General features: G+C 38.2%; 2 protein-coding genes across 3 annotated transcripts in view; both read left to right on the top strand.

Annotated features, from left to right (window-relative positions):
• LOC149844292 (vesicle-associated membrane protein 724-like) overlaps positions 1-9,576 on the top strand; it is a 19,571-nt gene extending 9,995 nt beyond the window's left edge. Inside the window, exons 2-5 of the mRNA XM_090000484.1 lie at positions 849-990; positions 1,086-1,206; positions 8,918-8,980; positions 9,079-9,576. Of these exons, the coding sequence (XP_089856610.1) occupies positions 849-990; positions 1,086-1,206; positions 8,918-8,980; positions 9,079-9,228 (476 nt within the window). The 3' untranslated portion in view covers positions 9,229-9,576. The remainder of the gene's footprint in view (positions 1-848; positions 991-1,085; positions 1,207-8,917; positions 8,981-9,078) is intronic.
• Positions 9,577-19,963: 10,387 nt separating this feature from the next.
• LOC149844293 (uncharacterized) lies at positions 19,964-46,023 on the top strand. Of its 2 annotated transcripts, none has more exons than XM_090002125.1 (7): positions 19,964-20,026; positions 20,169-20,207; positions 20,281-20,334; positions 20,472-20,525; positions 44,418-44,471; positions 44,556-44,627; positions 45,743-46,023. In XM_090002125.1, exons 1-7 carry the CDS (start codon positions 19,973-19,975, stop codon positions 45,791-45,793), a joined length of 378 nt encoding a protein of 125 aa, XP_089858251.1. In that variant the 5' UTR covers positions 19,964-19,972; the 3' UTR covers positions 45,794-46,023. The 2 variants fall into 2 exon arrangements, with proteins under 2 accessions (XP_089858251.1, XP_089858252.1); XM_090002126.1 differs by having other exon boundaries at positions 20,290-20,334.
• Positions 46,024-60,064: the final 14,041 nt, after the last annotated feature.

Here is a 60,064-nt window from a genome sequence, read left to right on the forward strand (position 1 = left end):
AAAGAAATGAATTTCCTTTTGGGTCTTGATGGGTAGACCCAATATAAAGGGGAGGAGTCTTAGTCCCTCAAGGCTGTCTAATTTTTCTTGAAGAGACCCATCATCGTAAAAAATAATAAGGAGAAAAGACAACGTAGAGAAGGCTTTGTACTCACACGATCTATCATGGATTGTGATTTTTCTACTGTGTGAATCTTGATCGTATGAACTGGATTATCGTCTGTCGCATACAAGGCAGCATATCGTGATCATCGACATGGATTCAGGTACGCTTCCGCTGCCCGAAATCTAACAGAGACTACAAGGCCCATTTTGTAAGATGGAATTGGATTACTAAGTAAATTTATTTCCTCTCTTTTTTGTGGATTCAAGGAGTTCCCTTTTCTTGTGGTCTCAATGAATGCCTTTCTCACCTTCCCTTGTGGACTCATGGACCCTGAGCAATTGCATTAATTGGGTTCATTGATATTCCTGGTATACTAGATTGATTGTTGAATAGTTTTTTTTTCCTCTTTTCTCTATAATTCGAGTAGTCCTTTTCTCTTGTGGACTCATGGATGTTCCTGTAGGAAGAGAGTATTCTTCTTCTTTCTTGTCAGATACTTCCATCTACACCAAGGAGGATAGGTAACCTATAAAGGAAAGAATGCTTTCCCATATCCATAGTGGGAACTTTGTCAAACTCACTACAGAAATGACGACTATTATGGACATGCTACAGTTACAAATTTGTTTGTTGGAATTAGTTAGAATCAAGTGCAATTCACAGAATTAAAGAGAAAAAAGAAAAGGATTATTGGATTATTTTACTTTCTGCCGTAACTTGATACATTCTTGATTTCTGGCAGCATTTTGTGTTGTTGCAAAAGAGTCTGTTGGGAAACAATTGTCAATAGCTTTTTTGGAGCGCATAAATGCAGAGTTTAAGAAGAGATATGGAGGTGGGAAAGCTGATACTGCCCTCGCAAAAAGTCTCAATAAAGAATTCGGGTATGTCCGTTCATGAACAAGTTCAGGTTCCTGTCTGAGATTTTTCTTGATTCAGGTTGTCCAATACTCGCTTAGATATTGCATCATATTGGCAGCCCAATAATGAAAGAGAACATGCAGTATATAATTGATCATGCCGAGGAGATTGGGAAGCTCTTCAAAGTTAAGGGTCAAGTGTCTGAAGTTAAAAGCATTATGATGGAAAACGTAGACAAGGTATTCTGTTTGATGTTTTCAGCGATTAACATATTATTTTGACCATGCAGATTACATGCACAATTCTGAAAAGCACACTGATGAAATGTCACAGTGTGCCTCTTTATGATAGTTAATTTTTTTTCTGCATTTTCCCCTTAATTTTCATTTTAAGAGATAATTATTCCTGGTTGATTTCCTGTACCATATAGTGCTTTGGAAGCCAGCATTTTTTTTTATGAGATAATAAAATGATTTTCAGTAAGCACCACTATTATTTTTCTTTTTGTATGTACAGCGTGCGTGCTTTGTGGAAAGTCACCGGGAACTGAACAGTTCATGTGCTTGGGATATCTTCTTCATGTTAATTTGATATCACATATTCAGAAGCAGTAGTAGTTACTGGAAATGGGGCATAATTAGTGCAAAAAAAATACTAGGTTACTCTTGGCTGATGATGATTTGCCAGTTGTAACTTCAATTTTATGCATGCCACCTTTCACACAGCTATGCATTTTTGTTACAATATAACAAGCTTATGATAATAACAGTTCATTAAGCATAGTGCATTGAAAATTTGTAGCATAAAAATAATGCTGCAGCTTCTTCTCTGATTACATTAGATAACTTGTATGCATTTTTGCCTCAGTTACATGTATTTTCATATGCACTAACCTCCTATTGAATCTGCAGCATGAAATGTTTGCTCAAAGATTGGCATTATCCTTTCTAGACCTGATTATTAACTTTAAAATATCGCAAATTGATCAGTATGATTGCCAAGCTGTATGTATTTCTACTCACAAATTGCATTAGCCATCAATATGTACCATGTCACCCAGCTGCATATGCGTTGTTCTTGAACCATACAATTTATTTTTTCCAGCTACAGTGGAAAGATTGACAGGTTATAAAAGATTTCACATAGTTGAGTCTATTTTTATTTCTCTTCTTTGGAGTCTTTTTAGCACTCTGGCATCCTTACCTTTCATGAACATGATGTTAGTGTTAGAATACAGCATTGCATATGCGTATGGATCTGGATCCAGATCCATACACATATTATATGTACACATGTTAAATAGGATTTCATTAATGGCATTATTGTAATATGTATATGTTTTTAATTTATAATGCTTAGGGTTTTGGAGGTCGAGCATTGCAGTGCCGCCCCAGCCTTTTGTGAATTGCTCTCTCTCTCTCTCTCTCTCTCTCTCTCTCTCTCTCTCTCTCTCTCTCTCTTATCTCCTGTGAACAAATCTGATATGGTATCAGAGCTCAGGTTAATCCTGTGCGTGAAGAAGTTCTGACAGATCGTGGTGAAGGTTCTTCATCGTGAACAGCAACGACAGCGTGAACAGCAAACCCCAGCGTGATCATCTTCAGATCGTGGTGAAGGTTCTTAATCGTGAACAACAAGCCCAGCGTGAACAGTTCCAGCGTGAGAAGCGTGAACAACAACCCAGCGTAACACCCTCGTGAACAGCAAACCCCAGCGTGACATCTTCTCTTTTCTTCTGAATCTAAAAATTTCATCTTCTGAAAGTTGGTACCTTTTTCCTTTTTCCCTTTTCCCTTTTCCTTTCAGCGTGCTCATCATTGGTATTTGTTTACCTTCTTCTTCATTCCATTTTTTTTTCTTTCTCAACATCAACGACTGTTTTTCAGACATGTGTTTGCAATTTTTTTTTAACACCAACGACTGGTTTTCAGACCTGTGTTGGTTCCATCTTTTCCTAAACACCAACGACTGTTTTATTGTTGTTTTAGTGTTCTTTGTGCAACACTTTTGGTAGTACAAGTATATGCCTTATTCAAGGTTTACTGATTGATTAAGTGTTCTCAAAATCTGTTTTATTTCTTCCCATTCATCTTGTTTGCTTATTCATCGTTTCACTGCTATGGACTTCTCTTCGTCATCCGGTCCCTCTGTCAATTTCTTGAGTCAGCTCGTTACTGAAAAACTTACTCATTCTAATTTTTTGACCTGGAAGAGGCAAATCCTTCCTTTTATACGAAGTCAGGATCTCGATGAACATTTGGGTGGTTTAGTTCCTATACCACCACGGCTAATTTTGCAGGAAACCAAAGATGAGAAGGGTGACACAATTACCATTTCTATTAAGAATCCAGAGTATACAGCTTGGAGGAAGCGGGATCAGTCTTTGGTTGCTTATATTACGTCAACACTCTCTCAAGAAGTGCTGGTTACTCTTTCAGATGATTGCACTGCGGCAGATCTGTGGAGTAAGCTGTCTCAGACATACTCTCAGATATCAGAAGCTCGACTTATGTACTTAAAACATGAATTTCAAAGTTTGAAGAAAGGCTCCATGACAGTCATGGAATACATAGGCCGCTTGAAGAGTATTACTGATCAATTGGCTGTTGTTGGAAGTGCTATTGCAGATAAAGATAAAGTTCAACAACTTCTCAATGGATTGGGTCCTGATTTTGAATGTTTACCACAACTTTATCCTGCCTTCCTCACTTGCCCACTTTTGACGACCTCCAAGCGAAGCTTCTCCAGCATGAGATGATTATGAAGCAAAGGGCAGAAGGAAATGAATCAGCTCGTCCTCATTCAGTTTTGGCCATGGACACTTCTGTAGGTTTTGGACGAGGGAATGGAGGGCATCAAGGAGGCAGAGGCCGCGGACGTTTCGGGCAGGGAGGACGTGGTATTTTGCCTACACCTAATATTTTAGGGGCTTTTAATACAGGGAATCAGAGGAGAGTGCCCACTTGTTTCTTATGTAACAAAAGAGGACATGTGAAAGCTGATTGTTGGTTCAATCTACAGAATAGAGGAAAAATAAACAAAATTGAGAATAAATCAACTACTGTTGTGGATACAAAAGTGCCATTCACAGATGTGCAACAACTTTTGTTATCAGCATTGTCTCAGATGTCGATCAAGCAAAATGAACAAGGCGAATGGTATGTTGATTCAGGTGCCGCCACACATGTTACGGGTAATGCAGGTAAGTTATCTCACTTATTGCCTTATTTTAAAAAAGGTAGTATAGTTACGGGAGATGGAACTTATCACTCCATTAGTCATACTGGAAATGCACATATCCCTATGTCAAAGTCCTCACTTCACTTGTCCAATGTCTTTCTTGCTCCTAATATTAAAAAGAACATTGTTTCTGTAGCTAAACTTGTTGACGATATGAATTCTTCCGTCGAATTTACTCCCTCTTCTGTTTATGTTAAGGATCTACGAACGAAGGAGACGTTCGCTAAGGGGGAGCGACAAGGAAACATGTACGTCTTCAAGGAGATTCCTTCAGTGCCTTCACCCTCAGTACCAGTCCTCTAGTTGAAGTCGTCCAAGCGTTCTTCAGTGTCTTCGCCTTCAGAGTCTTTGTTTTTTCCTTCATTGGAAGTTTTTAATTCATCTCATTGTAATAAGCCAGATATTTGGCATAGTCGTTTGGGACATTATAGTCGAGGTTTCGTTGAAAATCTTGTATCTGATGGTCTCATTCCAGAATCTAGTTTATGTTCATTTTCTGATAATAATAATAAATGTTCTTCATGCGAACTCTGCAAAAGCCATGTCCTTCCTTTTCATATTATAAATAAAAGAGCTTCAAAGCCATTTGAGATTATTTGTTCCGATGTTTGGGGACCTGCACCTATTCCTTCTCTTTCTGGTAGTCGCTACTATGTTGTCTTTATTGATTCATATTCCCGTTATACTTGGATATATTTCTTAAAACACAAGTATGAAGTTTTTCAAATATTTCGGGAGTTCCATTCGATGGTCAAAACAAAGTTTGCTTGTGATATTGTGCATTTACAATGTGATGGTGGAGGAGAGTATTCATCGAACGAGTTTATTGCCTTTCTTCGGGATAAAGGAATAAGTCGACAGGTTTCTTGCCCTCATACTCCTCAACAAAATGGGGTTGCGGAGAGGAAACACAGGCATATTGTCGAGAGCGCGATGAGCATGTTACATGATGGCAATGTGCTCGTTAGTCTCTGGACAAAAGTTTTTCACACATCTGTTCATATCATAAATCGTCTTCCTATGACACTTTTGGATCGGAAATCTCCCTATTATACTTTATTTGGGCAACATCCCTCTTACGATGAGCTGCGTGTTTTTGGTTGTGTATGTTATGTACATATTGATTCATCTCTGCGAAATAAGTTTCAGGATAAGGCTGTCAAGTGCAGATTTGTTGGGTATGCAGATGAATACAAAGGTTATCGATGCTATGACCCTACTACAAAACGCATTAGGACCTCCAGAAATATTGTTTTTGACAAACAAAATTTTCAGGTCAATGACCCTGCAGTGTTGCCACCTCGAGAATTAGAAGTATATGATCCATGGATGAGCGCAAACCTCTTTGCTAATACAGGAGAAACATGTCAAACAAATTGCTCTCCCTTTGGCTTGAGTAGGGAATTGAATGACTCACAAATGCATGTTGAATTATCTCCTGTTAAGCCACCCCCAGTAGAACATTTCTCTGGACAGATATACACTAGACGGAGCAAAAATACAGAGCCGAGGAATGTGGAGGAAAGCATCGCCAATGATTCGGCTTAAAGGTCGTCACGCATTAAGCATCCTATTCAACGATGGGTGAGTTATGAGACCTTCTCCCTTGATTTCCAGTTGTTTATGTCTCAGCTCACAAAACAGAATGAACCCACTTGTTTTAATCAAGCTCTTCAATCTCGTCATTGGACTGAAGCTATGAATGAAGAAATGGAAGCTCTTCATGAATGCCAGACTTGGGAAATAGTCCCTCGGCCAGAAGGAAAGAATGTAGTTGGCTCAAAATGAGTTTATAAAATAAAATATAAGCCTGAAGGAAGTATTGACAGATATAAGGCGCGACTTGTTGCTCGAGGATTCACACAACAATATGGTGAAGACTACGACGAAACTTTTAGTCCCGTAGTCAAAATGGGTACTATTCATATTATCATATCCCTAGCAGTCGATCAAGGTTGGAGCCTTAGCCAGATGGATGTTAAAAATGCATTTTTGCATGGAACTTTAAAGGAAGATGTATATATGGAGCAACCACCTGGTTATGCCGAGAAGGATCCTATTGCCTGGGTGTGCAAACTAAGGAAATCTCTGTATGGGTTGAAACAGGCGTCCCGTTCCTGGTTTGAAAGTTTCTCTATGCAGATTCAGAGTTATGGTTTTAGAAGATGCTCTTTGGATCACTCTCTCTTTATTTACCAAAAGGCGGACATTGTTATACTTCTTATATATGTTGATGACATTGTGATCACTGGGAGCTCAGATAGTCATGTGCAAGACGTGAAACAGTTTTTAATGAAAACTTTTAAGATGAAAGATTTAGGGGAGTTGCGGTACTTTCTTGGTGTAGAAGTTGACAGACAACAAGATACATTGACACTCATGCAACAAAAATACACTCTTGATCTTCTGGAAAGAGCTGGGATGACGAATTGCAAACCAGTCAGCACTCCTAGTGTATTACATCAAAGGCTGAGCTCTGAAGATGGTCATCTTTGTGTCAACCCTACAACGTATAGAAGTCTCGTGGGGATGTTACAGTACTTGACCTTTACCAGACCTGATATAGTTTATGCTGTCAATCAGGTATCCCAGTTTATGCATGCTCCAACGGAGGGTCATATGGAAGCTCTGAAGCGCATTCTACGCTATTTAAAAGGAATTGTAGGAGACTGACTTGTTTATCGCAAGAACGATAATCTGCATAGAGGACATGCACTCATCACTTATACAGACGCAGATTGGGCAGGGGATCCAGATGAGAGACGATTTGTCTCTGGATACTGTGTTTATATTGGGCATAATTTAGTGTCCTGGAGCAGCAGAAAACAAAAGGCAGTGGCACGATCGAGTACAGAGGCTGAATACAGATCGATGGCTGCAGGCACGGCAGAGGTCACATGGATTAGACACTTATTGAGTGATCTTGGGGAGACAATTATTCGATCATTTCTTTTTTGTGACAATCAAAGCGCAATAAACATTGCATGTAATCCTATCCAGTATAGCAGAACGAAGCACATTGAGATTGATCAACATTTCATACGGCAGAAAGTCGAGATGAAGGAGATAGAACTACGTCATGTTCGAACAGAAGATCAAGTGGCAGACCTATTTACCAAGGGATTAACAGGACGTCAATTTTGGCTATTGAAGAGCAAGTTGTACATGCTCCAAAATCACGTACAACTTGAGGGAGGGTGTTAGAATACAGCATTGCATATGCGTATGGATCTGGATCCAGATCCATACACATATTATATGTACACATATTATATGTACACATGTTAAATATGATTTCATTAATGGCATTATTGTAATATGTATATGTTTTTAATTTATAATGCTTAGGGTTTTGGAGGTCGAGCATTGCAGTGCCGCCCCAGCCTTTTGTGAATTGCTCTCTCTCTCTCTCTCTCTCTCTCTCTTATCTCCTGTGAACAAATCTGATAGTTAGGGCATAAGAGTTGTCAATTTTAATCCATAGAATTTTAAAAACTTTAAATGTTCCAAAACTTCTAAAGAATTTTGTTTTTTTTTCCTCATTCTGAAATCATAGACCTTAACTTTATTTCTTCTTTCTGGTTGTTTTTGGTGTCACATAATCAATTCTAACTTAATTTCTTTGACCACTTGTGGCCTTTATCCAGATCATTGGTCTAAATCAGGTTCTCCAATAACATTGCCTTTTGTTTATCCTGTGTGCTGTTGTTCTTTTAGTGTTAAAACTAGACCTATTTTGATGTTTTTTTGTTTGTTAGAATACCTAATCAACCACTGATAAATTTGTGGAAATCATAATGTGCCAATAGATAATGAAGAGTGTATGCTAATATGTTAGATATGGAACCAAGATCAACAATAATGTACTAATGCATAAGGAGTGGCAGTAATGTGTTAATTATGTTAACCTATAATAGCAGTAGGATGTGGAACGTGACGTGTTTCTTCACATATATTCTATGGTACAGGGAGAATGATTTTCCCTCTCTTAGGAAATCTAAAATTTAAACAATATGTTTATAACTGATATCATACTGACCTCCTCCCCCTCCACACACATGCACATATATATACGGATGGATGTGCACATATTATCATGTTATCCCAACTACATGGGATTGGCTTTACAAGTCCTGTTCTCTCTCTCTCTCTCATTTGTAAGTGATACGCTATTGTTTTTTGGGAACATCTGGCAGCAGATTTCATGGAAACTAATAGGGTGGCATCAACCAATCCGATGCTAGAATGCTGTTGGCCAAGGCAACATTTTGTTGGTCAAATTGGATCTAAAATTGACCCAATTGTTCATATCAATGGTACCTATGCAAAATCCTACGACTGTTTCGAAGCCACAAGAAAGCTAGATATTTGTAGAGCACATTGCCCTTGTAGATGGAACCACCTCACCAGTTTCCAGTGCCATCATCACTAGAAAATGTAAGTGTATAATCATTCATATACACTCGTATACACACACAAACACATGAATAGGGAGTAAGCTTCTACAGCATCTCATAGATGTTAACAAGATTGCCAAAAATCTCAAGTTGGCCCGGTGCTTGGGGCTTTAATTGTCACCACCATGAGCATGATATTTTTTTCAAGATACATTGTGATTTCCAGGAAAGCCTTTTATTTTTAATGCTTCCAAGAAATTACCTCGAGTCAAATATGTTCAACAACAGTAACTGTCTATAAAAATGCTTTCAGGTTCTAGACAGACGGGAGAGGCTTGATGTGCTATCTGAGAAGACAGAAAATCTACGTTCACAGGTGCTTCTTTTCACACTTCTGTCTGGATGAATCATATTTGGCTGTATTGATACTGTCATTTTCTCACCGCTGGCTGCTTTCGCTCACAAATATTTCAGGCCCAGCAATTTCAGAAACAAGGGGTGCACATACGACGGAAAATGTGGTTTGAGAACATGAAAATAAAGCTCGTCATCTTATGCATCCTTTTGCTTCTAGTACTCATAGTATGGGTTTCTGTGTGTCAAGGTTTCAAGTGCACCAATTAGGCTCTCTTCTGAGGCGAGGATTCTACAAAATCAGATTCTTATTCCGATGCTTCAACAGAGATGATGATGGCATTCTACCGCAGTCTGGGAAGTTCTTGGGTTTATTAAATGAAAGCTTTGGAATATATTGGGTTATATGTTCCTTTTGATAAGTATAGTAGTATCTACTTTGTCAAATTAACTGTAGTTACAAAGTTGGCAAGGAGATAGATTTCAAGTTAGATGCCGGTGATTGCACGTAGCTGGTCCACATTTTGTTACGTATGTTCTATTATACAAAAGGAAAGAAAAACAGATGGCTTTCAAGGGTTTTTAACTGTCTTCCAATTGTTGGGTTCTTCTTTCAAATGGACAAAATCGCTATTGAGGGCTTTTTTCCTTGCATGAATGCAGTGGGATTTGTGTGTGTGTGTGTGAGAGAGAGAGAGAGAGTGTGAGATGCTTGCAAGTGTGGTCTGAAAATGTAGATTATATTAATAAGCAATAAGTTAATAGTTTTATCAGATTTTCATTGCTTTTTGCGGGTAAAATATAAGACAGGCCTATGACATTTGTGGGACCTGTCAAGGTAATCTTGATAATTTTACTTGTAGAAGAGGCCAATAACGCCATACTTTTCGGTTAGGCCAAGGGAAAGGCCCCAATCACTGGTCAGGTCTCCGGTTGGTAAAACCCTTGAGGTCCTCGCAACCGGCAAGCTTGCGGCAAGGGACCCCATGGGTTGTAAACCATGGCCGTCGACAAACCACGTGTTTTATATAAGGCTTTAGTGTTTCACCACATAGCTTGAAACATCCTCATAGCCCTGGATTCTGACTGCAACTTAAGAAACCTCAGGTCAAGATACAAAAACCATTCAAGAGACAACTTGTCAGTGGTATTTCATGTTCAAAGTTCAGGTGTTCTCTTTTCACATCCTTAGATGGGCATGAGGGTGTCCAGTTGAGATCAAAGGAGCGGCTAAGTGCCATCGCTACGTGACACTAGCCAATCACATGACAGCATGGTATGAGGCCCACAGCAACAGAATGCAGGCCCCACATGAAATGGGGTCATGTGATGGGCTGTGTCAAATAGCCATGGCACTTTGCCGCTCTCTGGATCTCCTCTCTAAGGGTGTCTTGGACAAATAGAGTTTTCATCTCAAGAGTTTTACTTTTTCTTTTTTAAATTTTGGTCTTGATACAAGGTGCTCAGGACACCCACTGCTGCAGGGGGAGGGGTGGAACACCATGGGACACCTAAAAGGTATTTCGCTGGACATGCGGGACACCTAAAAGGTATCTTGCTGGACACATGGGATATTATCCCACACTTACGTCCGATGTTTGCATTGGACGTGTGGGGGTACACTGCTGCCACATTAGGCAACCTCTAGGATTTTACCAATTGAAGGCCTGCCAATTGCTGTTCGTGATTTGGTGAGAGGAAGGTGAAGGGCCCTGAGACTAGAAAACCAAAAAGGAGAACTCCATCTTTTGCATCTTTCGCCCTTTTTTTTTTTTTGAATGGCAAGCTGGGGTTAGGGGGACCCCTACCACAACAACAGCTGCCCCATGTGGCAGAGGGATTCGATCCTGGGCCTTCAGCTTGACACAGGACCCTGCTTAGGTCAGTTGTATGCCAAACCAGGCATGAAATGTGGATGAGCTGTGGGCCTTAGCATGGTAATGTAGTCTAGGGCCTCTAGTATACATGCACAAAATTGAACGGATGGATTGCCTTTTGCTTGACAATGATACAAATCCCATCCAGATTTTCTTGGCATCGTAAAAATCTCATGACAAATTGAAAAATGTTTTCTAAATATATTGTGAAAATATTGGAATACTTATATTTATTACAAAATATTGAATAACTTGTAAAATTTTAAGCCATTCCTCATCCTTGACACGAACTAACCTGACCACTGAACCTTTCCAGATCAAGATTGACTAAACATGATTTCACAACGACCGTTTGAATGCAACTATTTATCCAGCAAAAGTTTGATGAGTTGGAAATTGATTGCACTGAAAAGCATAGTTTGTCCAATCTTCTTCTGGATGATCAAGTATGTTCCAAACGGACTACTCTTTTGTTGCCCACGACGCGCATTTCCGCTGCGCGTGAGTCAAGCATTTTTTCGGGGTATCTGCAGGCTTGGGCCTGCTGGTGATTTTTGCGCTAACAGTCGACTGCGACTGTGGGGGCGACGTAAGTCGCAGGTGGACGGCGACAGTCACCGTGAGGTGACTGTTTTCTGGCAGTCTGTCACCGTGAGGCGACTGCTACAGATTGAACTGTCACCATGGGGCAACAGTGTTTCCCGGCAGCCCGTCTACATTGGTCGCCAGTAGATGGCGACTCTGGCCGTGAGGCGACTGTTATTCTCGACAGACTGTCGCCGTGGGGCGACAGCGTTTCCCGACATCACATCCACAAAAAAAACAGTCGACTTAAGGGTTTTACCTGCGCCGTTGGGCTTCAGGGTGGTCGACAAGCACCAGGGTCGCCGGGGGGAGAGGGTGTTTCTCCGGATTGCCGGCGACATGCGGCAACCAGGGTTGAAAACCCTCATTTTTCAACCCCTGTTATTTTTTTCTTCAGCCGTCTGGCTGGGGTTTCGGACGGTGACCTTCGCCGGGGAGGTGAGAGAGTCATTGATCACCGGCGGTCTTGCCGGCGCCGTTGGCTGCTTTGTTGTATTGCCGATTCACTGGCGGCATCGCCATTTCACCGAGCGCAGTCACCGTATTCTAAGAGGAGGGCAACTCTAAACGGGTCATCCCAGTTTTGCCGATCGTCCCTGATCTGGCCAACCATCCGGTTGCCATCGTTTGGGTGCCCATCGTTGGCGGCTTTGCTGGCGCCGCTGGGGTGTTTTACATCGTCGGGGGCATTAGGGCTCCTCTGAGCACCGACTGTCGTCGCCGGATGGACCGATGTCATTGGTGTGTATCACCGGAAAGAGATACTGTCGTCAGAGTTTTAGAGGGGGATGCGAGGTCGCCATCGTCGACGGACAACCGGCCGGAGCACCGGTGCCTGCATCAGCACGTCGTCGTGGGGCGACGTGCACCTCCTTCAAGTGACGTGGGTCACTACTTACGGGATCGTGGGCATTCGGTTTCTAAGAAACTGAATGCGACATTTTAGATTCTGGGTAGCCCGGGTCGGACTGGGTATTCCAACCCGGTGGCGGACCTGATCCGACCCATTTTGGGTGGATCGGGTCTGCCTGCCCTTGGACCGGGTCTACTGATTTGTTACAAGATCGGACCCAGACCCATATAGCATCCAGGTATGGGTCTGATCTGGTGGACCCAGACCTATTTAATTATGGGTTTGGGTCAAGATCCAGACCCATCAAGTATTTGAGTCTGGGTTCAATCCAGACGACCCGAATCCAGTTTGGATCGGGTCTGACTCGGGTCCAGCTCAGATCGGGTCTGACCCAGGTTTCTATTTAGACCAGATCCTATTTGGACTGGGTTATGATCCAGACCCATCAGGTATTCGGGTCTAGATCTAATCCGAACGACTATGATCTAGTTTTTGGATCGGGTCAGACCTAGATCCTGATTGGATCAGGTCAGACCCAAATCGTATTTTGATCCGTAACAGGGTTTAGATACTGTTTACACTTGAACCGGATCAAGGACCGATACAGCCCTTTCTGGGACCGGTTCAGAGCCATTTTTGGTCTGTTCCTTTCAGTTTTTTCACCGGTTTCGAGATATAGAGACCATGTTTTCATGAATCTATGAAAATACAAAGATTTTCTCATTTGGTTATAGGGTTGTATGAGCTTTTGTTCATATTATGCATTGGTTCATCAGGTTCAGAACTGGTTCAGAGCCTTAGAAGACCGGTTCAAAGCCTTAGATGACCGGTTCGAGGTGTTTTCAGACTGGTTCCAACTTGAAGATCCTGGATTTTACTCATATCAGCTTGCTTTTGCTATTTTTTATGTTTTATAAGTGTTCATTATTAAGAAAGCATAACTTATGTATATTAATTTATGTGTTTTATGTTGGTTAAGTTATGCATGATGTTTTAACCATGAATTATTACTAAATTTATGACATTTTATCATCAAAATTAGTTTATGCATGTAAGTTAAAGCATGAGCATGTATTTTAATAATATGAAGTATATTTTGTCATGGATATAGATGCATTAAAATGTGTGCATGGGCATGCTTTCTAATACGAATATATTTTTGGTAAAAGATCTTGATTGACTGATTCATGCAATCACCAAAGTAATCTAAGTTATGTTGATTGAGGATTCTTTGGACCGTATTAAGATTCGTTATTATGATTGTGTGTGAATTTATGAAACATCGATTCTACCTAAAGGTAGGTTATTGTGTTCCAAATTCACACAGAGTGTAATAGTAGATGTGTATTCCAGCCCATGAAGCATGTTTGTACCCAAAGGTACAATGTTGAATTGCCTCTGGTTACATGATCTGTAGTTTCACTAACTGAAGTCAACTCCTTGAGAATTGAAGAGAAATAGCAACTATGAGTATTGTTATTTTCACCAAAGTGAAACGATAATGACTCAACTATGCTTATCTCAAAAAATGTGAAAATAAAGAGTCTCACTTTTACCTTTTCATCACGAGTCTCATATGAGCAATAATAATAATGTTTTTCTATTTTTTTATTCTTTGTTGTATCAGGTTCTTTCCTTATCGACGGTTCTAGTAATATCCTCATTTTAGACAAATCAATTTTTTTTTATTGAAAAAAAATTGTATTATTCACTTTGAGTTATATGGATCTAGATCTGACCCTAAGAATTGACGAACCTCTCATTTTTACAAAGCAGAGTATAGTCGATCTGAAGGCTACTTCTGAGAAGTGAGAGCACTCGAACAGACTTAGCCTGTTGCTTTTGCAATATCGAGTGGTTAAGAATATTCGAGGGGTCATTACTCACTGCAGGACAGTGAAGGAATTTTTGAGAGCCATTAATGCTCAATTTGTCGCTTCTAATAAGGCATGGACCAATACGCTCATGTTCAAATTAGTGTCTATAAAATATAGTTGCGACAATCACATCCGACAACACATTTTGAAAATGAGGAATATTATGACTCAATTGAATGACATGAAGTTCGCCATCTCTGACTCCTTCTTGGTCCATCTGATCATAACATCGTTATCTACTGAGTTTGGACCCTTCAAAGTCTTCTACAATACACATAATGATGAGTGGTCTTTTTATGACCTATTGGCCAAGTGTGTTGAAGAAGAGAAGAGATTGAAGAGTGAAAGGGTGCCAAGTGCACATATGACCTCTCATAAAAAATAAACAAAAGTCATAGTTAAAGAAAAGCTCCTTCAAAAGGAAGAATAAAAAGAAAGTATCTAGGAAGAGTTTCAACTCTCATGCGAAAGCCAAATCCCAGTCAGGAGGCTTTTCTATGGAGTGTTTCTTCTGCAAGAAGAAGGGGCATAAGAAGGTGGACTGTTTGAAGTATAGGAAGTGGCTCAAAAATAAAGGTAATGAGTCATTTGTTTCTCATGAGTGCAATTTAATTAATGTTTCATTGCATAGTTGGTGGATTGATTCTGGTGCCACGATACACATTGCCAACTCTTTGCAGACATTTCAAAACAAGAGGGAACCAACAAAGCATGAAAGAAGCATATTCTCAAGAAATATTATGTGTTTGTATGTCAAGAACGTTGGGACTTGCAAAATTGTGTGGGAATTGAGATTCATATTGGACTTGGTCGATACATTCTATATTTCATCTTATAGTTGGAACATGATTTCAATTTCAAAACTTGATAAATTTGGCTTTATATTTAAATTTGAAAATTCTAAGCTTATTATTATGAAAAATTCAATGAATATAGATTCTACATATATGTGTGATGGTTTGTATCGATTAAGAACCAAATTTCAAATTCGGAAATTTCACTCTATTGAGAACACAATGATTGACAATAAATGTGACCTAAAGGATGATCAATTCTATTTGCTTTGGCATCGAAGGTTAGGACATATCTCGAAAGAGGGAGTCCAAAGACTTGTGAAAGAAAGAATTCTTGGATCTCTTGATTTCATAAATATAGAGTCATGTGTTGACTGCATAAAGGATAAGTAGTTTAACACGTATAAGAAAGATGTTAAACACAACAATAGAAAGTTGAAGATAGTTCATACGAATGTTTGTGGCCCTTTTTCACTGTGTTATACATGTAAAAAATATTTTGTCACCTTTATAGACGATTACTCACGGTATATGTATCTCTACTTATTATTTGAAAAATCAGAAGTCTTTCAAGTTTTTAAGGACTTCAAGAAATAAGTAGAGAAACAAACCAGTGAAGTTATTAAGGTTGTTAGGTTTGATAGAGGTGGCAAATATTTTGGTCGTTTTACTTAGATGAAATAAAAGGAAAGGCCATTAGCGCGGTTTCTTAAAGAGGAAGGTATTGTACCTTAGTATACCATTCTTGATAGTGCTTATCATAATGGTGTAGCTTAAAGAAGAAACTGTACGCTTAAAGAAATGGTTCGAGCGATGTTGAATCACTCAAATCTTCCCTTGACCTTGTGGGGTGAAGCTCTTAGGACATCAATGCATATTTTGAATAAGGTTCCTACGAAGGTTGTTCAAAGAACTTCTTACAAGTTATTGATAGGTAGAAAACCTTATTTGACATATATGCGCATATGGGGATGTCCGACAAAAGCTAAATTGTATAACCCACACATTAAAGCTTTTGATCTGAGGACGACTAGTAGATTTTTTATTGGTTATCGAGAAAGGTCAAAGGGCTTTAGGTTTTATTGTCCATCTAATACACCATAGATAGTGGAAACAGATAAAGCGAGATTTTTGGAAAGTGATTATGTTGGGATAAATGTGTCTCAAAATATTAATTTTGAGGAAATGCAGGATTCAGCTTTCATACCTGCTAAGGATAAAGACCTGATTTTTCCTATCATTGTCTCTTTGGATAATGTAAGAGAAAGTTTGGTCAATGAACATCAATCTCAAATAGATTTGGTTGTTGATGAGGATATACAACAACAACAACATAATACAAAGGCTCATTTTGAACCACGTGTAGCACCTGTATGAGGTCCACGAGAATCAGAAAATCTGCTATTCATCCAAACTATGTGGTATATTTGCAAAAGTCTAATGATTTCATAAACATTGAAAGTGAAAGATCAACACATTGGATCAATGCCATGAAAAAAAAGCTTGACTCTATTGCAAAGAACCAATTATGAAATCTTGTACCTCAACCTGATGGAGTCAGACTTGTTGGTTGTAAATGGGTCTATAAGAGTAAAATAGATTCTAAAGGTCATGTGGAGAGGTACAAGGTTAGGCTTATTGCAAAAGGTTTCACATAGATATAGGGCATTGATTACAATGAGACATTTTCTCCTGTTTTAACTAAAGAATCGTTGAGAATAATTATGTCATTTGTAGCTCATTTTGATTTAGAGCTACATCAGATGGATGTGAAAATTGTCCTCTTAAATGGTGATCTGGAAAAGGAGGTATACATACAACAACCTCCTGGTTTCAGTATAGATGACTTGAATAATTTAGTTTGCAAATTAAAGAAGTCAATTTATGGACTTAAATAGGCCTCCCACCAGTAGTATAAAAAGTTCAATCAGGTAATTATGAACTTTGATTTCACTGAAAACATTAATGATCAGTGCATTTACATAAAGACTAGTGGGAGTAAGTTTATAATTCTAGTTTTATATGTTGACGATATTTTTTTTGTAATTAATGATTTGAGTCTATTACATGAAACAAAAGATTTTCTTTCTTCTCATTTTGATATGAAGGACATGGGTGAGGCCACATATGTCCTTGAAATCAAGATCCGTCGTAACAGAACTAAGGGTGTCCTTGGTCTCTCTCATAAATCCTATATCCTTAAGGTTCTCCTAGTTCGGCACCCATAGTGAAAGGAGATAAATTGAGCCTAAAGGACAGTCCTTAGGATGATATTGTGAAGGCTCAGATGACAATTGTCTTATATGCTTCGGTAGTTGAAAGTTTACAGTACGTGCATACCTGCACTCGACTTGATATAACATTTATTGTGGGAATGCTTGGTAGATATCAGTCAAATCCAGACATTGCGCACTGGAAGGTAGCGAAGAAGGTCATGCACTATTTAAAAAGAAAGAAAGACTATATGTTGACCTACAAGAAAGCTAACCACCTAGAGGTCATTGGATACTCTGATGCGAACTTAAGAGAGTGTATTAACAGTAGAAAATTCACTACTGGATACATTTTCCTACTAGTGGGTGGTGTTGTCTCATGAAGAAGTGAAAAACAGTCTATCACTATTGCTCATACCATGGAGGCATAATTTATTGCTCCATACGAGACTTCATCACAGGCCATTTGGATAAGAAACTTCATTATAGGTCTTGGTATTATAGAATCTATTGAGAGACTACTAAAGATCTTTTGTGATAATGAAGCAGACAAAATACTTTGTTGTTAAAGAAATGGCTGAGAATCATCTAGTATGTATTGATACAATTGGGACAAAGAAAATGAGTGCAGATCCTCTTACTAAAGGGCTATCACTGAGATTGTATTCCCAACATGTAAAGGGGATGGGTCTTTTTTTTTATTACTTCTGATGTATGACAATACATTATGTGATCACATTTGTGTATATGAATGTGATTCTCTATAACTTTGTATATTGTTGATTTTGTATAAAGGATCTCTCATATGGGTTAGAGAGAATAACAAAATAATAATATTTAAAAAACCAATAAAATAGTTAAGAGACCAAACATATTCATAAAGGTAATTTCAACATGCTAAAGCACTGAAGGTGAATTATAGTATAGTACATGAAAATATGACATTTCATAAAGGAGTATTTATCTCTATGACTCATATGATTCACTTTTGTGATAAAGGGTAGCATATAAACCCACATGAAGAATTAAATCAAGATAACAGTATAAACCTCAATTTAATGCACTTTTGATGTCAATGGGTCAAGTGTGAGAATGTTGGACATAACGGATCTGGGTCTAACCCATTAGGTAACCCAATTTGACATCATTAGTAACCTTCTTAGTGGGCCACATAATGAGAAGTTAGTGGGTGGGAGTTACGTAAATGTGGAGAGACCACATTCACGTAACTGCCTCTTTCCCCTATTATATGAAGGGGTAGGCTGCCATGAAAATGACGAGAGATTCATAACTATTAACCTACTCAAATTCCACATAAGCTTTATGTGGTATAGGGTCTTGCTCATTGTCGACCTAAGGCATGGGCTCATCGTGAGCATCGATTGACTGAGGAGAACACGCCAAGCATCCGCACTCGCACACCATGGCGTCTTCAAGTATGTTTTATGTGTATGATTGTGCAGATACACCAACACAAGTATGTTCCAAACAGACTACTCTTTTGTTGCTTTTAACTATGCAATTTCTAACTGGTAAAATATCGGATAACTAGCCTACCCCTGTTTGTTGGAACTAGGGATGATAGTGGATCAAGGCATGGGCGGGGGACAAGGTCTCCATCCTCGACCTGTCTCAAAATCCTACCCTCCATCTCGCCTTCATTCCTGCACAAGTTTTGATTTTAACCTCCATCCCCGCCTCCATCCCAGTTTCATGTCCTTCATCCCTAGTTCAAATTGGGTGAGGCGGGGTGGGGCGCAGTTTCTCCTCAGTCCCTTGCCATCTCTAAAGAAGGATCGGGGATGGGGCAGGGCGGGGATCGAGGATGGGGATGGGGTGGGGTGGGGGAAAGAGTAAGTTCATCCCCGTCTCCATCCCTGCACAGGTTTTGATTTTAACTTTCATCCCTGTTTCATCTCCTCTATCCCCGGACCAAACAGGGTGAGGAGGGGCGGGGCCCATTTCCCCACTTCACTGCCATCCTTAGTTGGAACTCAGAGGAGAAAGTAGTTTTGACCAAATCTAATCCTGCAAATATGTTTAGGGTGAATAAAATAGTAGGAATGAACTCTTGAATCCTATTTGTTGGACGTAAAAGTACAATTTTTTTAAGGTTAAAAATCACTACATTATAGACCATTGATTTTTTGACTTCTGGAAGATCTGACATGCACATTGGAAAAACAGGATCCAAGACCCGGCTTTTATTTCCCACTAACCTAACAAAGGGATCTGTTTATAGTATTTATACTTTATATTGGACTCCGATTAGTGGAGCTAATCGAGACCCGGACCAAGAATCCCACATGATGAGCACTTGTCACCAGTAGTATGTATCACAACAAAATGAAGGTGGGAAGCAGGAACGCCTTCATGATGAGCATCCACGTATGAGGCTTTGGATGCCGTTCGTCTTGAGATGAACGGTTCCCAGGATATCCTAACCTGATCCGCTCTCATGATCATGTGATCCGGGCCGTTGGATCGCGATTTACCCGGTCCCGCTCACATTTGAACTGCGTGCCCCCCGCAGGCTGTTGACGTGGGGTTCATCTGAAGTATTTTTTTAAAACCGATGGACGGATGCAAAAGCGAGGCCGGATCAGGTGAAATCTCCCAAGTGCATTGTGGCGCCGCACCTGATCACCCTCCATCTCCTGTGGGGTTCCACATCTACTTAGTACAACAACAAATGGACGGTGATCGAGTGCAGCGGCACATTGCACTTGTGCAGTGTGATTGCACCTGATCCCCATTTTGCATAAATAGGCTCTGTTCCGAACTAGTTTGCTTAGTCCTGTTCACTCTCTCAACAATGGCGGACTCAGATGCTGCTACGCCATCCACTGCTGCACTCCCTCTTTCTTCGGTACTACCCTCTCTCTCTCTCTGAAACCCTATTTTTTTTTATAAGTTGAAATCTTTATCTGGATTTGGTTTCCTTGCGTTTTTCGCTTCGTAATTTTTCCTCTGGTGCTCATTTCCCTGTTCCCATGATCCCCATTTTGCAGAAGAAAGAGAATCTGGCTCCTCTTAGCTCCAGGATAGCGGTATGCCTAAAAAATCTAGTATTTCCCCCCCCAAAAATCGGATTTTCTTTATTTATTTGTTTGTTTGACGAAGGAGCTGAAGGAGTCTAAGGTGGAGTTGTTGAGCCGGATTCAAGGTTTGAAAAGGGTAATTTTTTTCTTTTTTGGCGCAGTCTTTCCTCGGAAGTTGTCGAGGTTGTCTTGCTCTAGGGTTTCGATTTCTTCTCTTCCTCCTAAATTCTGAAGAAATGGTTTTAGTTAGGCTTCTCTTGTGTTTGAGTGCAGGATTTGCAAGATTGGAGACTGAAGCTCGACACCCAAGTTAAGACCTACCGGGAGGCAAGTTTTTATGTTTTGCTGTCGATTTGCACCTGGATTTTAAATGATAAAACATGTTGGTGGAATGGAAACGAAAAGAATATGGTGATTTTGCTCTTAGTTTTAACTTCAACTAATGAGGTTGTTATAGGTTTTGTGTGGGTTCTTGTGGAGAAAGTTGCACGCGGGGAGCATTTTCACACAAATGGATAGATGGCTCGTTTTATCTTATTGTATCTTATTGACCCAATAAGTGATAATGAAATTAAGATCACATTGATGAAACTGGTAGTGGTACAAATTTAAGGTGTGTGATCCTTGTTCATAAAAATTTCTTATGAAAAGATGTGTACTGTGTATATCAGAAAGGTGTCCAGTCAACGTATCACCACTCTATGTACTGTCTTTTAGGGTAGTAAGCTATTTTCTGTCTCATCTATCATAAAACGTAATATTTGATCGTGTGGTTTCTTCTACTAGATAGATGGCTACTTAGTGCTAATCCTTTTTTATGGCAACCATTGAAGAATCATCCAAAAAGGGTGAGTAAGCACATAAGGAAGGAAGAGACCTTAAGAATACTATCAACCAATTAAAAATTCTTTAAGACATCCTTAACTCATACTTTCGACATCTTCTCCCAGCATGTTTTCTTGGATACTTGATTATGGTGTCTCTTTCCATGTGACTCCTCTATAATCTCTCTTATCCGAATGGGCTAAACCCTTTTATAGTTCACATGTTTTTATCGCCGATGGAACTAATTTGGAAATCAAAAGCATTGGAATGTTTAAAAATATTTCAAAAGATTTTCAAGTTCTCAAAGTTAGAGTTGTTCCAAAACTCAATTTAAACTTATTTCGATATCTCAAATTTCAGACTGTGGGTATGAGGTTTCTTTATCATCTAAAAAGTGTTGAGTGCTGGATCGCCAATCAGAGAGTCTGATTGGGGAAGGACATAGGAGTGAAGATCTCTACTACATGGATTTCTTTATATCCTCAAAGAACCATTTTGTAATTTTGTTAAGGAAAAAATATTGATTTATGACACAAGATTATGCCATCCAAATGTATCTAAGTTGTATATGTGAGTTTTCTTGAAAAAGAAAATGGATTTAATATGGATAAGCTTAAGGATGATCTCGAGTATTCTTTTTTATTTGATTTGTTACCTAAGAAAGATAGTTCTAATGATGAATTAGAAAATGGGCGTGATGGAATCATACATATTGATGATTCTAGTGACTCCTTTAATGGAGATGTAACGAATCATGAGATTAAAACTTATCTAGAAGAATTGGTGAAGAATCATAGCTTTTTACAAACCAAATTAACCAATCATATGAAAAATCTAGTGTTAGAAAATCCAATAAGACCTCTAGAGGACCCGATAGGTTTGTGTCTTATGAGTCCTTTTCACCTAAGTATAGAACATGTTTCATGTTCATTCATGCTTTGTATGGACCTTCAACCTACAAGGATGCTAAAGATTTTCTAGAATGGGTCTATGTCATACGAACACTCTATTTTGCACTCTGTACCAGTGTCGACACTTGGACACACCATTTTACCCTCCGCACATACAAGTTTTTATTCAATTTGTAATTTATAATTATATTTTCAGTTTAGAACTTTATATTTTCAGTCTATATTATATATTTTAGATATAGCATATATGTATATATATTATATTTAGTTTATTTTGAATTTATTTTGTATTTATGTGATATTTAATATATATACATAATCGTGTCTCTGTGCCCACACTTTTTGGAATTTTCGTGTCGTACCCTCCATACCAAGGTTGTCAAACTAGGAAGCGGAAGCGGGAAACGATACGGGAAGCAGAAGTGAGAAGCGATGCATTTTAAAATTTATACGAAGCGGGAAGAGAAGTTTCAATTTAAAAGTGAAATATGAATAAAAAATGAAGCAATATGGAATCAAACAAGAAACAAATAAAAACTAAAATAAAATTGATCATTCTTATATTTCATGATTTTTTTGTAAAAGAGTTAAATTTTTGTTAAAATCTAACAATGATGGTTACCAATTTAAAGAAAGTACATGGAAAGTGAGTGAAAGCGTGAGAGAAAATACATGAAAAAGATGAAAAGAAATGTGCGAAAAATATATAGTATGCATAGACCATGTGTATGAGAAGCATAGAAGAAGCGTGGGGGAATCGAGCTTCCCATGAAGTTTCGTAAGCGAGGAGTATCGCGCTTTCGAAACGAGTTTTCGGGAAGCGAGCTTCCCACCTATCTAAGAAGCTTCCGGTAACTCTACTCCATACACATACTGATGTAGAGCAGGCCCAAAACAGCAACAGGCAAAGTTCGTCTCGGGTTCGGACCTGAGACCCGGATCCAGTCAAACCCCTAACTTAGGGTTGCGTGCGAAAAAAAAAGAGATTCAGAAAACGCAGCAGCAACTTTTCCTTTTGTGCAATTTCTTATTTTATTGGTTTTGCAGCCTTTCTTCTGATTGTTTCTTTTCCTTTCAGCAGTTTTACCTTTTGGTGATTCCTTTTATTTTCTTGCATTCAACCGTCTTCCTTGACTATTTTCCTTTGTCCTTTTGTATTTGTTTTCTTCAATTAGTCTGAGCATTTATTTAATTTCTGTCAATCATTGTTTGCTTTTTTTTTCACTGATAGTATTCTCAACTTGTAAAAGTTACCAGTCTTTTAATACACTGTGGCTCGCATACATTGATCCTAGCATTCCTTTCTTCACGCTGCCATTGGATTACCGTGTACTGCGCAGTTGATGCCTTTGGGGAAATCATCCAACGTCAGTCCATTGAAGGGAAACATCGGCCTCCTCTCTGACTCGTATTCCTCAACGTCAACACCCAGCGTGTAGGTTGTGGCAAAACAATCCTCCATTTTGGGTGACTTTTTTCCCTATTGTTGCCCATCACCCGACCGTGAAGATCGTGCCATCACCTTCAGCCATCTTGTGCTACACAGTCGACGACGCACTGCATCAAATGGTATCAAAGCCCAACCCCTCGTCCTTCGTCAACGACATGACACAAGAAGTGAGGAACGATCCTATGAGCAGAAAGTCACGAGAGGAGATCATGAAGCGGCTACTCAACAAGTTGACGGAGATGCTGTTAAATATGTATATGTAAATGAATATATTTCTGTACTGTATTGTACCACTTGTACAGCATACTGTACTGTATTGTACTACTGTACTGTATTGTACTGTATTGTACAGCATACTGTACTGTATTGTACTATTGTACTGTATTGTACAGCATACTGTACTGTATTGTACTATTGTACTGTATTGTACAGCATACTGTACTGTATTGTACTATTGTACTGTATTGTACCACTCGTACAATATATAAATATCAATGGAAAGGGGAGAAGACATCATTGCCGCCCAACATTTTTTTCTCTCTTCCCTCTTACCTCTCTCTCTATCTCTTGCTACGATAGTAAGGTGACTCCCACATCTGATTTCTCACATGGTATCAGAGCCAAGGGCGTGGTAATCACGATCATCTGGAAGGCCCCTAAGGACCTTGACGTGCGTTTTTGGGCGTTCTCAAGGAAAGTGTTTTTTTTTTTTTCATCTTTTCTCTGTTGTTTCTCCGTTGAATCACTATATTTCGACGTCGTTTCTTCATTTCCTCATATCGTGCATCTTTTCCTTCTTACATATTCTGTTATCCCCAATTTTATCAACCCTAATTTCTGTTTTCCCCAAATTTGGGAACCCTCATTTCTCAAAAGTGCCTCTTTTCTCAAACTTCTTGTGATTTCTTATCTATTTCTTGCAATATAGTTGATAAATCGTACATTCTGCACGATTAACTAAAAAATCGTGATTTCCAAAACTAAAAAATTTCTGTCCGTACGGTTCTGTCCGTACAACCTACGAATTTCTGTCGTGCTGTTTGATTCATCTTTGATCTTCTTCCTTATGGATTCTAAAATCAGCCCCGGATTTCTTTCTCAACTTGTTTCTCACAAATTAACTCATGATAACTACTTACTTTGGAAACGCCAAATTCTGCCGTTTATCTGAAGTCATGGTCTTTCCGGGCATCTGGATGGGGGATCACCCGCCCCACCTATGACTATTACGCAAGAGGTAACTGGTAATGATGGGAAGGTGAGTTGCATTGCTATTCCAAATCCTGCGTATGATGTTTGGTTTCAGAAGGACCAATCTGTGGTTGCCTATTTGACTGCCACGTTATCTGATCGTATATTACAAACTATCTCTGACCATTTTACTGCTGCAGAACTATGGAGACATCTTGCTCACTCTTATTCACAGGTTTCTGAATTACGTGCACTTCAACTGAAATGGCAGTTCCAATCTATGCGAAAGGGAACTAAGACCATTACTGAATTTCTAGGGGATATCAAAATTATCATTGATCAGTTGGCCGCTATTGGATATCCTGTTTCTGACAGAGATGTTGTTCAGCAGGTATTGGGAAGCCTTGGGCCCCAATATCGTATGTTTTGCACTGCATTACAGGTTGCCTCTACACTTCCATGCTTTGAGGATTTACAGGCCAAACTCCTACAGTATGAAGTTAGTTTGACTCAAGATCATCTTATTGATGATCCTCATCCTGTCATGTTTACATCTGGGTCTACCTCATTTCGTCCACCTGCTGCTCATATGGGCCGTGGAGGACTCCTTCCTACTCCTACTGCTCCACCTGCCACTAGAGGTACCCGTGTCCCTACTTGCTTCCATTGCAACAAGCGTGGCCATGTGAAAGCAGATTGTTGGCACAACCCACAGAATCACAACAAGGCGGGGAGACCAGGACCAAGAGCTGGACAAATGAATGTTAGACAGTTTCAGGGGCAGCCGCAGGGAAATTTTCGAGCACATCAGGGTACTGATCAGGGACAGAGTGCAGGGTTGCCACATGATGTGCAACAAATTCTGATGACTGCATTTAACAACATGAATTTGCGTCAGAATGATGATGGAGTTTGGTATATTGATTCTGGAGCAGCCGCACATGTTACTTCTGATGCAGGTAAACTTTCCAACATGGTTCCTTATATTGGCACTGACACTATTGTCACGGGAGATGGTTCCCACCACCCTATTTCTCATACTGGAAATGCATCTCTCTCTTTGTCACAATCTACACTACTATTGAAAAATGTCTTACTCACTCCTGCCATTGAGAAAAACATTTTATCTGTTTCTAAATTGGTTGATGAAACAAATTCATCCATGGAATTTACTCCGTCTTCTGTTTGTCTTAAGGACCTTCGAACCAAGAAGATGCTCGCTAAGGGTGAACGACGCGGAAACATGTACGTCTTCGAAGCAGCCCCCGGGACTTTGAAGACGTCATCTACCGTGTCTCCATCTTTTCCTGCTTATTTGAGTCAGTCTTCTTCTGTTATGCAATGTAATAAGCCAGTTTCTTGGCATCGTCGGTTAGGTCATTGTAGTCAAGGGTTCCTTGACAAATTGTCTTCTCAGGGTTTTATTCCCAAAGTCAAATTAGATCATAAGTGTCCTAGTTGTAATGTCTGCAAGAGTCATGTACTTCCCTTTCAAAGTATCAATAAAAGAGCTTCCAAGCCATTTGAAATTATTCACTCTGATGTTTGGGGCCCAGCTCCTGTTTCATCTCTATCTGGCTCTCGTTATTATGTGTTATTTCTTGACTCTTTCACTCGTTACACTTGGATTTACTTTATGAAATCTAAATCTGAAGTGTTCAAACTTTTCAAACAATTCCATGCTCTTGTTCAGAACCTTTTCAATTCAAATATCACTTATTTCTAGTGTGATGGTGGTGGAGAATACATATCTCATGATTTTAGTGAATATTTAAAGGACCATGGCATCACACGTAACTCCTCTTGTCCTTACACTCCACAACAGAATGGAGTAGCAGAACGTAAGCATCGGCATATTGTTGAAACCGCGTTAAGTATGATGCACAATATTGATATTTCTTTCTCTCTTTGGACTGAGGCCTTTCACACTGCAGTGCATATCATTAACAGGTTGCCTATGGAATTATTAGGAGATCAGTCTCCTTATTATTTGCTTCACGGTTCTCACCCTTCTTATGATGATTTGCATGCTTTCGGATGCATTTGTTATGTCCATGTGGATCATTCTTTACGTAACAAGTTTCAGGACAGAGCAGTTCAGTGCAGATTTCTGGGATATGCCGATGGGTATAAAGGATATAGATGTTATGACCCTATTTTGGGTAAGATTAAGGTGTCTAGAAATGTTGTTTTTGATGATGACCATTTCAACACTTGTGATACTTCTCAGGTATATGAGCAAACTACTTATGATCCATGGCTTTGTGATACTTTGCTATATGACTCTATCAGAGATCCTGTTGTTGATGAACCAATTCAGTTTGAAGCAGACAACTCCATCATCCAGGATGCACCTTCACGGTTTTCAGGTTTGGCTTATGCCCGTCGAGGAGCCCCTTCAACTCCATCTCACGAGGCTCCCCCTCTTCGACGATCCACACGTGAAAGGCATCCTATCCATCGTTGGGTTAGTTACAACAATTTTTCTCTTGACTTTCAGTTGTTTCTAACCAATGTGGCCAAAGAGAAAGAGCCGTCTACTTTCCATCAGGCAGCCCATTCTCGAGCTTGGGTTGAAGCTATGAACGAAGAAATGGCAGCACTTCATGAATGTCATACATGGGATATTGTTCCTCGACCTGTTGATAGAAATGTTGTTGGTTCCAAATGGGTTTACAAGATCAAGCGTAAACCAGATGGTAGCATTGAAAGATATAAAGCTCGCCTTGTTGCACGCAGATTCACACAACAATATGGGCAAGATTATGAGGAAACTTTTAGCCCTGTTGTCAAAATTGGCACCATTCGTGTGATCCTCACTTTGGCACTTCAGCATGGTTTGTCTCTTAGCCAGTTGGATGTCAAGAATGCGTTCCTACATGGGGACTTGAAGGAAGAGGTGTATATGGAGCAACCTCCTGGATATAGTGAACATGATGCGGCTACATGGGTTTGTAAATTGAGAAGGTCTCTTTATGGTTTAAAACAAGCATCTCGGTCTTGGTTTGAGAGTTTCTCCATGGAAATTCAGCAGCATGGCTTTTCTAAGAGTATACTTGATCATTCTTTATTTATGTATAAGAATGATCATGTTACTACTTGGGTTCTTATATATGTTGATGACATCATTATCACTGGGAGTGATGATGCACATATTGCCTTGGTCAAGTCTTTACTCATGGCCAAATTCAAGATGAAGGACTTAGGCCCATTGCGATACTTCTTGGGAGTTGAAGTCGATAGACAAGATGATCGACTCACTCTAAGTCAACACAAGTATACTCTTGACATTCTTCACACCACTGGTATGATTAATTGTAAACCTCTCAGCACCCCATCTGTCTTAAATCATAAGTTTAGTGCAAAAGAAGGCCAATTATATCATGATTCCACTTTATATCGCCGCATTGTTGGTATGTTGCAATATCTTACATTTACAAGACCTGACATTGCTTATGCTGTAAATCAAGCATCTCAGTTTATGCATGCTCCCACTGATTGTCATATGGAATGTATTAAGCGTATTCTAAGATATCTGAAAGGGACTATTGGAGATGGATTGCTCTATCACAAAGATGAAAGCTTCACTACAGGACACCGTTTACTTACATATTGTGATGCAGATTGGGGTGGGGACCCTGATGAGCGTAGGTCGGTTTCAGGATATTGTGTTTTTATTGGCCCAAATATTGTCACTTGGAGTAGTAAGAAACAAAAGGCCATTGCTAAATCCAGCACTGAGGCAGAGTACAGGGCAATGGCAGCAGGGACAACTGATGTCACTTGGGTACGGCATCTTCTTCAAGAGTTGAATGAACCTATCTCTTCCTCTCTGCTTTTATGTGATAATCAAAGTGCCATTAATATTTCTTTTAACCCTATTCATCATTGTCGCACGAAGCACATTGAGATTGATCAGCATTTTGTTAGACAAAAGATTGAAACAGAAGAAATTGAGGCTTCGTATGTCAGATCAGAAGACCAAGTAGCAGACATCTTCACCAAAGGATTGGTTAGTCATCAATTTTGGTTACTTAAGGGCAAGTTGAGCATGATTGAAGATCATCCTCAACTTGAGGGAGGCTGTTAAATATGTATATGTAAATGAATATATTTCTGTACTGTATTGTACCACTTGTACAGCATACTGTACTGTATTGTACTACTGTACTGTATTGTACTGTATTGTACAGCATACTGTGCTGTATTGTACTATTGTACTGTATTGTACTGTATTGTACAGCATACTGTACTGTATTGTACTATTGTACTGTATTGTACCACTCGTACAATATATAAATATCAATGGAAAGGGGAGAAGACATCATTGCCGCCCAACATTTTTTTCTCTCTTCCCTCTTACCTCTCTCTCTATCTCTTGCTACGATAGTAAGGTGACTCCCACATCTGATTTCTCACAGATGCAGGAAGATATGCTATGCCTAGAAAATGAGGTAGTCGGTCTGTCGAAGCGCATGGATGGATGCGCTTGAATCCAAGGTGGATGCGCACCCAACGTCCTCGTTGAAAGCGAGTGGTGGATTGGGCGTCGATGCGGTTGGCCTCCCGAGTGCAGTGGCAGTCGACCCATGCCCAGCGAACCTCCAACTGTCGACTGTGTCACCGGAGTTCATCGAAGCGAGCCTGCACAGGGATACCGGCTACGCGATGCTCCAGCAAGAGGCACATGCAATGTTTGATAACCAGTCTGAGAGTCGTCTTTTGCATCAGAAGTTGTTTCAACCATTCAGTGAACAACAACAACGACAGTTGCAAGAGGATAATGAGCCATTTCATCCTGCTAAGTAGTCAACAACCACAATTGTCCTTTTTGTCTGCCTTATGCCAAAAGCCTCTGTCTGCATATTCAAGTGGTGCCTTCTCATCTTCTTTAACTCCATGCATTCAAAGTTTGTTCGGCCCTCTGTCTGCTGAAGAAAGTGCATGTCTTTTGAGCAATATGAAAGATAATCAGACTAACATTGTTGGGCCACTTGAGGAGTCTATAATGAAGTGCCAAATGAAAAGAGCAACGTCTCCAAGCGAAAGCACGGAAGCACGCACATACACAAGATGCCACTAAAGGGCAAAATAAACCACAAAAGTGGTCAAGCACAAAAAGAAGATAAAAAAATATATCTCACTTCATAGAATGCTTCAAAAGAAGCTTAAGGAATACATGGGGCTGAGCCCCTTATTTATACACAGCAAGGGACCCAAGGAGGGGCTCCCATAGAGTCGTTGGAGCCCCTCCAACGGTCATATTTATGACCGTTGGAGGGGTCCAACGACTCTATGTGGACCCCTCTCAAATGTAAAAAAGAAAAAGTAAAAAATACAAAAAAGGAAAAAGAATAAAGGAAAAAAGAAAGAAAAGAAAAAGCATATCAAGGATATGCGTGTACAGGTGAAATGACAGAAATACCCCTGTGGGGTTTTACAAAAAATATATATATATATATATATATATATAGATAGACACGTAGACATATATATATATCATATATATGTATATGTGTCGTAATCGATATATATATATATATATATATATATATATATATATACATCATATTTTAACACCCCCCCTCAAACACACGGTGAAATCACCGAGAGTTTACTAAGGAGGAAATAGAAGCGAGGCGAAGGCAAGGCTTTGGTGAAGAAGTCCGCCAACTGATATTCGGTAGGAACATATGGGAGTTGAATGGTGCCACGTAGGAACTCATCTCGAACATAATGACAGTCCATCTCAATATGCTTCGTTCGTTCGTGAAAAGTGTGATTGCTAGCGATATAAATGGAGCTCTTGTTGTCACAACATAGCTTTGAGGGAGTTGAGAATGAGACACCCATATCTTTAAGTAAGCTTCTTAACCATATAATCTCAGTTGTGGTAGTGGCCATCGCACGATATTCGGCTTCAGTAGATGAGAGAGAAACTTTACGCTGCTTTTTATACCTCCAGGAGATAAGTGACTCCCCAAGAAACACACAATAACCTGTGGTAGAAATACGATCATCGGGGTTACCCCCTCAATCAGAGTCAGTATACGCAAGTAAAGTAAGAGGTGAAGAAGAGGATAAGAATACTCCCTTAGTTATGGAATCTTTTAGATATCTGATAATCCTCATTACTGCTGCCATGTGAGTGGTGGTAGGAGCAGTCTGAAATTGGCTTGCACTATGAACTGCATGGGAAATGTCAGGCCTGGTAATAAATAAATATGTTAATGATCCAATCAATTGACGATAAGGCATGGGATCTGCTAAAGGAGTGCCATCATTGGCTCTCATCTTGGCATTGATCACTTCTGGAGTCTCCACCCTTTTGTCATCTGTTAGCCCAGACCTAGCAATAATATCAGAGGCAAGCTTCATCTGAGATAGGACATACCCCTTGGGGGAGTATGCAACTTCAATTCCTAAGAAATACCTCAAAAAACCCAGATCAGACATATCAAAATTTTTCTTAAGAATATTTTTAATAAGATCAATACCTTTCTTATCATTACCTGTGATAATCATATCATCAACATATAATAACAAAATGATTATGTATTCATTAGAGGATTTAACAAACAAAGCAGTATCAGTGTAACATGAGGAGAAACCATTATCAAGAACTACTTTGCTAAAAAGATCATACCACGCTTTTGGCGCTTGTTTTAACCCATAAAGAGCTTTGTTTAATTTTAGAATATTGCCTTTCCCAATTTCAAGACCCGGCGGAGGATCCATAAGAACTTCTTCACATAAAGTTCCATTTAAGAAAGCATTTTTAACATCAAGTTGGTATATAGGCCATTGTTTGATGGATGCTAAAGCAATTAAGGTTTGTACACTAGTCATTCTGGCCACGGGAGCAAAAGTTTCTTCATAATCAATCCCATATTCTTGGGCATAGCCTTTTGCTACCAAACGAGCTTTGTATCTTTCAAGAGACCCATCACATTTAATTTTGACTTTATATACCCATCTACACCCAATTGCCTTCTTCCCTAAAGGTTGAGGAATAATGCTCCAGGTTTGGGCCTTGTTAAAAGCCTCTAGTTCGATTTTCATGGCTTCAATCCAATGTGGGTGATCTTTAGCTTCCTTAAAAGATGTAGGTTCGTGATACGAATGTATTAACATAAGACAGACCCTATAATTCGGAGAAAAAGATTCATAGGACACAAACTTTTGTGGTGGCCTACTGGTACGAGAAGATCTTCTAGGTAGATTGTTGTCTTTAGATTCTTCTAAAGAGAAGTCTTGAGAGTATCTGTCAATAGCAGGTTGATGTTCATTTCCTATCCGTCGGGTATAGACATTTATATCATTAAGGTTTTCATTTTGGGAGGTATTATCATGTTGTTGTATATCATTATAATGTGAAATTCCATCACAACTAGTATCACAAGAAATAGCCTCAGGAAACTCAATTCTAGGAGCTAAGTCAAATAGAAAAGAATAATCGATGTCTTCCTTAGATGTGTGGATATCGAAACCATTTTGTTCTTCAATAAAGTTTACATTTCTCGACACATATAATTTATTGTTTCGAATATCAAAACATCTATAGCCTTTTTGATTCTCACCATAGCCAATGAACACACATTCAATAGCTTTAGGTGACAACTTATCTTGTCCTAAACTAAGTACAAAACATTTGCATCCAAAGATTCTTAATCTATTAAAATCGGGAGTAATTTTAAATAATTTTTCAAAGGGCGAAACATTTTTCAAAGAGGAAGAGGGCATACGATTCACAAGATATGTTGCGGTAAGAAGAGCTTCGGCCCAAAAGTTTTTAGGAACACATTTAGACACAAGAAGAGTTCTTGTGGTTTCAATTAAATGCCTATGTTTCCTTTCCGCAAGACCATTTTGTTGCGGAGTTTTAGGATAAGATCTTTGGTGCAAAATTCCATTTGTTTTAAAATAATTTTGGAAGTCTTTAGACATGTATTCTCCTCCTGAGTCGGATCTAAAAATGGTTATATTGTGTTGGAATTGATTTTGAACAAGAGCGTGAAACTCTTTAAAATTAGTGAAGACATCAGATTTATTCTTGATAATATAAACCCATGTGTATCTAGTAAAATCATCAATAAAAGAAACATAGTAAGAGAAGCCTCCTTTGGACATAACCGGTGCCGGTCTCCATACATCGGAATGCACAAGTTCAAAAGGCCTTTTTGACACAAAATTGCTATGAGAATATGGAAGAGAGTGAATTTTCCCAAGAATACAATCATTGCATGTAAATGTATTTGTATTACAAAATTTTTCCAAAAATGGAAAAATGTACAATTTGGAAATACTAGGGTGCGCAAGTCTCTTATGCCAAGTCTCAATATCTTTGGATTGAACATGATTACAAAATGATTTGGATGGCAAAGACAAAAAATCCATATAGTAAAGGTCCCCTCTTCTATGGCCTTGCCCAATCCGCTTCCCGGACCGGAGATCCTGCACATAGCAATGGGTTGGTGAAAAAGAGACATTACACTCAAAATCGGTGATTTGAGAGACGGAGAAAAGATTTAGATTAAGTTTTGGGATGATTCGGATTTTGGGAACAAAAAATTCTTTGTTTTGGTCATAAATTTTCTCAAGGTTTCCAATACCCTCAACATTTAAAGAAGTTCCATCGGCGGTGGATACATATGATTTAAACTTATTGAGACTTGGTTTTGACAAAAGTGATGCATTTGGAGTCATATGGAAAGAGGCACCCGAATCAAGAATCCAAGAAGACATACCTGGGAATGAAGAAATGGCGGCACCAGAAGTGGAAGGTGAGGATGATGATGTAGAGGCGTTCATCTTCATAAATTGTTGGAGAGTTTCGGTTAGATGAGCGATGGAATCCTTTATGTCACCATCCTTCTTTGAATCTTCATTGATGATTGGAGGAGTTTCTCCCACGGAAGCTACCTTCTTCTTGAATTTAGGGCAATCGGGACGAATATGGCCCGGTTCATTACAATTATGACAAATGATTTTCCTTCCTCCACCATTATTCTTCCAAAAATGTGGTGGTTTATATGATCTTATATTGTTGCCGGGTCTAGACACGGCATGTACTTCATCAACATCCCTTTTCAAGGCCAAACGGGTTTCTTCTTGACATAAATCGGCCAAAATATCGCTTAGAGGAGTAGAGGCTCTATGAAGTAGAGATCCTCTAAGTTGTTCAAATTCGGGACGAAGCCCATGAATAAATTGAAAGAACCTCTCTTTTTCCATTTGCTCTTGTCTCATAGCAATAGCACTTCCTTCCCTTTGCGGTTCGAGAAGGACAAGTTCATCCCATAAGGAGGATAGGGCACTATAGTAGTCCCTAATGCTCATATCACCTTGCTTGGTAGCTCTTACCTTTTCTTGAAGAAAAAAATGCCTAGCAAGGTCTCTTTGAGTGTACATACCTTTCATGAAAAACCATGCTTCATTAGCCTTCTTGAATTTAGCAAGATTTGCAAAAATCTTCAATTCGACGTTATTCATGAACCATGCTAAGATTTTAGCATGTTCACTTTCCCAATCTTCCATTTTAGAAGAGTAATCAAGAATAGCCTTTTCTTTTTCTTCTTTATTCAAGGCTTTTTCTTCACCTCCTTCAAATTTAGTTAACTTAAGTTGTGGTTCCGGAATGGTTCCACATACATAACCCCAAAGCCTTTTACCTTTGAGATTATTCTCCATAGCGACCGCCCACATGCGATAATTGGTCCCATCCAATTTGAATGAGAGATCGATTTTTGCATCTTTGTTGGCCATTAGAAGAAAAATTTATAAGACAAGAGACAGGAGAGGTATTACTTGTCAATGGAGGATCCAATGAAGCCTTCTTAGCCAAGGCTCTGATACCATGTAATGAAGTGCCAAATGAAAAGAGCAACGTCTCCAAGCGAAAGCACGGAAGCACGCACATACACAAGATGCCATTAAAGGGCAAAATAAACCACAAAAGTGGTCAAGCACAAAAAGAAGATAAAAAAATATATCTCACTTCATAGAATGCTTCAAAAGAAGCTTAAGGAATACATGGGGCTGAGCCCCTTATTTATACACAGCAAGGGACCCAAGGAGGGGCTCCCATAGAGTCGTTGGAGCCCCTCCAACGGTCATATTTATGACCGTTGGAGGGGTCCAACGACTCTATGTGGACCCCTCTCAAATGTAAAAAAGAAAAAGTAAAAAATACAAAAAAAGGAAAAAGAATAAAGGAAAAAAGAAAGAAAAGAAAAAGCATATCAAGGATATGCGTGTACAGGTGAAATGACAGAAATACCCTTGTGGGGTTTTACAAAAAATATATATATATATATTTATATATATATATATTTATATATATAGATAGACACGTAGACATATATATATATATCATATATATGTATATGTGTCGTAATCGATATATATATATATAGATATATATATATATAAATATACATCATATTTTAACAGAGTCCTGGGCATCCAAGATTCCATTTCCTCAAGTCGGATCTTTTGGAAACTCAGGTTTGCTTCCACCATTTGCTGGTAAAGAAACTAGAGTGGAGCCAGAAAATTGCACCCATGACTACCAGAACCAGAATGCCTTGTTTGGTGCTAACATTGGTTCCCAATCGCTAATACTCCCTAATGCTGTTTCAAATCTTGCGATGGCTGGGGTCTTGACATGTTCGTCATGCAATTTACTACTTCTGGGTTCTAGAATCCTATGCTAAGTGGTTATGGTTGTCTTGTAGACTCACCAGGAATTCTCCAAAATTCGGGACTTGACCCACCTGGCCAAACATTTGTGAAGGTTTACAAATCTGCCTGTGTTGGGCGATCACTAGACATTGCTCGGTTTAGCAGCTACCATGAGCTTTTGACTCCTTTTGGGAACAAGATCCTGGACGGGGATTCCTCTATGGATGGTTAGCAGAGCCACTATGCATCCGAGGCAGATATAGTGAAGTTTTCAGAAGGTGGTCCGGTTTTTGGTAAGTATGCTTGTATTGTTGGTATTCTAGCCAAACCCTTAAGACCGCATGCTGGAGGGACAGAAATTCAGCTTGTGCTTCCATGAGGTGCCATAGCAGATGGTATAGACGGTCAATTTCAAACCCAATTTACAGGCTTTAATTTAGAGTCGTCCAGGAATATCGATACATGTTGTCTATCGTCAATGTGTCTGATTTATATTCATATCGTGGGTGCCAACAAGTTGTCTGAGCCGACTTCTTCCCAACCCGGGGAGAATGATGCAGAGCAGGCCCAAAACAACAGCTGGTGGAGTTCGTCTCGGGTCTGGACCCGAGACCCGGATCCAGTCAAACCCCTTTTAAATAACCCAACTTAGGGTTGCGTGCGAAAAAAAAAGAGATTCAGAAAACGCAACAACAACTTTTCCTTTCCTGCAGTTTCTTATTTTATTGGTTTTGCAGCCTTTCTTTTGACTGTTTCTTTTCCTTTCAGTAGTTTTACCTTTTGGTGATTCCTTTTATTTTCTTGCATTCAGCCGTCTTCCTTGACTATTTTTCTTTGTCCTTTTGTATTTGTTTTCTTTAATCAGTCAGAGCATTTATTTAATTTCTGTCGGTCATTGTTTGCTTTTTTTTCACTGTTAGTATTCTCAACTTGTAAAAGTTACCAGTCTTTTAATACACTGTGGCTCGCATACATTGATCCTAGCATTCCTTTCTTCATGCTGCCATTGGATTACCATGTACTGCGCAGTTGATGCCTTTGGGGAAATCATCCAACGTCAGTCCATTGAAGAGCAACATTGACCTCCTCTCTGACTCGTATTCCTCAACGTCAACACCCAACGTATAGGCAGTGGCAAAACAATCCTCCATTTCGGGTGACTTTTTTCCCTATTGTTTCCCATCACCCAATCGTGAAGATCGTGCCATCACCTTCAGCCATCTTGTGCTACACAGTCGACGACGCATTGCATCAGATACCCATACCCATACCCATACCCATACCCATACCCTGTAATGAAATATGCGGAAAAGCAAAGAGTGCATTAAGCACTTACAACATCCACTAATGAACAAACAAAAGGGCTAACACCCGAACCCACAAGAGACAACACAACATAAAAATTTAAATGTCTCTTATTGAAAAGAGAGAGAGCTCTCAAGAGTAAAAAATACAAGAGGGGTTCGCCCCTATTTATACACAAAAGAAGGAGAGGAGGAGTGGCCTTATGGCCTTAAAAGAAGAGCCACCTAGGGGCTCCCATGGAGTCGTTGAGAGCCCCCAACGATCACAAATGTGACCGTTGGGGGCCCCATCGACTCCATGGTGGGGCCCCTTTTAGGTGGGCAAAAATACAAAAAACAAAAAGTAAAAAATGAAAAAAAGAATTTACAAAAAATAAAGAAAAGAACAAGTACCCCTATCGGGTACATGTGAAATGACTAAAATACCCCTATCGGGTATTTTAGATAATACATATATATATGTATATATATATATATATGAAATACATGGATTTTAACACCCTCCCTCAAGCTTTACGGGGATATAACCGAAAGCTTGTTAAGGAGAAACAAAAAACGAGGAGCAGCAAGGGCCTTAGTGAAGAAGTTCGCCAACTGGTACTCAGATGTGACGTAAGGTAGTGCTATGGTTCCTCTCAGGTATTCATCACGTACGTAATGACAGTCCATCTCAATATGCTTAGTACGCTCATGGAAGGTGTGATTGCTTGCAATATAAATTGCACTTTTGTTGTCACAACACATCTTCGAAGGAGTAGAGATGACAATGCCCATATCACCGAGGAGACTTTTTAGCCATACAAGTTCCATGGTTGTAGTGGCCATAGCACGATATTCCGCTTCCGTTGAGGACAAGGATACTTTGTGCTGCTTCTTGCATCTCCAAGAAATCATAGAGTCACCTAAGAAAACACAAAATCCCGTAGTTGAGACTCGGTCATTGGGATTTCCTCCCCAATCAGCATCAGTATAAGCAATTAAATCAAGTGATGAGAAGGCGGAAAGAAAAACTCCCTTAGTTATGGTGTTTTTGATATATCTGACGATCCTTAAGACTGCACTCATGTGCACGGTTGTAGGTGTATGTTGAAACTGACTGACAGAGTGGACAACATGAACTATGTCTGGCCGATTAATGGATAAGTAGGTTAGAGACCCAACAAGTTGCCGGTAGGGAGTAGGATCCTCGAGAGGTGTTCCATCTTCCAACCTTAATTTTGCATTGATGACTTCAGGGGGTTTCTGTCTTCTTATCATCGGAGATACCAAATTTGGAACAAATGTCAGCAGCCTGTTTCATCTGAGAGAGAATGTACCCTCGAGGAGAGTACGCCACTTCAATCCCTAAAAAGTATCTTAAGAAACCAAGATCAAACATGTCAAAATGTTCTTTTAAAACTTTCTTAATATCATAAATTCCTTGCTCATCACTTCCAGTGATGATCATATCATCAACATAAAGTAGTAAAATAACTACTGAAGACCCTGCACTTTTCACAAACAAAGCAGTGTCAGTATAACATGAACGAAAATTCAAACTTGTCATTACATTACTAAATCTATCATGCCAAGCCTTTGGGGCTTGTTTTAAACCATATAATACCTTTTTAAGTTTGAGAATTTTATTTTTACCAATACATACTCCTGGTGGGGGATCCATGTAAACTTCTTCATTTAATTCGCCGTTCAGAAATGCATTCTTAACATCTAGTTGATAGATAGACTATTTTTTCACTGACGCAATGGCAATAAGAGTCCTAATACTAGTCATTCTAGCAACAGGTGCGAAGGTTTCTTCATAATCTATACCATATTCTTGAGCATATCCTTTAGCTACTAACCGGGCTTTATAACGTTCTAATGAACCATCACTCTTAGTTTTAATTTTGAAGACCCATCTACATCCAATTGATTTCTTTCTAGTGGGTAACGAAGTTATTTCCCAAGTTTTTGCCTTTTTAAGGGCACTAAGCTCTAAGTTCATTGCTTCAACCCATTGGGGAATGTTTTTGGCCTCATTATAGTGTGAAGGTTCATGAAATAAGTGCAACACAATTAGACACGCTCTATACCTTGGAGTTAGGGACTCATAGGAAACAAACCTATTAGGAGGATTGGAGATCCGACCGGATCTCCTTAAAGAGGTTTTTTCTATGTTGGATCCTTGAGAGTATTTTTCTAAGGCGCTCATTTGAGTTTGTTGACCACGCCTAACATAGGTTTGGATTGGTCTATCACTTTCATCTACAACATTGTCAAGAGGAATATCCTCTAGGTCATTCAAAGACTCATTAGAGATTTCCTTTTCTTGAGGAGTCTCATCTTCTTGAGATAGAAGATCAAATAAAAAAGCATATTCACTTTCGTCAATATCTTTAGTTTTCACAAAACCATTTTCATTTTCCAAAAAGGTTACATCTTTGGATACATAGAGTTTGTTATTTTTCAAGTCAAAACATCTAAAACCCTTTTGATTTTCTCCATATCCCAAGAAAACACATTCAATAGATTTAAGAGATAATTTGTCCCGTTTATGTGTAAGGACAAAACATTTACATCCAAAAATTCTTAATCTATTGAAATCGGGTGTTCTTTCAAATAGTTTTTCATATAGAGATGTATTTTGTAAGGATGAAGATATCATTCTATTTATTAAGTAAGTTGAGGTTAAGGCCGCTTCGGCCCAAAAACTCTTCGGAATTTCTTTGGAAATAAGGAGTGTCCTAGTGGTTTCCATGATGTGTCTGTGCTTTCTTTCGGCCAAGCCGTTTTGTTGGGGAGTCCTAGGACACGATCTTTGATGACAAATTCCATTTACTTCTAAATAATTTTGAAATTCATTTGATAAATATTCTCCACCCGAATCGGATCTAAGAGTAGAGATATTACTTGAAAATTGATTTTTAACTATTATATGAATTTTTTTGAAGAAGTCAAAGACTTCGGATTTTAAATTGAGAAAGTAGATCCATACATACCTAGTGTAGTCATCAATGAAAGTAACGTAATAGGAGTACCCTCCTTTAGACATGACCGGGGAAGGACCCCAAACGTCCGAATGGACTAACTCAAAAGGTCTTTTGGAAATTTCATTTTGCCAAAAATACAATTCTTGCAAACAAAATGTTTCTCATTACAAAATTTCTTTCCAAATGGAAAGAAGTACATTTTTGAGAAACTTGGATGTCCAAGTCTTTGATGCCAAATTTCAATACTTTAATCTTGGACATGGTTACAAAAAAAGTTAGTGGGGAGTTTCAAGTTGCTCATGTAATAGAGATCTCCCCTTCTATGGCCTTGCCCAATCTGCTTCCCGGACCGGAGATCCTGTATAGAGCAATCCTTAGTTGAGAAGGAGATTTCACATCCATGATCACATATTTGAGCAACAGAGAGGAGATTTAAATTAAGTTGAGGTACAACTCTCACGTTTGGCACAAAGAAATCTTTGAAAAAGTTTAAAGTTCCAAAACTTTTTACTTGTAAAGATGTACCATCGACAATTGAAACATAGGAGTTTTTATAGTTATTACACAAATCGGAAAGCTCATTTTCAAGTGGGGTCATATGAAAGGAAGTTCCAGAGTCAAGGATCCAAGAAGACATACCTGAAGGAGAGGAAGAAGCTATGGCGGCACCCGAGGTTGATGGTATCTTGAGTAGAGTTTGTAGTGCTTCCGATAGTTGAGCAAGAGAAAAAGATTCCTTCCCTTTGATGATTTCCTCTTTCTTTTGAGTAGCTTCTTCAACGGAAGCAACCTTATTTTTAGGTGCTTCATTCAACTTAGGGCAATTAGGTCTTATATGACCCGACTCTTGACAATGATGGCAAATGGCTTTTCTATAGTTGCCATTATAATTATCTTGCCTTCCAAAATGTGGAGGTTTGTAAGCTTTCATATGGTTGCCGGGTTTTGATACGGCCAAGACATCATCTCCTCCTTTAATCATGCCAAGATGAATTTCTTCTTGGCATATTTCGGCTATGGCATCTTCCAAGGGAAGAGGCTTAGATCTATGTAGGAGGGAAGATCTAACTTGTTCATATTCGGGCCTAAGCACATGTAAAAATTGGAAAAAGTGCTCTTTTTCCATTTGTTCTCTCCTTAATTCCACATCCACACTAGAAACCCATTTTGGTTCTAGTAAAGATAGTTCATCCCATAGGGGTCCAAGAGTGCTAAAGTAATCCCTTACACTCATTTCTCCTTGCTTGATAGTCCGGATTTTTTCTTGAAGAAAGAATTGACGAGCAAAGTCTTTTTGAGTAAACATACCTTTCATAAAGAACCATGCTTCATTGGCCATCCGAAACTTGGCAATGTTGGCGCAAATCTTGAGCTCCACATTGTTCATGAACCAAGCAAGAATCTTGGCATGCTTACTTTCCCAATCTTCCACTTTAGATTGGTGATCTTCAATGGCCTTCATGCGGACATTTCCTTCAAGAGCTTTTTCTTGATCACCATCCATCTTAGTTAGTTGGAGTTGTGGTTCCGGAATGGTGCCCATAACGTATCCCCAAAGTTTTTTACCTTTGAGGTTGTTCTCCATGGCGGCGGCCCACATCATGTAGTTGGAGCCATTGAGCTTGAAAGAGAGATCAATCTTTTGTTCTCCTTCCATTTTAATCACTCACAAGAGGATAAATGAAAAGAGATACAACAAGAAAAAAATATAGCTACACAACTAGCTATATTAAGAAGAAGAGCATACACAAGACTCTGATACCATGTAATGAAATATGCGGAAAAGCAAAGAGTGCATTAAGCACTTACAACATCCACTAATGAACAAACAAAAGGGCTAACACCCAAACCCACAAGAGACAATACAACATAAAAATATAAATGTCTCTTATTGAAAAGAGAGAGACCTCTCAAGAGTAAAAAATACAAGAGGGGTTCACCCCTATTTATACACAAAAGAAGGAGAGGAGGAGTGGCCTTATGGCCTTAAAAGAAGAGCCACCTAGGGGCTCCCATGGAGTCGTTGGGAGCCCCCAACGGTCACAAATGTGACCGTTGGGGGCCCCATCGACTCCATGGTGGGGCCCCTTTTAGGTGGGCAAAAATACAAAAAACAAAAAGTAAAAAATGAAAAAAAGAATTTACAAAAAATAAAGAAAAGAAACAAGTACCCCTATCGGGTACTTGTGAAATGACTAAAATACCCCTATCAGGTATTTTAGATAATATATGTATATAAACATATATATATATATATATATATATATATATATATATATATGAAATACATGGATTTTGACATACCCATACCTGCACCCACACCTGTATCCAGGTGATATAGGAATGGGTAGATGCCATGAACATAGAATTAGGAGCACTAGAAAAAACTAAAACATAGAAAATTCAATACTTATCTAAAAGGAAAAAGACTGTAAGATGTAGATGGGTATATAAGGTTAAGACAAATTGGGATGAATTTTTAGAAAGATTTAAGGGTAGATTAGTAGCAAAAGGTTATGTTCATGAGTATGATATTGATTACGAGGAAACCTTTTCACCTGTATCACGCATGACTAGCGTAAGAACCCTTGTGTCTTAACATTCATTAAAAAGTGGTCTATCTACTAACTAGATGTCAATTTTTTTTTTTAATGAGGGACTTAAATAAGGAAGTGTATATGGATCCTCTTCTCGGTCTTGAGATCGAGAAAAAGAAAGATCTTCGTTTGAAAAAAGCTTTATATGGGCTCAAACAAGCCCTCAAAGCTTGATACAATAGATTTAATAATGATATGTTAAACTTGGGTTATAAATAGTGTTATGGTGACAGTGCTCTTTTTGTTAAAGATACATGTGTTGACATTGTTCTTCTTTTGTTATATGTGGATGATATGATTATTACAGAAAGTGACAAAAAGTGAGTGAATAAAATTAAAATGATTTTTAAAACATATTTTGATATGTCTGACCATGGTATTTTAAGATATTTTTTAAGTATAGAAGTGCTTATTCACCCTGAGGATATATTTTATCCCAAATGAAGCTGACAGTAGATATCATTGTCAAACAAGGAATCTCTTACTATAAGAAAGTTGATACGTCGGTGGTTGTCAATGCAAAACTAAGATTAAAAGATGAGACTCTTTTTTACGATCCAACTCCATACCGGCAACTGATTGGATCCCTGACCTACTTGTCTATTACAAGATCGGATATTGCCGATGCAGTGCATTCAACCAGTCAGTTTTAACATGCACCAACTACGGTGCATGAGTGTCGTTTTGAAAATTGTCTAATATATCAAAAATATTATATCCAAAAGGCTTTTTTTGTCCTCTTCTTTAGATTTAATTGTTTATACTAATGCAGATTGGGGAGAAAACCCTAATGATAGAGTATCAACTACTGGTTTTTGTATATTTCTAGGGGACTCTTATATCTTGGGGGTGAAAGAAGCAATAAAATGACTCATTATCACCAACTGGAGTTGAATATCGAGTCATGACAACTACAACCATGGAGATTATCTGGTTGAGGAGTCTTCTCAAAGATATAGCGTCGTTATCTCTAGTCCTTCGAAGATGTGTTGTGGCAATAAAAATGCTATATATATTGCAAGTAACTACACCTTCCACGAACGAACCAAATATATAAAGATGGATTGTCACTATGTCAGAGAAGAATACTTAAGAGGAACAATTTAGTTGTCTTATGTGACTTTTGAATGCCAGCTAACAGGCTTCTTCACTCAGGCGTTGCCTTCACCTCCTTTTTGTTCTCTTCTTGACAAACTTTCACATCATAAGTTTGAGGAGTGTTAAAATATATTGGTATGTATATGTCTCTCTCTCTCTCTCTATATATATATATATATATACATATATGAGTATAATGGGAAGGGGGTATCATCGGGCGCGCCTGATGGATTTTTTCCGTTGTAAGGGCTTTTAGCAGTGGTCAGCAAAAAAAATGTGCACCATTGATCGCGCCACACATTGCATCCGATGATCAATACACTTTGTGTGTCTGATGATATACACCTGATCATGAGTGTATATATGTATATATAATATATATGTGACTTTTTCTATTGTAATAGATTTTTCCTTTGCAGGAGCATTTTTGTCTTTTTACATATATGTAATAAGTTCTTCCCATTAGGGGCAGACTTGTCTTTTATTTATTTTATTTTATTTTTATTTTTCATATTGTACAAGGGCATATTGGTCCATGTTCCATGTTGCCTATATAAAGGGGTAAAACCCCCCTAAATTTAATGCTTTTCTTAAGCATTTGTTATTAATAAAAGCCAATGTTTTTTGTGTTCTCTTGTGATTGCCCTTAGTGGCCATTGTATGCACTTGTGCTTTTGTATTTGCCATTGTTTGGCTTTTTGTATTGTCCCTTTTTGGACTTGTGGTTGTACACTTTGTTCCTTGCTCTTGTATGCCCTTAGAGGCTTTATTATTATTTTTGCTTGTTTAATTACACAAGTTGCATCAATTGCATCATTAGAGAGATAAAGTCAGTACTTATATAATTATTTGACATCCTATGTTGTTTAATTCATTAAATCTCTTTGTATTATTTACCTGCTAGCTTGGCATTATAACAGGGTGCTTTGAGATGTCTTCCTAATGATGCTTTGAGGCAATAAAGACACAAGAACCTTGGCTTCCAAATGATGTTTGTGGCAATATACACAAGAACATTGTCATAACTCTATCTTCTCAAAATATTCCTTTAGAAGAAACTTTTTTGCTCCATCCCTTGATCTTCTGTTTTTCTTCTTTTTTCCCCTCATTTTTTTTTCAAGTTTTCAGCTTGCATGCTCTATCTCTTCAAATTTTCACCTTCTACTTAGTTATGTTACTACTGCTTAGCAGGAATTATCAGAACTGAAAAAGACCCTGAATGTCGAAGTTGAACAGTTGAGATCGGTAAGAATTGAATCACATCTTTCCACCTGGAACTTGTCATGATTGTGTTTGTCTTCACCATCTATAGTGGTTTAAACACAACAGGAATTTCAAGAACTGAGGAACACTCTGCAACAGCAGCAAGAAGATGTTGCAAACAGTTTAAGCAACTTAACGGTATGCTGGTCATATTTATCCTCCGAGTTTCTGACCCTTTACTTTATTGCCAAATAGATGAAAGTCGTTAGATTTTTCTACAGGACAGTATCAATAGACTTTCGCTTAATGACTGGAGTTGGACAAGAGTGAGACTGTCCTTTCCAAGGATAGACTTTCGGTTATAAGATGCTTCTGTGTTTATTTCACTGAAAAAGTTTGGAGGATTATGCCTCTCTTAGATACTGCATCCTTTTTTCTTTTAAAATTTCTTTTGATTTTATTTATTTATTTATGGGGTTAGGGGGGCGAGGGTCTCTCCTCTGTTGATCATGCTAGCGACCGTTGAATAAAGAAAAAAGCCCTTTCAAGGTTTTTTTGTTTCTTTTGGGTCCACCCTCTCAGGGGTTCAGTGAGTACTGTACACTTGAGAGAGAGAGAGAGAGAGAGAGAGAGAGAGAGAGAGAGAGAGAGAGAGAGAGAGAGAGAGGCATGATTCGTACGAAAGGTGGCATCACTTTTGAAGCCACTGATCTTGATAGGCTCAGTCCGCAAAAACCTTGTCGTGGGTGAGAATCAGGAAGAAATTTGAGTTCTTGTACTAGTCTGACAAGATTTTGACTTATTTGTTGGATTAATTTTAAGATTTATTTGCATTGTAACAAGGCCAGTTGCCTGGAAGCTTCTTAGATAAGTGGGAAGCCCGCTTCGGAAGCACGATATTTCTTGCTTCCGAAACTTGATGAGAATCTCGATTTTTCCAAGCTTCTCATATTCTTTTCACACACTTCATCTATTCTTCTTATATGTTCTCTCACTCTATGTTTTTTATGTGTTTACTCTCAAGCTTCTCACTCACTTTCATTTTTTTTCTCTAAATTGGCAGTTATCATTTGTAGATTTTGTTACAAATTTAATTCTTACACTAAAAAATCATGAAATTTAAGAATAATCACTTTATTTTAGTTTTTATTTGCATTCTTTCGATTCTCATTCAATTCTTATATTGCTAAAATGCATCACTTCTCGCTTTCACTTCTTTTCGTTTTGGGCTTCCACTTCCTAGTCTGGAAACCTTGGTTTGTAATCTATGTTTGCCGTCGTTCTTGTGAATAATCGATTCATCATTGTTGCAGGTTAATGATGCACACAAAGTTGATGCTGTGGACAAAGCAGAAAACAAGTAGTTCTTATTAAGAAATTTTGTGTGGTGTAAATTTGTTTCACCCTTTTCATGGACAAATTTCTGAATCTTGATTCTGCAAGTTAAGCAGCCCTCATTGGCCTCCTTTCATGAGCTTAGCCATATGCGGTTTTTGCTGTGGAAAATATATGGAGTGTTATGGTTATTATTTTCATTTTTGCTTCTGTAAATGACTGATTCACTTTTGCCAGCTTAATTTCTTTTTATTGTGTATGTATGTGCGCATGTCGTCATCATTAAGTTTTATCCCAACTATATATGGTTCAGTTTTACAAGTTTCTCTTCATTGCTTTCCATCTAAAGCTACAATCTGAGCTTGAAGCAGTTGGTAATGTCTTTTTGGTCTATGGTTGCAGTTCCAGGCCTGGACAAATGAGAATGATTGGCATTAGGTGCTACCATCCATAAAATTTATGCTATATTTTGTGAAAATGAGACCTAAAGCGCACACACATGCATGCACATGCACACGTATTGCACACATGATCCCATAGGTATTGGAAGAAAATCATGTATTGCCACATGTATATTCAGCTTTCTACTGCTCTCAACCTGCCTCCTTTTGTTCCCTGGAAAAGGACTTCGTAGATGTCTGCTTCTCACTTTTCCTTTGGCTTCATTCAGATAGGGAAGTAAAGGCTCCTTGCAGTGTACTCTCTCTCTCTCTCGTAAATGCAGTTCAGCGACTACTGCATTTCAAGTTTGAAGATTAGTAGATTACATATTCACTTATACGTGAGAGAAGGGATAAATTCTTCTACGCTCGGTAGGCCCTTGCACTATGAAATTCCACCTGGGCATTTGGATAAGCATCAAGAACAAAAGAAGCTGCTAGGCACAATTTTTCCTTTTCATGCCCTGTAGAAACAAAGAAAATGGTGAAAAGCTGAACTTTGATGATAGATATTTCTTGATCTCTCCTTTTCGTAGCCATCATCATTCTTCTTTTTAGAAACATGAACAATAAGTATATTGCTTGAATAACATGTATAATTGCTTGACACAGTTTGTATAAGATCAATAAGCAGTAAAATTTAAAATTAAAATTCAGACTAATCTAGATATCCTTTTTATATAATTTAGTTTCAATTTCAAAACTCCAAACTTATAATTCAATTCCAACTTCAAATTATAATCTTACAAACTAGTTATCTTACACATTGAATTCACAATGCAAAATTTATTTAAAATTCAAACTCAAACTGAAATTCGCACCCAAATTAATCAATGAATTGCAAAAATAAAATTAGTTATCTTAATGAATGTATGTCTATACTAAGACTAGTTATCCTAAAAATATGTTTTACACATATATGATAAATTATTTATTCAAAATAGTGGTCTTATATACATGCTTTATACATGCACATATATAATATTTTAATGATTGAATTGCAAGAATCAATATAAACACATATATATGATAATTTAATAAATGATTAAATATAATGTTTAAATTGATCACAAACATCTTATAAACATATTGCACACAATAACTTCTAAAAAAAGTACATAGTCATAAACGTTGGACCTTCTTTGCTAATGCGGCCTCTTCATCGCAGCATGCACTTTCTCCTTTAAGAGCTCATCTTCCACCTCCTCAAACTCTTCAACATCCTCCCATGCACTCTCCACAATTAGGGCTTTCTTCTTTTGCTAAGGCATCTCTTCTATAAAGGGAATCTCACTCTCCTCCTTTGACTGAAGACCGTCAACATCATTTACCACCTCAGCATATGCACCTCCTATCTTCTCTAAAATCCTCTCCACCTCAACTATGTCATCCTTTCTTTACTGAGGTACCTCCTCTACCCTTTACACCCTCATAATGTATATACTATCCCTATGCATTTCACCACTATCACTTTAGGTGGTCACGTCTCCTGCTTTCTCTAGTTGGGCATTGAGGTTAATAACAACCTCTGACTCAATTAATGATACCTTCAACTTCTTCACCACTAACTACATACATGAAAGATAAGAGATATGGTTTTGGCTATAAGCTTCTCAACATTTTCTTTTGCAATACTTTTGGCCACTGAAGGTGTTGGTTGCTTATTTGAGCCAAACTTTTTGGGTCTCTTCTTACTCATATTGCATTTATCGTGGTAAATGCATGTCACCCATATTTTTGGCTATGGAGTAAGTTCTTTCTTTATCCATGTGTCAAGGTTCAATTGTACTTCATAGTAGGATGGATAAGTAAGTGGGTAAGGTATTTGCTCTGCTCTATCAATAGGTGTTGTTGCCTCCATAGAAGTTTCTTCAATCCTTATTTTATGATAAGTAATTGAAGAATTTTCTACAAAGACAAAATGGACACAGTGATTGAAAATTATTGCCTTTATAATGTTCAATGATTACATTGAAGATCATTGCTCTAAAGATAAACCAATCTATGTATATAGGAAAAGACATGATGATCATGAACATAACTCTAAAAAAATTAAGATGCATGATGGTCAAACATAATATCATACAAATAAAATAAATGAGAAGAACTATGTGCAACGTGATCAAATTATAATATAAATTAAGAGGCATATGAGAAGAGAGAGAACTTTTTCTTCATTGAAAGATTTTATCCACAATCCACATTTTTCATGATCCTAGTATTTCATCAATGACCAAAAGACAAAGACCAAAAATTATTAAAAAAAGAAGCAAACCTAGTTAACCTCCAAACCATAGGCTTATAGGATCATCGTCGGGTTTCTTAAGCCATGGTTGAAAGGTGATATACAAATATATTTATAAGTTTTTTTTGGTAACTTTTGACATAAAAAATGCCTCATTGAGTTGGATTGCAGTATAGAGCTATAATTTACCAAGCAAAAAAAGTCTAACATTCTTACGACATTTCTACTTATCCCAAAAATTCATGTTCTAGAATTGTTAAGACTCAAGATCATTTGTCTAATTCTTTTATTTTTTTGAAACTTGTTATTTCACAATGAAATCACCATTATTTTTTGCCTTTTTTTGTGGATTCCCACTAGATACACCTACATTAGTTTCCAAAAGGTCATAACTATGCAATTATCAGTAGTTCTAATAAAAATTTTAGTTTTCTCTTGCATTTTCAACATAGACTAAAATAATGTAATGTTAGAGCAGAGATTTTTTTATCATGAAACCCAAATCAAATTCAACAAAATGTATTAGATTTATGATAAAAAATAAAATCAAGTAGCATCAGAAAATAAAATGCAATGCATAAGATAAACATGCATGCCTAAAGTCAATTAAACAAAAAAGAAGAATACAAAAAATATGTGCTTACCAAAAAAATGGAGAGATTTACATTTAATGCTAGTACGAACATTCATAAAAAAAAATAAAGAGATTCACATTTAAGTCTTCAAAAAAATTATGAATCTCATGTCCAATGTATGAATGTTCGAAAAGTCAGTAAATGAGGCACAAGACCCACATATACAAATATTTGCGAATGTAAGTATACATTTTTAGATCTCCTCAAAGAGTATTTACTTAACGAAGGTTCATAGGTTATATTCGTGAAGTTTATCCTTTAATTGCGAAGGTCATACTGTATTTGCAGACCTCATTGAGAAGTATTTACTTAAAAGGAGATTCATAGGTTATATTCATGATGTTTGTACTATGTTTGTAGAGGTTTCATCAAAGTGCGAAAGCCGAAGATATTTGCAACAAGTATTTGCAGATGTGAACAAAATTTATGGATCTCCTTGAGGAATATTTACTTAAATGAGGTTTACAAGTTATATTCATGAAGTTCATACTGTATTTGCAAATGTCATACTGCAGATGTTCGCAAAATCACTTTTTTATTAAAGGGTTGTGAACTTTCTACAACGTACCTATTAATCGCGTGAACCTGAGCTGGTGCGCATGTGCAGAGGGACAAAAATATGAATGACTTTAGATATGCAAAAGATTTTGTCAAATTGCTCGGTATTTCATAAAGCCCACCATTTTGCAAAGACAGTACAACAATTTTCCCTTTTAGATATATGTCACATCATAGAATGCTAGTTTTGCATACATGCTGAAAACGCCTAAATGCCATTGATTGCAGCTTTGAAATAACCTACTTTTTTGTGGCGAGTCAGCTTGAAGCTCAAGTCAGTAGGTGTAGAGTTCAAATCTTATTACTTCCAGCCTTTAATTAATCTATATATATGTTTTTTTTCTGAACGAGCCAGCTCGAGCTCAGATCATTACTCAGGCATATTACTAGTTGGGGGCGTGGCTGGCCACAAGCATGAGCTGAGCTTGAACATGTCAATATCAGCTCGTTTGGCTTGCTTACTGGCCCTACTAACAAGTACACCTAACCCATTGACAGTCCAATGCGTGGGTTGGTACAGTACATCCCTCACTAGGGTGCCTCTTCATGCTTGAAGAACCACCGTAGCATGAGGCTCTTTAGAACCCCTAAACCCTAATGAATGTCAGCAGTGCCATTTTTCCATTGTTCAACTTATGCCCAAGTTCATGAACTCCAACCTGCTCATGTTTTTGACATGGAAACTAGGACAAAATGTCATGTGTGTAGTAGACCCAAGGGGTTTGGCTTAGTGGGAAAGGGCCTAGAACATTTGACGGGTAGTCTAGGTTCAAATCCCAAGGGCATCACCCCCTGTGTAAGCCAAAGCTTGGAGACTCCCTGGGGTCGAGGGATAAAGCTCTTGGAGTTTTATGCCGGCATGGACAGAGATCGTAAATACGGCAGGCTGAGCCAGCGCGGCTAGGTCTCGGCGCCTGGAGCGGTTTCTCTGAGTAAAAATAAACAAAATGTGGTGTGTGTAGGTGCTTCCAAAGAAGGGGGTTGGTATCTACTGTGACTATGTTTTTAAGTTATTGGACTTTTGACTAAATCAGAATTGCTTGCGTCCCTAATCTGACTGGTCTTAACATAATGGTAGGCAGTAGGAGACAGGAATCTTTTTAATCAGAAGGATGAAGACACACTCTCCTGGGGGCGTACAACTGTAGCAGCAGGATCACCAAGAAACTGGTGTTCTATGGTTTCTAAAAGGTGAGACCAAACTGAACATGCTCCTTCCCTTTTAGTTGACCCACCAATGATCATAGAGAATACAACGACCAAAGAATTACAAGATCACACTCCTTGGTCAGAATCATGGACCTCCAAGTTCACTTACTCTCAAACACATCACATGGAGAGAGAGAGAGAGAGAGAGAGAGAGAGAGAGAGAGAGAGAGAGAGAGAGCTGCAATATTTATTTGGGAAACACCATGCTATTTTGATCCTTTTCATCATGCATGAAAACTAAAAAAGGCTGCACATTAGCCAAGCTGAGAAGAAGCCTAGGCCGTTCGAGCTTGGCTCTGTACAGGGACCTAGCCTAAGTCAAATGACTTGATAAAAGTTAATTTTTTAAAACTTCTTAAATAAGGTAGAAGAAGTAGGATTTGAACCTTTTGAACCCGCCACCTGTCATTTAAAAATAAAGCATCCTTACTTCTGCACACACACACACACACACACACACACACACACATATATATATATATATATATAGAGAGAGAGAGAGAGAGAGAGAGAGAGAGAGAGCTCTTAATGGGCTTACCTCCGGGCCAAGTACAGCTAAATGAGCTTAAAGCTCAGCTTGCGCTTGGCTTATTCATAGAAGAAGCGACCAATCTTCTCCATTTGATCCTTTGCCCACATAATTAGCCTACAGCTGGTTAAGATTTATAATTGCTCGGGCTAGCAGCACATTTAGCAGCACATTTTAAACTGTTTCTAAAAAACAAGTAAAAAATGACACGATTAAATAGTGAAAATAAAATTGCTGTTATTGTATTAGACAGCACAGGCCGTGAGAGGATGCTCTAATTAGAGGGAGAGCTTAGCAAGATTGAAAGTTCTTGTACACAGCAATGATCAGCCTGTATAGTCTTCCCATTATTTGTAGGTAAGACAATTATTTCTAAATAGAAGAACGATGCACCTTTATGCCTCATCTCCTTGTTTTTTTGTGTGAAAGTTCTTATATCAATAAAGCTGTTATTTCCTTAAAAAAAAGCAATGAGCACGGATAGTCTTTCCATTATTTGTAGGTAGGACAATTATTTGTAAATAGAAGCACCATGCACCTTAATGCCCATCTCCTTGGTTTTTTGTGTGGTAGGAGCTAGAATCTATAACTATTATATCCGTAAAATAAGCACGCCCCATTGAATTTTGTTTATTTTAGAAGCATGACGTTTCAGTCAAGTTCCAAACAAGTAGGCAGTTTAGGTAAAAGCCCTAGAATAGACTTCTTTTAGGTGAACCTCGCATTATAGCTAAAGGGGAAAGCGTGATATATAGGGATGATGTATGAGCACCAGAGTTTCAGCATTTTATTGTTGGAATATGGATAGTATCCAACTTGATGTGACCCGGTTTGATACGGGTACATCATGGCTCACGGGAGTTACAGGGCAGTTATGCAACTGCCCATGTAGAGTGACTACTTATTGTGGTAACCTCTCACTACAACCCCTCACTACATGCTTCTCCCATAAATCTATAAAATGACCCATGATAGTTTGATGAGTGCTACACAAGAATACAATAACATGGTATGTGATATTGGTTTCACTCTCTCCGGGGTTCAAGGGTCCTGCTCTCCTCTTGACTTCAAGGTAAGAACTCATTGAGGGCATCAATTGGCTGAAGAGAATACTGACAACCCACATCTACCAAAGCTCTCTTCGAATCCATCATGGCAACATTCAGTAAGTTGAGCTTGCTCTTCTTTTATGTGTTTTTTACCAACATTGAGTTATGGGCCCACACTACGTTGTTGCTGCGTGTGTGGGTGTATTAGTGGATCTACAACTCATTTAGTTGAATGATGCTATCCACGCTGGGAGGGGCCCCCAAACCCTGCTCCTGTAAGGGTAAAAACTCTGAATCAGGCTCTACAACAGTCAATGTGCAGGTCAGTCGGTGCTTGATGGAGCAATGTTGGATCTTCTGCTGGATGTGCACAGAAGCAGAAAGAGAAGAGAGAGAGAGATTGAGAGAGTTGATGTTCATGGCCTCCTCCAGGGGAGATTTCTTTCTCGGATAATCTTGCAGTGCAGAGACTTGAGTTTTAAATAATCATCTTCGAGGCACTTAAGTCTTTACAACCACTCCTTTTCTAGAATCGTCATTTTTTTTGGCACCAATGGAGGAGAGGGTACTTAAGTCTTTGCAATCGCATCAAACTCCAATGCTAATTAATGCTGACAAACATGGGGATACGAGATGCAAATGCTTAAATACGTGGCGTTCTTTGGGAACCCTCGAACATGAGATGGAGCTACCGACCCTGTTCGGGGGGAGACATATAACCTGCTTCGCTGTCGGTGAGCAGGGTTACCATTTTTGGGAACTCTTCTTCCTCTCGTAATGTCCCTCTCTCCTTCCTTTTTCTGAAATCATTGCCATGGCCACCAGCAGACGCCTGTGACTCACGACAGCTGACCGCTGGAAGCCTGCCATCGATGCTGGCCGTAGGAGTCAGCCACCAGTGGCGGCTATCGACGATGGGTTTGCTATAGGAATCGAGAGGGAGAGGCGGGGTTTTGCGGTTTATTTATTTATTTTTTTGGCTTTTTTTTCTCGCGACTGCAACAGGCAGCACACGACCGAGAACAACAGTGGCTAGTCATTGGAGACCAGCCGATCGTCGATCTTAGAGGCTAGCTACTGGAGGGGTTGTCAGGCAGCAGTATTAAAACCAAAGGGAAGGGAATGAAACCACCTTTCCGTTTTCTGGTTTTAAACCCCACTATCATTGGTGGACATTCGAATCCGATGATGACTGGTCATTGGAGGCCAGCCGTCACCGATAACCATCATGGCCGAACGTCGATGGTGGCAGGATTGGTTACAATCGTAACCAACCACAAACCGTAACCTAAAAAAAAAGTTTTAAGTTTTTTAACAGGGTTATCGGGTTTCCACTGTAGCACTGTAGCTATAATGAAACCTGACCTGGAACCAATTAAAATGGTTCTGAGTGGATCGGGTCTGCTCCTGATCTGGAGGGACCCAGTTCAAGATCATCCAGGTCTTGGATCGGGTATGAACCCGATCAGGTCCAGGATTCAGATCTGATCTGGGATCGATATGGTCAAATCGGGTTTGGATTAGGATCAAGTTTGGATCTAAATCTGACTCAGGATCCAGTCTAATTGGGTCTGGATCATAGGATCCAACCGAAGATCCAATCAGACCCGATCTAGATTTGGATTGAGTCTGGATCATTGGATCTGACATGAGATCTAATCGGATCGAGTCTGGATTCGAACTAGGTTTGGATCGTGGGATCCGACTTGGGATCCAGTTGATCAGGTCAAGATCCAGACCATGTCTGAAACTGACCCATTGCGACTCGGTCCAGGACCCATTATTGTTTAAGGTGGACCGAGTCAGCAGTTTTAGATCGGATCAAGTCTGAAACTAGGTCCATGCACTGTTTAAACCCTTTAAGGTGTAGAACTGGTTTGGTGACCGATTTTGAGGATTTTGGGACCAATTCAGAGCCCTTTTTGACCAGTTTCAAATGGTCTTTCACCAATTCTTGTAAGTAGAGACTCTGGTTTCATGAATCAGTGAAAGAACATGGGTTTTCTCATTCGGTTTTAGGGGTTTAGACATTTTTTTCCATATTTGAGACTGGTTTGGTTGTTCTGGGACTAGTTTAGGGCCTTCGTTGACTAGTTTGAGGTTGTTTTAGACTTATTCAAGGTATTTTATGACTGATTCCAATACTAGGACCCTGGGTATTACTTGTAACAGTATGCCTTTATTATTTTATTTATGTTTTTATGTGTAATTTGATCATGGATGCATGACTATTGCATGACATTTTATGCATTTTATGTTGTTTTGTGTTATCTATGATATTTAAGTATGAGTTATGACTAAATTCATGATATATGTGATATGTTTCATCAAAATTTCATTTATACATATGAGATGTAGCATGAGTTTGTGTTTTTGAGACTGTTTACCATGAATATCCATGCATGGGCATGCTTTGCATGTTGAATATAAATACGGTAAGAGATCTTGATTAACTTACTCAAGTAATCACCAAAATGATTTGAGTTGAGTTGATTGAGGATTCTTTGAGCCGTGTAAAATTTGTTATCAATATTATGATTGTGCATGACTTTATGAAACACCGATTCTGCCCAAAGGTAGGTCATTGTGTTCCAAAGTCACACATGGTGTAATAGTAGGTGTGTACACCAACCCATGAAGCATGATCGTACCCAAAGGTATAATGCCAAATTGCCTCTGACTACATAATCTACTAGTTTTACTAATTGAAATCAATTCTTTGAGAATTGAGAAGGCATATCACCTCAAGATATTATTGTTTTCACTAAAGTAAAATAGTAATGACTCTATTATGCTTGCCTTGGAATAGGTGAATAATAAAGGGTTCGTGTTTACCTTTTCGATTTGTGCCTCGTATGAACATTTATATGGTCTTCGTCTTTCATTTTTTCAATACCAGGTTCAATTATTATTGACAATTCTAGTAATATTCTCATTTTAGACGAACCTAATTTCTTAGATTATAAATAAATAGTATTGTTCACTCTGGGTTACATGGATCTAGATTTGACTCTTACAACTGACAAACTTTCTGCTCTTACAAAACAGAGCACAATTGCTCATAAGGCTACCTTTGAGAAGTGAGAGTGCTTAAATAGGCTTAGCCTGTTACTTTTACAATCTAGAGTGACTAAGAATATTCAAGGCGTCATTCCTCATTGCAGGACAGTGAAAGAATTTTTGAGAGCCATTGAGACTCAGTTTGTCAGTTCTAATAAGATTAGGCCAGTACCCTAATGTCCAAATTAGTATCTATGAAATATTTTGGAGATGGTAATATCTGATAACACATTTTTTAAATGAGCATTATTGTATCTCAGTTGAATGACATAAATCTCATCATTTTTTACTCCTTCTTCATTCATTTGATTCTTACCTCATTACCTATCGAATATGGACATTTCAAGATTTTTTAAACACACATAATGATGAATGATTCTTTAATGATCTTTTGTCTAAGTGTGTTGAAGAGAAAGAAAAATTAAAGAGTGAGGAGGTGCATAGTGCACATATGACTTCTCATTAGACAAAGAATAAGCATGAGGCAAAGAAAGGTTCTTTCAAGAAGAAAGTCTCTAGGAAGAGTTTCAACTCTTAGACGAAAGTCAAATCTCAGGGTGGTGGTTCTTATATAAAGTGTTTCTTCTGTAAGACATAAGAAAATAGAGTGTGTAAATTATAAGAAATGACTCGAGAATAAAGGTAATGGGTCATTTGTTTCTCATGAGTGCATTTTAATTCATGTTTCATTGCATAACTGGTAAATTGATTCAAGTGTCACTATTCATATTGTCAATTCTTTGCAGGCATTTCTGAATAGAAGGGAACTAACAGATCATGAAAGAAGCAACTTTTCAAGAAATAAGATGCGTTCTGGTATAAGTTTTATGAAATAAATTTTTAAAGATATATTTTTGATAAAACGTTTTATGAAAGCCAGACACCAAATAATAAAAATTGGCTCACATTAGGGTGAGATCCAGGTCGAACTCAGGGAACAGAATGGAAAACTTTGTATTCCACAGAAATGCAGTCTTTATTGCCTTAAAAATAAAAATAACTAACTAATTACAATGAGTTACCCTCTTGCAGAGAGCTAAAAAAAATAAATAATAAACATGTCTTATTACAAACCCAATTAATTAAAAATGCCCTTAAAACTAAAAGAAAACAAAAAGAGAGGGTCTCTTTGTTGCGTGTGGTCTAGTCTCTTGCAATGCACTTCTTTAACTGAATTAGCAGACTTATAAAAGCTAATAGTATTCCTTTTTGAGGTCTCTCTGAGGGACCTTCGAGGGCTCTTTTGAAGGACCTTCTTGAGGGGGCTTTTTTCACCTGCAAACACAAAAAGACAAAACAAAGCAAAACACAGGAACTATACCTAAAACTAATGTTAGTTTTGCTAAAAACAAGAATCAAAAGTAAAACTAACTCTAACAAACCTATAACAAACTTAAGTGTAACAACCTAGTTAACAACTATTATTCTAACTAACTCATAACAAACTTGAAACAACTAGTTACTTGAATTTAAGAAAAATGTTAGATCCAAACTAACTACTTTAACAATCTAACTAGATCTATCTACTTTCAAAACAAACCAAACAAATTCTAACTACAAAAAATGTTAACTTGTATATAACTAATTAAAAAAAAGAAATTATAAACAATTAAATCTAATCTACCTAAATAATCTAAAGACTAATTTAACAATATTAATTAACTAATGTTGAATTATTAACTTAACTAAATAATGAGTAAAACAAAAGAACATGTAAACCAAACCATACACAACTAAGCCTGACGTTAAAATCTAAAATAAACTAATTAAACTGAAAACATAAAATTAAACACCCTAATCTAATAATATTCTAAACAATTTTAACTTATGTTAATTACTCGATGCAGCCACCACTCTAAGTACGCAGGTCGTGAACAACCAGTGTCAACCATACTGGGATGCATGATTGATGGTGGTCCAAAAACCAAACATGCAAAACCAGATTTAATAATCGTGATTCGCTTGTGCAATGAGTGAACACGATTTGCAGCACCTGGTTTGTGTGAGAACTCAAATCTAATTATAATATTTGAGACATATTTATTAAATTTGAATTCAAATTCAAATCTGATTAAAAATCGAAACCGTGATTCAGAATAAATTCTCAACTTGGAATTTATTCTGAATCCCGATTAATGCTTGAATTATAATTCATTTTTATCTTAATTTTGAATAATATTTGAGCCTTAATTCAACATTATTTCTCGTAAAACATAAAAAAATTTACAGGTTTTACACTCATAGTAAAAAGAGATAAATTGAGCTTAAAAGACTTGCCTCAGGATGATGATTAAAAGGCTCAAATGGCAAGTGTCATGTATGATTCGGCGATTGAGAGCTTGCAATATGCGTAGACCTGCACATGACCAGATATCACATTTGTTATTAGAATGCGTAGTAGATATCAGTCTAATCCAGGTATTGCACACTGAAAAGTTGTGAAAAAGGTCATGCACTACTTGTAAGGAACGAAAGACTATATGTTGACTTACAGAATGGTTGACCACCTAGAGATCATTGGATACTCTGATATGGACTATATGTTGTCTTATGGAGAAGCGAAAATTAGTCTACAACTACAACTCACACCTTAGAGGCATAATTTATTGCTCTATACGAGACTTCATCCCAGGCCATATAGATCAGAAAGTTCAATACGAGTCTTGGTATGCAAGAATCTATTGAGAGGCCATTGAAGATCTTTTGTAATAATAAAGTTATCATGTTCTTGTCAAATTACAACAAGAGTTACACCGCATATCGACACATAAAGTTAAAGTACTTTGTTGTTAAAGAAAAGACCGATAATCATTTAGTGTGTATTAAAAATATTGGTACAAAAAAAATGCACCAGGATTATATTTCCAACATGTAATGAGGATAGGTTTATTTGATTCATTTTGATGTATGATAATACATTATGGTTTTATGTAATTATATTTCTGAAACTAAATTGATTCTCTATGGTTTTGTGCATTCTTGATTTTGTATAAAGGGTCACTCATTTTGAAAAGAGAGAATAACAAAATAATAATATTAAAAGGATCAATAGAAAGTGTTAAAGGTCAATCTATTAATAAAGATATTCTTAACATGCTAAACATTGAAAATGAATAATACTGTAATATATAAAAATATGATATTTTATATAGTGATGTTCATCTCCATGACTGATATGATTTATTCTTGTGATACAAAATAGCTTGTAAACCCACATGAAAATTGAATCAAGATAATAGTAAAACCTCAATAAAGTACTTTTCTGTGTCAATGGGTCAAGTGGGAGAATGTTGAAATATGGATAGTAACCAACCGAATGTGACCCGGTTTATCATGGGATACCATGGCATATGGGAGTTATAGGGCAATTATCGCAACTGCCCATGCAGGATAACCATTAATTATGGAAACCTCTCACTACCTTCCACTACAGGCTTCTCCCAAAAGTCTATAAAATGACCCATGATAGTGTGATGAGTGCTACACAAGAACCCAGCAACACTGTGTGCAATATTGGTTTCACTCTCTAACACTGTGTGCAATATTGGTTTCACTCTCTTTGGGGTTCAAGGGTTGTACTCTCCTCTCGACTTCAAGGCCTATGCTCATCGCATCGATTGGCTGAGGAGAATGCCGACAACCCACATCTACCAAAGCTCCCTTCAGATCCATCATGGTGGCGTCGGATAAGTGGAACTCGCCCTCCTTTTATGTGTTTTCTGCCAACATTTACATCTTTTTTTGTGGCAGTGGAGAAACATCAAGTTCGAGTATGTGACCAATATTTCAAGTTGCAACATATAATGGAAGATCAAGCTTAGCTTTAGATTTCATCTAGTTTGTTGGTTTCTCTATATTGGGATCTCATTATTTGGTGAATGCTCCAACCATACTGCCACAAATGCTCTCTCTCTCTCTCTCTCTCTCTCTCTCTGACAGGCCTGTAGAGTTTCTCATTACTCTTATCAGTGTAGTGGTCAAAGCAGGACCAACCATTTGGATGCAAATAGTGGTTGTCAGTTAAGGTTCAATCTGGACCGTCCGTTTCTAACATACATTGTGGAGGTTTGGAGCATCGACATCCAAGCCCTTACCGAGCCCACCGGCTAGATTCAATATATTGACAACCCTAGCTAATTATGCCTAAAGAGGCTTAAATTGGCCACTCCATTTTAAGGAAAATATGGTATTGTGATAAAGTTAGTCATTACGCTTATGATAGCCATTGATTTCCATGTGGGAAGGAAATTGGACTCACTTTAGACTGGAGCAAATCTTGTTAATGCCATAAGTTTTATAAAGAAATACTGTTTTCGGATGCCATTTCAGGTGAAATTTGTCTATTTCAAGAATAAAGATAGCCCCATAGTAATGGTAAACTATATATTTTTAGGAAATTATTAATAACAAGGGCCATATTATGTGGACTTGGTGAATTAAATTATGAAATATTCATGGTCCTTGTTGACCTATTTTTGTTAGGGAGCATTGCTTCTAAAAGAATGAAAGTCCTGACTAGGGTACCATGACTCCATAAAGAACCTATAGGGTATGTGGCTCACAATTATCTCATAC

This window comes from Nuphar pumila, chromosome 3 (assembly GCF_984573655.1).
Source record: "Nuphar pumila chromosome 3, dmNupPumi1.hap1.1, whole genome shotgun sequence".
NCBI lineage: Eukaryota > Viridiplantae > Streptophyta > Magnoliopsida > Nymphaeales > Nymphaeaceae > Nuphar > Nuphar pumila.

Excerpts from the sequence above, each read along its gene's own strand:
- LOC149844293 (XM_090002125.1), top strand. The coding sequence starts at position 19,973 with ATGGCGGACTCAGATGCTGCTACGCCATCCACTGCTGCACTCCCTCTT. Across the intron at positions 20,526-44,417 it reads AAGTTAAGACCTACCGGGAG|GAATTATCAGAACTGAAAAA; the intron begins GCAAGTTTTTAT and ends ACTGCTTAGCAG. Across the intron at positions 44,628-45,742 it reads ACAGTTTAAGCAACTTAACG|GTTAATGATGCACACAAAGT; the intron begins GTATGCTGGTCA and ends TCATTGTTGCAG.